The sequence below is a fragment of the Oncorhynchus clarkii genome, unplaced genomic scaffold (assembly GCF_045791955.1).
Source record: "Oncorhynchus clarkii lewisi isolate Uvic-CL-2024 unplaced genomic scaffold, UVic_Ocla_1.0 unplaced_contig_4352_pilon_pilon, whole genome shotgun sequence".
In the NCBI taxonomy this organism is placed as follows: domain Eukaryota; kingdom Metazoa; phylum Chordata; class Actinopteri; order Salmoniformes; family Salmonidae; genus Oncorhynchus; species Oncorhynchus clarkii.
The window spans coordinates 1-70,940 of NW_027258413.1; the positions used below are offsets into that span (position 1 = coordinate 1).

At 49.3% G+C, this 70,940-nt stretch overlaps 3 protein-coding genes across 5 annotated transcripts; 2 read left to right on the forward strand and 1 right to left on the reverse strand.

Annotated features, from left to right (window-relative positions):
- Positions 1-222: 222 nt before the first annotated feature.
- On the forward strand, positions 223-15,796 carry LOC139396895 (heat shock 70 kDa protein 14-like; the record flags this gene model as incomplete). Its single annotated transcript, XM_071143822.1, is given in 6 exon segments — positions 223-378; positions 703-805; positions 14,698-14,910; positions 15,018-15,179; positions 15,304-15,371; positions 15,635-15,796. Coding segments are annotated over 6 exon segments (781 nt in total), but the record flags the coding sequence as incomplete, so codon positions are not given.
- On the reverse strand, positions 15,774-41,844 carry LOC139396894 (DNA cross-link repair 1C, PSO2 homolog (S. cerevisiae)). Of its 3 annotated transcripts, none has more exons than XM_071143819.1 (14): positions 41,218-41,844; positions 41,024-41,075; positions 40,731-40,815; positions 40,580-40,639; positions 40,404-40,459; positions 36,015-36,116; positions 26,340-26,412; positions 25,897-26,037; positions 25,107-25,208; positions 24,789-24,925; positions 24,627-24,681; positions 24,447-24,535; positions 17,295-17,389; positions 15,774-17,197 (listed from the first exon to the last, which is right to left on the reverse strand). In XM_071143819.1, the coding sequence occupies exons 1-14, from the start codon at positions 41,324-41,326 to the stop codon at positions 16,494-16,496; spliced, it is 1,860 nt and encodes a 619-aa protein (XP_070999920.1). In that variant the 5' UTR covers positions 41,327-41,844; the 3' UTR covers positions 15,774-16,493. The 3 variants fall into 3 exon arrangements, with proteins under 3 accessions (XP_070999920.1, XP_070999921.1, XP_070999922.1); XM_071143821.1 differs by having other exon boundaries at positions 15,776-17,197; positions 40,731-40,778; positions 41,218-41,843; XM_071143820.1 differs by lacking the exon at positions 25,897-26,037.
- A 2,574-nt stretch (positions 41,845-44,418) lies between these two features.
- LOC139396893 (transmembrane protein 243, mitochondrial b) lies at positions 44,419-70,797 on the forward strand. Its single transcript, XM_071143818.1, has 5 exons — positions 44,419-44,539; positions 48,913-49,113; positions 56,770-56,820; positions 58,052-58,156; positions 70,217-70,797. Exons 2-5 carry the CDS (start codon positions 49,021-49,023, stop codon positions 70,343-70,345), a joined length of 378 nt encoding a protein of 125 aa, XP_070999919.1. The 5' UTR covers positions 44,419-44,539; positions 48,913-49,020; the 3' UTR covers positions 70,346-70,797.
- The last annotated feature ends 143 nt before the right edge of the window (positions 70,798-70,940 follow it).

A 70,940-nucleotide genomic window follows, 5' to 3' on the forward strand; every position in this document is an offset into this window, starting at 1 on the left:
ACCCGGCCTGTCGGCTCCCCCCTCCACCCGGCCTGTCGGCTCCCCCTTACACCCGGCCTGTCGGCCTCCCTCCACCCGGCCGGTCAGCTTCCCCCCTCCGCCACAGTCTTGTAGTGGATGCGAGCTTCAACTGGAAGCCAGCGGGGTGACATGGGAGAACGTATTCCCCTACATCTGATCCCCTGGTTTTAAAGGTGTCTCTGTCTGTCTGCCTGTCTGTAGGTCGTTTAAACAGGATGTTAGTAGTAACGCGCGGGCCATGTTGAAGCTGATGAACGGAGCAGACATGGCCAAACATTCTCTCTCCACGCTGGGTTCTGCTAATTGCTTCGTTGACTCGCTACACGACGGCATGGACTTCGACTGCAACATCTCCAGGTGACTACACTACCCACAAACCCCTGCTCTCTTACCCACCACAATGTGCATTTTTATTTATTTATTTAACTAGCCAAGTCGGTTAAGAACAAATTCTTATTTACAATGACTGCCTAACCCGAATTTTCTGGGCCAATTATGCGCCGCCTTATGGGACTTCCGATCACGGCCGGTTGTGAGACAGCCCTGAATGGAACCCGGGTCTGTAATGACGCCTCTAGTACTGCGATGCAGGGCCTTAGACCGCTGCGCAATCCCTCACAATCCCCCTCTTCATACAATGCCACAGGAAAGTCACGCTGTGTGTTTTCTTTTCTTTCTCAGGGCCCGTTTTGAGCTGCTGTGTTCTTCCCTGTTCAACAAGAGTGTCCAACCAATCAGAAGCCTGCTGGAGACGACTGGGCTCTCTACTAGCGACATCAACAAGGTAACCCTGACCTACCTAACATGGGTTTGGAAGTTGCCATGTCACAGTGCTCTGTAAATACTGGACATATAGTTACATGTTTTTTTATAAATAGTAAAAAGTATGTATTTTTGGGGGGGGGGGTGACGACGTGTCAACTTGTTTGACTTGATCCCTAGCTAGTTTGGCTTTCTCCGACCAAAAAAAATAATTATTTCACCTGAGAAACATCACCTGACTCCTGTTCTCTCTAAACCTGAGAGGTCACCTTCCGACTAGATTACTGCAATGCTCTTCTTGGTGGGCTCCCCTCAAAAAGCATCCACAGGCTGCAGCTTGTGCAGAACAGCGTTGCCAGGGTCCTTACAGGAACCCAGAAATCAATCAATGAAATGTATTTATAAAGCCCTTCTTACATCAGCTGATGTCACAAAGTGCTGTACAGAAACCCAGCCTAAAACCCCAAACACCAAGCAATGCAGGTGTAGAAGCACGGTGGCTAGGAAAAACTCTCTAGAAAGGCCAGAACCCAGGAAGAAACTTAGAGAGGAACCAGGCTATTAGGGGTGGCCAGTCCTCTTCTGGCTGTGCCGGGTAGAGAGGAACCAGGCTATGAGGGGTGGCCAGTCCTCTTCTGGCTGTGCCGGGTACAGATTATAACAGAACATGGCCAAGATGTTCAGCATGGTCAAATAATAATAATCACAGTGGTTGTAGAGGGTGCAACAGGTCAGCACCTCAGGAGTAAATGTCAGTTGGCTTTTCATAGCCGATCATTAAGAGTATCTCTACCACTCCTGCTGTCTCTAGAGAGTTGAAAACAGCAGGTCTGGGACAGGTTGCACGTCCGATGAACAGGTCAGGGTTCCATAGCCGCAGGCAGAACAGTTGCAACTGGAGAGGCAGAAGGAAAGAGAAGGCAGACCATTCCATAAAAATTGAGCTTAAAGGAGAAAGCCCTGCCTCCAACTGTTTGCTAAGCAATTCTAGGGACAATTAGGAGACCTGCATCTTGTGACCGTAGCGTACGTGTAGGTATGTACGGCAGGACCAGATCGGAAAGATAGGTAGGAGGAAGCCCATGTAATGCTTTGTCGGTTAACAGTAAAACCTTGAAATCAGCCCTTGCTTTGACAGGAAGCCAGGGTAGGAAGGCTAGCACTGGAGTAATATGATCACATTTTTTGGTTCTAATCAGGATTCTAGCAGCCGTATTTAGCACTAACTGAAGTTTATTTAGTGCTTTATCCGGGTAGCTGGAAAGTAGAGCATTGCAGTAGTCTAACCTAGAAGTGACAAAAGCATGGATACATTTTTCTGCATAATTTTTGGACAGAAAGTTTCTGATTTTTGCAATGTTACGTAGATGGAAAAAAGCTGTCCTTGAAACTGTCTTGATATGTTCGTCTAAAGAGAGATCAGGGTCCAGAGTAACGCTGAGGTCCTTCAGTTTTATTTGAGACGACAGAACAACCATCAAGATTAATTGTCAGATCCAACAGAAGATCTCTTTTGTTCTTGGGACCGAGAACAAGCATCTCTGTTTTGTCCGAGTTTAAAAGTAGAACATTTGCAGCCATCCACTTCCTTATGTCTGAAACACAGGCTTCCAAGAGAGCAATTTTGGGGCTTCACCATGTTTCATTGAAATGTACAGCTGTGTGTCGTCCGCATAGCAGTGAAAGTTAACATTAGGTTTCTGAATGACATCAAAGAGGTAAAATATATAATGAAAACAATAGTGGTCCTAAAACAAAGCCTTGAGGAACACTGAAATTTACAGTTGATTTGTCAGAGGACAAACCACCCACAGACAAACGGATATATGTCAGACAGATAAGATTTAAACCAGGCCAGAACTTGTCCGTGTAGATCTATTTGGGTTTCCAATCTCTCCAAGAATGCGGTGATCGACGGTATCAAAAGCAGCACTAAGGTCTAGGAGCACGAGGACAAATGCAGAGTCTCAGTCTGACGCCATTAAAAGGTAATTTACCACCTTCACAAGTACAGTCTCAGTGCTATGGGGTCTGAAACCAGACTGAAGCGTTTTGTAAACATTGTTTGTCTTCAGGAGGGCAGTGAATTGCTTCGCAACAGCTTTTTCAATTTGTTTTTGAGAGGAATAGGAGATTCGATATAGGCCGATAGTTTAAAAAAATATTTTCTGGGTCATGGTTTGGCTTTATTACTGCCACTTTTAGTGAGTTTGGTACACATCCGGTGGATAGAGAGATGTTTATTATGTTCAACATAGGAGGGCCAAGCACAGGAAGCAGCTCTTTCAGTAGTTTAGTTGGAATAGGGTCCAGTATGCAGCTTGACGGTTTAGAGGCTATGATTATTTTCATCATTGTGTCAAGAGATACAGTGCCTTGCGAAAGTATTCGGCCCCCTTGAACTTTGCGACCTTTTGCCACATTTCAGGCTTCAAACATAAACATATAAAACTGTATTTTTTTGTGAAGAATCAACAAGTGGGACACAATCATGAAGTGGAATGACATTTATTGGATATTTCAAACTTTTTTAACAAATCAAAAACTGAAAAATTGGGCGTGCAAAATTATTCAGCCCCCTTAAGTTAATACTTTGTAGCGCCACCTTTTGCTGCGATTACAGCTGTAAGTCGCTTGGGATATGTCTCTATCAGTTTTGCACATCGAGAGACTGACATTTTTTCCCATTCCTCCTTGTAAAACAGCTCGAGCTCAGTGAGGTTGGATGGAGAGCATTTGTGAACAGCAGTTTTCAGTTCTTTCCACAGATTCTCGATTGGATTCAGGTCTGCACTTTGACTTGGCCATTCTAACACCTGGATATGTTTATTTTTGAACCATTCCATTTTAGATTTTGCTTTATGTTTTGGATCATTGTCTTGTTGGAAGACAAATCTCCGTCCCAGTCTCAGGTCTTTTGCAGACTCCATCAGGTTTTCTTCCAGAATGGTCCTGTATTTGGCTCCATCCATCTTCCCATCAATTTTAACCATCTTCCCTGTCCCTGCTGAAGAAAAGCAGGCCCAAACCATGATGCTGCCACCACCATGTTTGACAGAGGGGATGGTGTGTTCAGCTGTGTTGCTTTTACGCCAAACATAATGTTTTGCATTGTTGCCAAAAAGTTAAATTTTGGTTTCATCTGACCAGAGCACCTTCTTCCACATGTTTGGTGTGTCTCCCAGGTGGCTTGTGGCAAACTTTAAACAACACTTTTTATGGATATCTTTAAGAAATGGCTTTCTTCTTGCCACTCTCCCATAAAGGCCAGATTTGTGCAATATACGACTGATTGTTGTCCTATGGACAGAGTCTCCCACCTCAGCTGTAGATCTCTGCAGTTCATCCAGAGTGATCATGGGCCTCTTGGCTGCATCTCTGATCAGTCTTCTCCTTGTATGAGCTGAAAGTTTAGAGGGACGGCCAGGTCTTGGTAGATTTGCAGTGGTCTGATACTCCTTCCATTTCAATATTAGTGCTCCTTGTGATGTTTAAAGCTTGGGAAATCTTTTTGTATCCAAATCCGGCTTTAAACTTCTTCACAACAGTATCTTGGACCTGCCTGGTGTGTTCCTTGTTCTTCATGATGCTCTCTGCGCTTTTAACGGACCTCTGAGATTATCACAGTGCAGGTGCATTTATACGGAGACTTTATTACACACAGGTGGATTGTTTTTATCATCATTAGTCATTTAGATCAACATTGGATCATTCAGAGATCCTCACTGAACTTCTGGAGAGAGTTTGCTGCACTGAAAGTAAAGGGGCTGAATAATTTTGCACGCCCAATTGATTTGTTAAAGTTTGAAATATCCAATAAATGTCGTTCCACTTCATGATTGTGTCCCACTTGTTGTTGATTCTTCACAAAAAAATACAGTTTTATATCTTTATGTTTATCTTTATGTTTATGAAATGTGGCAAAAGGTCGCAAAGTTCAAGGGGGCCGAATACTTTCGCAAGGCACTGTATAGTACTAAAACACTTGAGCGTCTCTCTTGATCCTAGGTCCTGGCAGAGTTGTGCAGACTCAGGACAACTGAGCTTTGGAGGAATACGCAGATTTAAAGAGGTGTCCGTAATTTGCTCTCTAATGATCATGATCTTTTCCTTAAAGAAGTTGATGAATGTATCACTGCTGAAGTGAAAGCCATCCTCACTTGGGGAATGCTGCTTTTTAGTTAGCTTTGCGACAATATCAAAAATAAATTTTGGGATGTTCTTATTTTTCTCAATTAAGTTGGAAAAATAGGATGATCGAGCAGCAGTGAGGGCTCTTCGATACTGCACGGTACTGTCTTTCCAAGCTAGTCGGAAGACTTTCAGTTTGGTGTGGCGCCATTTCCGTTCCACTTTTCTGGAAGCTTGCTTCAGAGCTCGGGTATTTTCTGTATACCCAAGCTGTATACCAGGGATGCAACTGCGTCTAGGGGTGCAACTGCGTCTAGGGTATTGCGCAAGGTTAAATTGAGTTCCTCAGTTAGGTGGTTAACTGATTTTTGTCCTCTGACGTCCTTGGGTAGGCAGAGGGAGTCTGTAAGGGCATCGAGGAATCTGTGTTGTCTGAGAATTTATAGTACGACTTTTGATGCTCCTTGATTGGGGTCTGAGCAGATTATTTGTTGCGATTGCAAACGTAATAAAATGGTGGTCCGATAGTCCAGGATTATGAGGAAAAACATTAAGATCCACAACATTTATTCCACGGGACAAAACTAGGTCCAGAGTGTGACTGTGAGTAGGTCCAGAGACATGTTGGACAAAACCCATTGAGTTGATGATGGTTCCCAAAGCCTTTTGGAGTGGGTCTGTGGACTTTTCCATGTGAATATTAAAGTCACCAAAAATTAGAATATTATCTGCTATGACTACAAGGTCCGATAGGAATTCAGGGAACTCAGTGAGGAACGCTGTATATGGCCCAGGAGGCCTGTAAACAGTAGCTATAAAAAGTGATTGAGTAGGCTGAATAGATTTCATGACTAGAAGCTCAAAAGACGAAAACATATTTTTTTGGTAAATTGAAATTTGCTATCGTAAATGTTAGAAACACCTCCGCCTTTGCGGGATGCACGGGGGATATGGTCACTAGTGTAGCCAGGAGGTGAGGCCTCATTTAACACAGTAAATTCATCAGGCTTAAGCCATGTTTCAGGCAGGCCAATCACATCAAGATTATGATCAGTGATTAGTTCATTGACTATAATTGCCTTTGAAGTAAGGGATCTAACATTAAGTAGCCCTATTTTGAGATGTGAGGTATCATGATCTCTTTCAATAATGGCAGGAATGGAGGAGGTCTTTATTCTAGTGAGATTGCTGAGGCGAACACCGCCATGTTTAGTTTTGCCCAACCTAGGTCGAGGCACAGGCACTGTCTCAATGGGGATAGCTGAGCTGACTACACTGACTGTGCTAGTGGCAGACTCCACTAAGCTGGCAGGCTGGCTCTCATTGTGGAGCTAGGGGAGTTAGAGCCCTGTCTATGCACCACCCTCAACCGCAAGGCTCTCCAGAGGGTAGTGCAGTCTGCACAATGCAAGTACTCATTTACAACTGCGACCTGGCCAAGATAAAGCAAAGCAGGAGACTCCTTTCTCCCTCATGAACTTTCAGCACCAGCTGTCAGAGCAGCTCACAGATCACTGCACCTGTACATAGCCCATCTGTAAATAGCCCATCCAACTACCTCATCCCCATACTGTATTTATGTATTTATTCATTTATCTTGCACCTCAGTATCTCTACTTGCACATTCATCTTCTGCACATCTATCACTCCAGTGTTTAATTGCTAAATTGTAATTACTTTGCCACTATGGCCTATTTAAATAAAGGTGTAATTTAATAAAATAAACAAACTGAAATGGTCCACCCACACAGACCGTCTGGTGAAGAAGGCGCAGCAGCACCTCTTCAACCTCAGGAGGCTGAAGAAATGTGGCTTGTCACCCAAAACCCTGACAAACTTTTACAGATGCACAATTGAGAGCATCATGTCGGGTTGTATCACAGCCTGGTACAGCAACTGCACCACCCTCAACTGCAAGGCTCTCCAGAGGGTTGTGAGGTCTGCACAACTCCTCACCGGGGGCAAACTACCTGCCCTCCAGGACACCTACAGCACCCGATGTCACAGGAAGTCCATAAAGATCATCAAGGGCATTAACCACCCGAGCCACTGCCTGTTCACCCCGCTATCATCCAGAAGGCAAGGTCAGTACAGGTGCATCAAAGCTGGGACCGAGAGACTGAAAAACAGCTTCTATCTCAAGGCCATCAGACTGCTAAACAGCCACCACTAACTCAGAGGCTGCTGCCTACATTGATGCCCAATCACTGGCCACTTTAATAAATGGATCACTGGTCACATTAAACATTGCCACTCTAAATAATGGCACTTTAATAATGTCTACATATCTTACATTACTCATGACATTTACATACAGTTGAAGTCGGAAGTTTACATACACATTAGCCAAATACATTTAAACTCAGTTTTTCACAAGTCTTGACCAAGTAAAAATTCCTTATCTTAGGCGAGTTAAGATCACTTTATTTTAAGTGAATGTGAAATGTCAAAATAATTGTAGAGAATTATGGGTCAGAAGTTTACATTCACTCAATTAGTATTCGGTAGCATTGCCTTTAAATTGTTTAATTTGAGTCAAACGTTTCTGGTAGCCTTCCACAAGCATCCCACAATAAGTTGGGTGAATTTTGGCCCATTCCTCCAGACAGAGCTGGTGTAACAGAGTCAGGTTTGCAGGTCTCCTTGCTTGCACACACTTTTTCAGTTCAGTCCACAAATGTTCTATAGGATTGAGGTCAGAGCTTTGTGATGGCCACTCCAATACCTTGAATTTGTTGTCGTCCACTGGCTCCAGGTCAACGATAAGTAAATAAGGCAGGGCTTTACCTAGCAAATACTTTATCTCAGCTCACTGGTCACCATAGCAGCACGCGCTCCAGCAGGTATATTTCACTGGTCACCCCCAAAGCCAATTCCTCCTTTGGCCGCCTTTCCTTCCAGTTCTATGCTGCCAATGACTGGATCGAATTGCAAAAATCACTAAAGCTGGAGTCTCTCCCCCTCAAACTTTAAGCTTCAGCTGTCTTAGCAGCTTACCGATGGCTGTGTACAGTGAATCTGTAAATGGCACAGCCGACTACCTCATCTCCATATGATTACTTACTGGGGTGCAAAAGAGCAAGGGGGTATCTCTACTTGCACATCTATCACTCCACTATTAATGCTAAATTGTAATTATTTTCACCTCGAGGGCCTATTTATTGCCTTTCCTCCTTACTACATTTGCACACACTGTATCTAGATGTTTCTATTGTTATTGACTGTATGTTTGTTTATTCCATGTGTTACTCTGTTGTAGCACTGCTTTGTTTTATCTTGGCCAGGTCGCAGAACTTGTTCTCAACTGGCCTACCTGGTTAAATAAAGGTGAAATAAATACAAATAAGAACTTGTTCTTAACTGACTTGCCTAGTTAAATAAAATAAATAACCCAAACATGTGGATTGAGAAATCAAATGGAACCCTGTTTACAACTTTGTACAGAAAAGAAACAGACAGAAATACGATATTACAGGGGGACATCCTGAGCCATTAAATAGAGGACTTCCAAGAGGCCAGTTTTTCAGACTGTGTCGTATATGCCACTCCACAGAGGACTATCTAGAAAAAGCAGCGGAGATGGACAATAGGTTTCTAAGAAGAGGCTATTCTCCACAATGTGTGGATGAAGCTCTTAATGTGGCATTGTGGAAAACAGATGAACTGCTACCAAAAATACCCACTAGAGGTAAAGAACACTCTGGAATGTTCACCACCACAGACTCTGAACTATCAAAGTGGGAGATGCTGTCAAACACGGCATGTTTTATCATGTGTCGTGTTCAATGAAGGCCTCCAGTAGCCTATATGTCGTGTTCAATGAAGGCCTCCAGTAGCCTATATGTCGTGTTCAATGAAGGCCTCCAGCAGCCTATATGTCGTGTTCAATGAAAGCCTCCAGTAGCCTGCCTATATGTCGTGTTCAATGAAGGCCCCCCTATATGTCGTGTGAAGGCCTCCTGCCTATATGTCGTGTTCAATGAAGGCCTCCATCGAATGTTGGCCCTCCAGTAGCCTATATGTCGTGTTCAATGAAGGCCTCCAGTAGCCTATATGTCGTGTTCAATGAAGGCCTCCAGTAGCCTATATGTTGTGTTCAATGAAGGCCTCCAGTAGCCTATATGTCGTGTTCAATGAAGGCCTCCAGTAGCCTATATGTTGTGTTCAATGAAGGCCTCCAGTAGCCTATATGTTGTGTTCAATGATGGCCTCCAGTAGCCTATATGTCGTGTCAAATGAAGGCCTCCAGTAGCCTGCCTATATGTCGTGTTCAATGATGGCCTCCAGTAGCCTGCCTATATGTCGTGTTCAATGACGGCCTCCAGTAGCCTGCCTATATGTCGTGTTCAATGAAGGCCTCCAGTAGCCTGCCTATATGTCGTGTTCAATGAAGGCCTCCAGTAGCCTGCCTATATGTCGTGTTCAATGAAGGCCTCCAGTAGCCTGCCTATATGTTGTGTTCAATGATGGCCTCCAGTAGCCTATAGGTTGTGTTCAATGAAGGCCTCCAGTAGCCTATATGCTGTGTTCAATGAAGGCCTCCAGTAGCCTATATGCTGTGTTCAATGAAGGCCTCCAGTAGCCTATATGCTGTGTTCAATGAAGGCCTCCAGTAGCCTACATGTTGTGTTCAATGATGGCCTCCAGTAGCCTACATGTTGTGTTCAATGATGGCCTCCAGTAGCCTATATGTGGTGTTCAATGAAGGCCTCCAGTAGCCTATATGTGGTGTTCAATGAAGGCCTCCAGTAGCCTATATGTTGTGTTCAATGAGTCCACTGATTTCAGTGGTAGAAAAAGTACCCAATTGTCATAGTTGAGTGAAAGTAAAGATACCTTTTTAATAGAAAATGACAAGTAAAATACCAGAGTAAAAGTCTAAAAGTATTTGGTTTTAAATATACTTAAGTATCAAGTGTAAATTATTTCAAATTCCTTATAATAAGGAGACGGCATGTTTATTTTTTTTATTGATGAGCCAGGGGCACGCTCCATCACTCAGACATCATTACAGATAGATAGCCAGGGACACGCTCCATCACTCAGACATCATTACAGATAGATAGCCAGGGACACGCTCCATCACTCAGACATCATTACAGATAGATAGCCAGGGGCACGCTCCATCACTCAGACATCATTACAGATAGATAGCCAGGGACACGCTCCATCACTCAGACATCATTACAGATAGATAGCCAGGGACACGCTCCATCACTCAGACATCATTACAGATAGATAGCCAGGGACACGCTCCATCACTCAGACATCATTACAGATAGATAGCCAGGGACACGCTCCATCACTCAGACATCATTACAGATAGATAGCCAGGGACACGCTCCATCACTCAGACATCATTACAGATAGATAGCCAGGGACACGCTCCATCACTCAGACATCATTACAGATAGATAGCCAGGGACACGCTCCATCACTCAGACATCATTACAGATAGATAGCCAGGGACACGCTCCATCACTCAGACATCATTACAGATAGATAGCCAGGGACACGCTCCATCACTCAGACATCATTACAGATAGATAGCCAGGGACACGCTCCATCACTCAGACATCATTACAGATAGATAGCCAGGGACACGCTCCATCACTCAGACATCATTACAGATAGATAGCCAGGGACACGCTCCATCACTCAGACATCATTACAGATAGATAGCCAGGGACACGCTCCATCACTCAGACATTACAGATAGATAGCCAGGGACACGCTCCATCACTCAGACATCATTACAGATAGATAGCCAGGGACACGCTCCATCACTCAGACATCATTACAGATAGATAGCCAGGGACACGCTCCATCACTCAGACATCATTACAGATAGCCAGGGACACGCTCCATCACTCAGACATCATTACAGATAGATAGCCAGGGGCACGCTCCATCACTCAGACATCATTACAGATAGATAGCCAGGGACACGCTCCATCACTCAGACATCATTACAGATAGATAGCCAGGGACACGCTCCATCACTCAGACATCATTACAGATAGATAGCCAGGGACACGCTCCATCACTCAGACATCATTACAGATAGATAGCCAGGGACACGCTCCATCACTCAGACATCATTACAGATAGATAGCCAGGGGCACGCTCCATCACTCAGACATCATTACAGATAGATAGCCAGGGACACGCTCCATCACTCAGACATCATTACAGATAGATAGCCAGGGACACGCTCCAACACTCAGACATCATTACAGATAGCCAGGGACACGCTCCATCACTCAGACATCATTACAGATAGATAGCCAGGGACACGCTCCATCATTCAGACATCATTACAGATAGCCAGGGACACGCTCCATCACTCAGACATCATTACAGATAGATAGCCAGGGACACGCTCCATCACTCAGACATCATTACAGATAGATAGCCAGGGACACGCTCCAACACTCAGACATCATTACAGATAGCCAGGGACACGCTCCATCACTCAGACATCATTACAGATAGATAGCCAGGGACACGCTCCATCATTCAGACATCATTACAGATAGCCAGGGACACGCTCCATCACTCAGACATCATTACAGATAGATAGCCAGGGACACGCTCCATCACTCAGACATCATTACAGATAGATAGCCAGGGACACGCTCCATCACTCAGACATCATTACAGATAGATAGCCAGGGACACGCTCCATCACTCAGACATCATTACAGATAGATAGCCAGGGACACGCTCCAACACTCAGACATCATTACAGATAGCCAGGGACACGCTCCATCACTCAGACATCATTACAGATAGATAGCCAGGGACACGCTCCATCATTCAGACATCATTACAGATAGCCAGGGACACGCTCCATCACTCAGACATCATTACAGATAGATAGCCAGGGACACGCTCCATCACTCAGACATCATTACAGATAGATAGCCAGGGACACGCTCCAACACTCAGACATCATTACAGATAGCCAGGGACACGCTCCATCACTCAGACATCATTACAGATAGATAGCCAGGGACACGCTCCATCATTCAGACATCATTACAGATAGCCAGGGACACGCTCCATCACTCAGACATCATTACAGATAGATAGCCAGGGACACGCTCCATCACTCAGACATCATTACAGATAGATAGCCAGGGACACGCTCCATCACTCAGACATCATTACAGATAGATAGCCAGGGACACGCTCCATCACTCAGACATCATTACAGATAGATAGCCAGGGACACGCTCCATCACTCAGACATCATTACAGATAGCCAGGGACACGCTCCAACACTCAGACATCATTACAGATAGATAGCCAGGGACACGCTCCATCACTCAGACATCATTACAGATATATAGCCAGGGATACGCTCCAACACTCAGACATCTTTACAGATAGATAGCCAGGGACACGCTCCAACACTCAGACGTCATTACAGATAGATAGCCAGGGACACGCTCCATCACTCAGACATCATTACAAATAGATAGCCAGGGACACGCTCCAACACTCAGACATCATTACAGATAGATAGCCAGGGACACGCTCCAACACTCAGACATCATTACAGATAGATAGCCAGGGACACGCTCCAAAACTCAGACATCATTACAGATAGCCAGGGACACGCTCCAACACTCAGACATCATTACAAATAGATAGCCAGGGACACGCTCCAACACTCAGACATCATTACAGATAGATAGCTAGGGGAACGCTCCAACACTCAGACATCATTACAGATAGATAGCTAGGGGAACGCTCCAACACTCAGACATCTTTACAGATATATATCTAGGGGAACGCTCCAACACTCAGACATCATTACAGATAGATAGCCAGGGACACGCTCCAACACTCAGACATCATTACAGATAGCCAGGGACACGCTCCAACACATAGCCTAGGGCATGGAGTAGGGATGCAGTAGGGAAGACCATATTCTCATATGCCCTCCCAGGCCCACCCTGCATAGAACTCCCCCCTCTCCATTTTAACTGTGTTCCAGGTGGTTCTCTGCGGGGGGATTAACACTGTTCCAGGTGGTTCTCTGTGGGGGTTTAACACTGTTCCAGGTGGTTCTCTGCGGGGGTTTAACACTGTGTTCCAGGTGGTTCTCTGCGGGGGTTTAACACTCTGTTCCAGGTGGTTCTCTGCGGGGGGTTTAACACTGTGTTCCAGGTGGTTCTCTGCAGGGGGTTTAACACTGTTCCAGGTGGTTCTCTGCGGCGGTTTAACACTGTGTTCCAGGTGGTTCTCTGCGGGGGTTTAACACTCTGTTCCAGGTGGTTCTCTGCGGGGGTTTAACACTGTGTTCCAGGTGGTTCTCTGCGGGGGGTTTAACACTGTTCCAGGTGGGTCTCTGCGGGGGGTTTAACACTATGTTCCAGGTGGTTCTCTGCGGGGGGTTTAACACTGTTCCAGGTGGTTCTCTGCGGGGGTTTAACACTGTGTTCCAGGTGGTTCTCTGCAGGGGGTTTAACATTGTATGTTCCAGGTGGTTCTCTGCGGGGGGTTTAACACTGTGTTCCAGGTGGTTCTCTGCAGGGGGTTTAACATTGTATGTTCCAGGTGGTTCTCTGCGGGGGGTTTAACACTGTGTTCCAGGTGGTTCTCTGCAGGGGGTTTAACATTGTATGTTCCAGGTGGTTCTCTGCAGGGGTTTAACACTGTGTTCCAGGTGGTTCTCTGCAGGGGGTTTAACATTGTGTTCCAGGTGGTTCTCTGCAGGGGGTTTAACACTGTGTTCCAGGTGGTTCTCTGCGGGGGGTTTAACACTGTGTTCCAGGTGGTTCTCTGCAGGGGGTTTAACATTGTATGTTCCAGGTGGTTCTCTGCGGGGGTTTAACACTGTGTTCCAGGTGGTTCTCTGCAGGGGGTTTAACACTGTGTTCCAGGTGGTTCTCTGCGGGGGGTTTAACACTGTGTTCCAGGTGGTTCTCTGCAGGGGGTTTAACATTGTATGTTCCAGGTGGTTCTCTGCGGGGGGTTTAACACTGTGTTCCAGGTGGTTCTCTGCAGGGGGTTTAACATTGTATGTTCCAGGTGGTTCTCTGCAGGGGGTTTAACATTGTATGTTCCAGGTGGTTCTCTGCGGGGGGTTTAACACTGTGTTCCAGGTGGTTCTCTGCAGGGGGTTTAACATTGTATGTTCCAGGTGGTTCTCTGCGGGGGTTTAACACTGTATGTTCCAGGTGGTTCTCTGCGGGGGTTTAACACTGTGTTCCAGGTGGTTCTCTGCAGGGGGTTTAACATTGTATGTTCCAGGTGGTTCTCTGCGGGGGTTTAACACTGTATGTTCCAGGTGGTTCTATGCAGGGGGTTTAACATTGTATGTTCCAGGTGGTTCTCTGCGGGGGTTTAACACTGTGTTCCAGGTGGTTCTCTGCAGGGGGTTTAACACTGTATGTTCCAGGTGGTTCTCTGCGGGGGTTTAACACTGTGTTCCAGGTGGTTCTCTGCAGGGGGTTTAACATTGTATGTTCCAGGTGGTTCTCTGCGGGGGTTTAACACTGTGTTCCAGGTGGTTCTCTGCAGGGGGTTTAACATTGTATGTTCCAGGTGGTTCTCTGCGGGGGTTTAACACTGTATGTTCCAGGTGGTTCTCTGCAGGGGGTTTAACACTGTGTTCCAGGTGGTTCTCTGCGGGGGGTTTAACACTGTATGTTCCAGGTGGTTCTCTGCAGGGGGTTTAACACTGTATGTTCCAGGTGGTTCTCTGCGGGGGGTTTAACACTGTATGTTCCAGGTGGTTCTTTGCGGGGGGTTTAACACTGTATGTTCCAGGTGGTTCTCTGCGGGGGCTCTGCGAGGATTCCTCGGCTGCAGCAGATGATCAAAGATCTGTTCGCTGACGTGGAGCTGCTCAGCTCCGCCCCTCCTGATGAGGTCATAGCGGTCGGCGCAGCGATGGAAGCGGGCCTTCTAGTCGGGCGGGAGATTGGCTCCTCCCCAGAGTCTGTTACCGTGGAAGCCTGTGTCTCAGACATTCTGCTCAAGGTACACAGACACACACACACACACACACACACACACACACACACACACACACACAGATCAGTGACTAATAGAGTAGCTTCTGATTGGCTAATCTGTGTGATTGACAGGAGGTGGATGAAACAGGGGCTGAGGTGTTCTCTGTGCTCCTCCCCTCGGGCACGCCCCTTCCTGCTCGGCGACATCACATCCTGTCTGGTCCTGGCCGCCTGGCATCCCTCTGTCTGGAGCTTTACCAGAAAACCACAGAGCAGCCAGAGAGACTGGCCAAGGTACATAAACACACACACAACCCCTCCACCAGAGAACCACCGAGACTGGCCAAGGTACGTAAACACACACACACACACACACAACCCCTTCACCAGAGAACCAACAGATCTCTCTTATCTGCAGATTGTTCTGAGAGACCTGGAGACCAAAGAGGACAACCATGACATTGATGCCGTGGTGACCATGAAGAGGTAACACCCAGCAGCAGCTGTGGACTGGACCTTGTATTTGGACCGTTGTGTGTGTGTGTGTGTTTCAGCTGTGGACTGGACCTTGTATTTGGACCGTTGTGTGTGTGTTTCAGCTGTGGACTGGACCTTGTATTTGGACCGTTGTGTGTGTGTTTCAGCTGTGGACTGGACCTTGTATTTGGACCGTTGTGTGTGTGTTTCAGCTGTGGACTGGACCTTGTATTTGGACGGGTGTGTGTGTGTGTAACCTGTGTGTGTTTCAGGGACGGGTCTCTCCATGTGAGCTGTGTGGAGCAGAACAGTGGGAAGACTGAAGCCATCAGTATATCAGCAGCCTCCTGATTTCACCACGAGCTCCAAGTTAATGTCACTATACTTGTTGTTGAAGTTCCTTTTAAAGTTTAAATAAAGACATTATGGTTTAACTCAGTTCCTTTATTCTCTACAGTTCAGAACAGCTACAACAGACTTTATTCTCTACAGTTCAGAACTGCGTTCGCCTGGCAGGAGCAGACTCCAGTTGAGAGACTATGTTACTGTGTTCCCTACTGAACATTTCACAGGGTGGTCGAGGAGTAGCTGTGGTTTCTCTTGGCCCTGATAGGCCAGGTGTGCAACAGGCACATGTGTATATAGGGCATGACTATGGTGTCTCTATAACAAAGTAGGGCATGGGTATGGTCTGTGTAGATAATGCGATGGCCCCACACATGAAATCGTATATATGCATTAATCAATTGTCTGTCTTTGTCCAACTTCAAGTCAATTATTTTCGGGTGAGGAAGACATTGTCAAGAACCCACAATCATCCATTGAAAAACCATGAACTCTATAACAGAGATGGACTCCTCTTACATATAACCTGGACATTGAGGGCTTCCACCATTTTAAAGTGGTCACCTGGATGGAATGATCAGAGTTAAGGTTCGGACATTACTAAGCTACTGTATATCATGGCCACAAAGTTCCGGTCTGCTGTGATTGCTCTCCCATAGGCACCAATGCATTAGCAGCTGGGTTTGGTCTGTTCAGCTCATTGACTGTATATGAATCAGAACAAACTAGTGGGTGGAATGTCTTGCTTCCTCTTCCCTCTGTCTATATACAAAGAGGTAGACGGGGTCAGAGGGACTGACTTCCTGTCCTGGTGACCACTTCCTCTCCAGCGGCCAGTCTCCTGTACAGATCGCTGAGGTCGTCTGGTCCAGGTGTGTGTGAATCCGGCGTAGACGGGATGTCAAAGTCCGATGACACCTGAGACTCCGTTGGCTCTGATTGGTGAGTGTGGCTGCCACTCTCCTCCCCCCCAGCATCCAGATTGGTCAATGCATCTCCCTGACACCGGTCTTCTGATTGGATGAGCATGCTTTCAGCCTGACTCAGGCCTCGCCCAGCCGAGAGAGGAATTGACGGCGAGGGGAGTTTGGCGGAGTCATCAACAAACAGCTCTGGAGTCTGGGAGCCTGTGAGTGTGGAGTGAGAGGGGCTTGTGTGCGAGCAGGAGTGTGGTTGGCTGGTCTGGCTGTCCGTCAGTATCTCCGTGGTGAAAAACTCCTCCCAGCGAGGAGGGGTGCCAGAATTAGACACAGACCCCTCGTCTCTCTCCCCACCTCTCTCTTCTTCCTCCAGGTCTCTCTCCTCCTCCTCATCATCATTAGATTCGGTACAGTCCATGTAGTCTCCTGTGATGAGAGGTATGTGTGTTAGGGGTAGAGGTTCGTCGGGGCGGTTAGGGAACGTTGTGGGTGTGGCCTCCTGCATCATCACCCTCTTCCTGACAGGGGCCAGGTCCGCCCCCTCAAACAGCCAATCGGCACAGGACACATCTGGTATAAACAACAGAGGCAATCACAAAGCAGTGAAATAATGTAGAAAGGATGGTTGGAAGGGATAGCTGGCTGTGGTCAGGAGAGAGAGTCTCACCGTGGGTGTGCTGCTCTGGTCTGGTGCGTTTCAGTGTTCCCAGAGGTCTGTAGATCACAGCTGAAGAGGACACGTCCCTACACATAGACTTCAACCTGGAGACATACGGTTACACATTCACACACACGGTAACAAATGCAGTGCATTTGGAAAGTATTCAGACCCCTTCCTTGTTCCACATATTGTTAGGTTACAGTCTTATTCTACAATGGAGGAAAACAATTATTCAATCCATCTACACAGAAAGCTGATTCACATCAGGGTCAGACCTGATTAGTATTCAGACCCTTTGCTCTGAGACTCAATTGAGCTCAGGTGCATCCTGTTTCCATTCATCGTCGATGTTTCTACAACTTGGAGTCCACCTGTGGTAAATGATTTGGAAAGGCTCGCACTTGACAGGTAGAGCAAAACCCAAGCCACGAGGTTGAAGGAATCCTCCGTAGAGCTCCGAGACAGGATTGTGTCGAGGCACAGATCTGGGGAAAGGTACCAAAAAAATGCAGTATTGAAGGTCCCCAAGAACACAGTGGTCTCCATCATTCTTCAATGGAAGAAGTTTGGAACCACCAAGACGCTTCCTAGAGCTGGCCGCCCAGTCAGGGAGGTGACCAAGAACCCGATGGTCGCTCTGACAGAGCTCCAGAGTTCCTCTGTGGAGATGGGTTAACCTTCCAGAAGAACAACCATCTCTGCAGCACTCCACCAATCAGGCCTTTATGGTAGAGTGGCCAGACGGAAGCCACTCCTCTGTTAAAGGCACGACAGCACGCTTGAAGTTTGCCAAAAGGCAGCTAAAGGATTCTCAGACCATGAGAAACAAGATTGAACTCTTTGGCCTGAATGCCAAGTGTCACGTCTGGAGAACCAGGCGCCGCTCATCACCTGGACAATACCATCCCTACGGTGAAGCATGGTGGTGGCAGCATCATGCTATGGTGATGTTTTTCAGCGGCAGGGACTGGGAGACTAGTCAGGATCTAGGGAGAGATCAACGGAGCAAAGTACAGAGAGATCCTTAGGACATCAGACTGGGGCGAAGGTTCACCTTCCAACAAGACAACGGCCCTAAGCACACAGCCAAGCCAACGCAGGAGTGGCTTTGGGACAAGTCTCTGAATGTCCTTGAGTGGCCCAGCCAGAGCCCGGACTTGAACCTGATAGAACAGCTCTGGAAAGACCTGAAAATAGCTGCGCAGCGACGTTCCCCATCCAACCCGACAGAGCTTGAGAGGATCTGCAGAGAAGAATGGGAGAAACACCACAAATACAGGTGTGCCAAACTTGTAGCATCATACCCAAGAAGACTTGAGGCTATAATCTCTGACAAAGGTGCTTCAAAGTATTGAGTAAAGGGTCTGAATACTTATATAAATGTCATTTTTTAAATATTTGATACATTTGCAAAAATGTCTTAACCTGTTTTTGCTTTGTTATTATGGGGGTATGAGGAAAAAAAACATTTTATCAATTTTATAATAAGGCTGTGGAAAAGGTGAAGGGGTCTGAATACTTTCCCAATGCACTGTGCACACACAAACAGGCCTAATTCTCCACAGTCCTGTCATGGATTCAACAGCATTGGGTCTAAGGGTTAAGACATCCGCATGCTTCCCAGCCGAAACAGTACGGTAGAGTTCATACACATACACCGAACAAAAATATTAACACAACATGTAAAGTGTTGGTCCCATGTTTCAGGAGCTGAAATAAAAGATAAAAAAAGCAAATGCATCAAAAAAAGCATATTTCTCTAAAATGTTGTGAATAGATTTGTTTACATTCCTGTTAGAGTATTTCTCATTTGCCAAGATAATCCATCCACCTGACAGGTGTGGCATATCAAGAAGCTGATTTAAACAGAATTATCATTACACAGGTGCACCTCGTGCTGGGGACAATAAAAGGCCATTCTAAAATGTGCCGTTTTGTCACAACACAGAGCTCTCATGTTGAGGGAGCATGCAATTGGCATGCTGACTGCAGGAATATCCACCAGAGCTGTTGCCAGATCATTTGTTAATTTCTCTACCATAAGCCGCCTCCAACGTCATTTTAGAGAACTTGGCAGTACGTCCAACCAGCCTCACAACCGCAGACCACGTGTAACCACACCATCCAAGGACCTCCACATCTGACTTCTTCACCTGCGGGACCATCTGAGACCAGCCACCCGGACAGCTGATGAAACAGTAGAATTTCTGCACAAACTATAAGAAACCGCCTTGGGGAAGCTCATCTGCGTGCTCGTCGTCCTCAACAGGGTCTTGACCTGACTGCAGTTCGGCACGCTGGAGAAATGTGCTTTCACGGAGGAATCGTGATTTCAACTGTACCTGGCAGATAGCTTTTATAGTGTTGTGTGGGCAAGTGGTTTGCTGATGTTAACGTTGTGAACATAACCCCACTGTCACTATGGGGCGCTATGATATGGGCAGGCATAAACTACAGACAACGAACACAATTACGTTTTATCAATGACAATGAGTGCACAGATCCTGAGGCCCATTGTCGTGCCATTCATCCACCGTCATCAGCTCATGTTTCAGCATGATAATGCACGGTCCCATGTAGCAAGGATCTGTACACAATTACTGGAAGCTGAAAATGTCCCAGTTCTTCCATGGCCTGCATCCTCACCAGACATGTCACCCCATTGAGCATGTCTGGGATCAACGTGTAAGACAGCGTGTTCCAGTTCCTGCCCAATATCCAGCAACTTAGCGCAGCCATTGAAGAGGAGTGGGACAACATTCCACAATCAACAGCCTGATCAACTCTGAAGGAGATGTGTCGCGCTGCTTGAGGCAAATGGTGGTCACTGCCTGGTTCTCTGACCCACGCCAGATACTGACTGGTTCTCTGACCCACACCAGATACTGCCTGGTTCTCTGACCCACACCAGATACTGCCTGGTTCTCTGACCCACGCCAGATACTGCCTGGTTCTCTGACCCACGCCAGATACTGCCTGGTTCTCTGACCCACGCCAGATACTGCCTGGTTCTCTGACCCACGCCAGATACTGACTGGTTCTCTGACCCACGCCAGATACTGCCTGGTTCTCTGACCCACGCCAGATACTGCCTGGTTCTCTGACCCACGCCAGATACTGCCTGGTTCTCTGACCCACGCCAGATACTGCCTGGTTCTCTGACCCACGCCAGATACTGCCTGGTTCTCTGACCCACGCCAGATACTGCCTGGTTCTCTGACCCACGCCAGATACTGCCTGGTTCTCTGACCCACGCCAGATACTGCCTGGTTCTCTGACCCACACCCCTACTTTTTTTTTGAAGGCACCTGTGACCAACAAATGCATATCTGTATTCCCAGTCATGTGACCTCCATAGATTAGGGTCTAATGAATGCATTTCCATTGACTGGTTTCCTCATATGAACTGTAACTCAGTCAGACCTTTGACATGGTTGTGTTTATATTGTTGTTCAGTGTATTATGTTAACATTTTGGGGCGTTTGTTTGTTTTGGACATCAGAGTTTTTTGGCTGCTCAGGCACAATGTTTCTCTGGAGACAAGCCGATGTTCGGAGCCGAAGTCTACACCCCTACGTCAACCAAATCAAATGTATTTATATAGCCCTTCGTACATCCGCTGATATCTCAAAGTGCTGTACAGAAACCCAGCCTAAAACCTCAAACAGCAAGCAATGCAGGTGTAGAAGCACGGTGGCTAGGAAAAACTCCCTAGAAAGGCCAAAACCTAGGAAGAAACCTAGAGAGGAACCAGGCTATGTGGGGTGGCCAGTCCTCATCTGGCTGCGCCGGGTGGAGATTATAACAGAACATGGCCAAGATGTTCAAATGTTCATAAATGACCAGCATGGTCCAATAATAATAAGGCAGAACAGTTGAAACTGGAGCAGCAGCACGGCCAGGTGGACTGGGGACAGCAAGGAGTCATCATGTCAGGTAGTCCTGACCCCTACGTCAACAGTAGGGATTCTTCAATAAAGTCATTGTCATTCAACGAGAGAACTCGTTTTCATACAAAAAATTTCTGCACCAAACATTTTAGTTAAATGTGAATTTGTGCGACTAATTTTGACAACTTGAGTTGATTCTGATTATTTTGAGGAAGTGTATAATGGCTACGGCGTCTCAATGGACAAACCGTACTATTGATGTTTTTCAAGCGAAGGTCTTTTAAGGGATTTATGGAGCACACGTGTTGAATTCAGCTAGCCAGGTACAGCTAGCCGTGTTCAACTAGCCTGGTCACCCAGCTAGTTGAACCCAACGAACTGAAGCATGCTGACGCCTTTAGGGTGTTGGGGGTAAGGGCTGGGGTGTAAGGGGGTTGGCCGGCTAAGGTATTTGTATTTATTATGGCAGCAGCTACTCTTCCTGGGGTTTATTATGGATCCCCATTAGTTCCTGCCAAGGCAGCAGCTACTCTTCCTGGGGTTTATTATGGATCCCCATTAGTTCCTGCCAAGGCAGCAGCTACTCTTCCTGAGGTTTATTATGGATCCCCATTAATTCCTGCCAAAGCAGCAGCTACTCTTCCTGGGGTCCAGCAAATTGAAGGCAGTTTATACCATTTTCACAACCTACTGTGTGCCCTCATGCCCCTACTCCACCACTACCACATCCATGTGTATGTATAGTGCGTGTGTTAGTGTGTATGCATGTGTCTGTGCCCATGTTTGTAATGCTTCACAGTCCTCGCTGTTCCATAAGGTTTTAAAAAAAATCTAAATCTACTGCTTGCATCAGTTACCTGATGTGGAATAGAGTTCCATGTAGTCATGGCTCTATGTAGTACTGTGCGCCTCCCATAGTCTGTTCTGGACTTGGGGACTGTGAAGAGACCTCTGGTGGCATGTCTTGTGGGGTATGCATGGGTGTCCTAGCAATGTGCTAGTAGTTTATACAGACAGCTCGGTTCATTCAACATGTCAATACCTCTCAAAAATAAAAGTAGTGATGAAGTCACTCTCCTCCACTTTGAGCCAGGAGAGATTGACATGAATATTTATTAATATTCGCTCTCTGTGAACATCCAAGGGCCAGCCATGCTTCCCTGTTCTGAGACAATTGCAATTTTCCTAAGTCCTTTTTTGTGGTACCTGACCACACGACTGAACAGTAGTCCAGGTGCGACAAAACAAGGGCCTGTAGGACCTGCCTTGTTGATAGTGATGTTAAGAAGGTAGAAACTAGGGCCTGTAGGACCTGCCTTGTTGATAGTGATGTTACGAAGGTAGAAACTAGGGCCTGTAGGATCTGCCTTGTTGATAGTGATGTTACGAAGGTAGAAACTAGGGCCTGTAGGACCTGCCTTGTTGATAGTGATGTTAAGAAGGTAGAAACTAGGGCCTGTAGGACCTGCCTTGTTGATAGTGCTGTTAAGAAGGTAGAAACTAGGGCCTGTAGGACCTGCCTTGTTGATAGTGATGTTACGAAGGTAGAAACTAGGGACTGTAGGACCTGCCTTGTTGATAGTGCTGTTAAGAAGGTAGAAACTAGGGCCTGTAGGACCGGTCTTGTTGATAGTGTTGTTAAGAAGGTAGAAACTAGGGCCTGCAGGACCTGCCTTGTTGATAGTGTTGTTAAGAAGGTAGAAACTAGGGCCTGCAGGACCTGCCTTGTTGATAGTGTTGTTAAGAAGGTAGAGCAGAGCTTTCTTATGGACAGACTTCTACCCATCTTAGCTACTGTTGTATCAACATGTTTTGACCATGACAGTTTACAATCTAGTGTTACTCCAAGAAGTTTAGCCATCTCAACTTGCTCAATTTCCACGTGATTTATTACAAGATTTAGTTGGGGTTTAGTGAGTGTTTTGTTCCAAATACAATGCTTTTAGTTTTATAAATATTTAGGGCTAACTTATTCCTTGCCACCCACTCTGAAACTAACTGCAGCTCTTTGTTGAGTGTTGCAGTCATTTCAGTCGCTGTAGTAGCTGATGTGTATAATGAGTCATCCGCATACATAGAAACTCAGGCTTTACTCAGTCAGTGGCATGTCGTTAGTAAAAATTGAAAACAGCAAGGGTCCTAAACAGCTGCCCTGGAGAATGCCTGATTCTACCTGGATTATGTTGGAGAGGCTTCCATTAAAGAACACCCTCTGTGTTCTGTTAGACAGGTAACTCTTTATCCACATTATAGCAGGGGGGTGTAAAGCCATAACACATATGTCTTTCCAGCAGCAGACTATGATCAATCATGTCCAAATCTGCACTGAAGTCTAACAAGACAGCCCCCACAATCATTTTATCATCAATTTCTCTCAGCCAATCTTCAGTCATTTGTGTAAGTGCTGTACTTGTTGAATGTCCTTCTCCATAAGCGTGCTGAAAGTCTGTTAATTTGTTTAGGGTGAAATAGCATTGTATCTGGTCAAACACCATTTCTTCCAGAAGTTTACTAAGGGTTGGTGGTAACAGGCTGATTGGTCGGCTATTTGAGCCAGTAAAGGGGGCTTTACTATTCTTAGGTGGCAGAATGACTTTAGCTTCCCTCTAGGCCTGAAGGCTCACACTCTCTAGTAGGCTTGGATTGAAGATGTGGCAAATAAGAGTGGCAATATCGTCTGCTATCATCCTCAGTAACTTTCCATCGAGATTGTCAGACCCTGGTGGCTTGTCGTTGTTGATAGACAACAATAATCACCTCCTAGACACTGACTTTATGGAATTCAGAAGTACAATTATTGTCTTTCATAATATGGTCAGATATACCTGGATGTGTAGTGTCAGTGTTTGTTGCTGGCATGTCATCCCTAAGTTTGCTTATCTTGCCAATGAAAAGTAATTCAAGTAGGTTGCGATGAATGAGCCATCTGTTTCAATGAATGAAGGAGCAGAGTTGGCTTTTTATCCCAAAAATGTCATTTAAGGTTCCCCAAAGCTTTTTACTATCATTCTTTATATCATTTAACTTTGTTTCGTAGTGTAAGGGGTTGGGGTATGGGGGTTGGGGGGTATTGGGGTTGGAGTATTAGGGGGGTTGGGTTATTAGGGGGTTGGGGCATAATGGGGTTGGGGCATGTTGGTATGAGTATTAGGGGTTTGGGGCATAATGGGGGTTGGGGCATAATGGGGTTGGGGCATGTTGGGGATTGGGGTATTAGGGAGTTTCGGTGTAGAGAAGACATTCAGTGTATAGAGGATGACTGGCTCACAGCTCCGTGACATCAGCGTGAGTTCGGCCAATAGGAATGACACTGGGGTAGATGTTGATTGGCTGGAGATAAGACAGGAAGTCTTTTATCTGAAAACAGGAAGAAGAGAAGAGTATCACACACAGAGGCAGACAGGCACAGACCGAGGCAGACAGACAGATAGGCAGGCAGGTGTCTCACCTCAGAGTAGGATGAGTGGAAGGAAAAGCAGGCTCTGTAGGAACTGGCACCTGTCCTGAAAACATTACACATCTGTGTAAGATAATGTGTATGTGTTTTTCTGTGTGTGTGTGTGTTTCTCTGAGTGTGAGTGTGTGTGTGTGTTTCTCTGAGTGTGTGTACCTGACGATAACCTTAGTCCTCTGTGTTCTCTCTCCAAACCACATAGTGGAGGGTTTGATACTGATGATGCTTAGAGGAGTTCCATCTGATGCCGAGGAGCCACACGGCAGCCTGCTGGCAGGAACAAACTCCTCATCCTACACAACGACATGTTTCTATTGGTTAGGACTCCTCATCCTACACACATGTTTCTATTGGTTAGGACTCCTCATCCTACACACAACATGTTTCTATTGGTTAGGGCTCCTCATCCTACACAACAACATGTTTCCATTGGTTAGGGGTTTCTAAGAGAAAGGGGGCGTGTAACAGCGTTACCTTGGGGTGACGGCAGGCATGGATCTGAGTGGCTCGATCCGTGGTCACATGACTCAGAATCTCTGGCATCTTCTTAAACATGTCCAGGCTTTTGACATGAATCTACAACACATCATGTGTCATTATTTGTCATGCTTAACAAAGTGTATGTTTAAAATAAATCTTATTTGGTATCGGCGTCCCATCCATGGGACAGTTGAGCTAACGTAGGCCAATGTGATTAGTATGAGGTTGTAAGTAACAAGAACAGTCATATCTGATATTGTCAGAAAGCTTAAATTATTGTTAATCTAACTGTACTGTCCAATGTACAGTAGCTATTACAGTGAAAGAATATCATGCTATTGTTTGAGAGTGCACCGTAATGAACTTAAAGTTATTAATAAACAAATTAGGCACATTTGGGCAGTCTTGATACAACATTTTTAAGAAATGCAATGGTTCATTGGATCAGTCTAAAACTGCACATACTGCTGCCATCTAGTGGCCAAAATCTAAATGTCACCTGGGCTGGAATAATACATTATGGCCTTTCTCTTGCATTTTAAAGATAATGGTACAAAAAAAAGTTATCTTTCTTTGTATTGTTATTCTCCTACATTCATTTCACATTTCCACAAACTTCAAAGTGTTTCCTTTCAAATGGTACCAAGAATATGCATATCCTTGCTTCAGGATATGCATATCCTTGCTTCCTGAGCTACAGGCAGTTAGATTTGGGTATGTCATTTTAGGTGGAAATTGAAAAAGGTGGGGGATCCTTAAGAGGTTTTAAGTGTTGGTCACCTACCTGTGTGTGAAACTCGTCCCCCAGGTTAGTGAAGAGGTATTCATATCCATATGCAGCTTTACAATTCAGCCACACTGTATGGTACACACTCCTACTGACCCAGTCCTGTACCAGCCCCCGGATAGCATGTAGACACGTCTCCTAAACACACACACACAGTCCTGTACCAGCCCCCGGATAGCATGTAGACACGTCTCCTACACACACTCTGCAGCTCTCTCTCTCCCCCCTCTCTCTCTCTCTCCCCCTGTAGCTCTCTCTCTGTAGCTCTCTCTAGCTCTCCCCTCTCTCTCTCTCGCTCTATAGCTCTCTCTCTGTGTAGCTCTCTCTCTCTCTCTCTCTCTCTCTGTGTAGCTCTCTCTCTCTCTAGCTCTCGCTCTGTGTAGCTCTCTCTCTCTCTGTGTGTAGCTCTCTCTCGCTCTCTCAGAATCCCACACACTCACCCTGCTGGGGATCTGGTAGAAGCGAGGGTCGTAAAAGGTGGAGTCCAGATACACACTCTTGATGTCTTTCACCCTGAAACAACACAGCACACTGTCTGTCTGGCATTGGAACTGAGGACCACTGTATATTGCCTAGGTTTTACTTGGTGTGTTCTCTCCTGTGTGCTGGTTAGGGCTCGGATGACAAGACAGTTTTAGGGTCGAGGAGGTTTAATGACGCTGATTTACAATATGGGCATGAACATCACAGTGGATTATGGTCAACTTGTCTAAATGTAGATGTTCCAATCAGCGGCTTGTATGTGTGGAGGCCTGGAGATGCTAAACATGTTTGTTGATTAACGGTCAATTACCATGAGACGCTGTCATGACCGCCACAGCCCTATATGGGCACATATTGTGAATCTTCAGCATCATCAAACCATCTCCACTATAATCCACTGTCTTGTCACCTGGGCACATATTGTGAATCTTCAGCATCATTAAACCATCTCCACTATAATCCACTGTCTTGTCACCTGGGCACATTTTGTGAATCTTCAGCATCATTAAACCATCTCCACTATAATCCACTGTCTTGTCACCTGGGCACATATTGTGAATCTTCAGCATCATCAAACCATCTCCACTATAATCCACTGTCTTGTCACCTGGGCACATTTTGTGAATCTTCAGCATCATCAAACCATCTCGACCATAAAACACTAAACTAATCAAATACAAATTCACTATAATTGTAGGCTAACTCTGAATTTGTTTAATTTAGGCTATACCAGTTATCTTTTTTTGTGTCATGTATTGTATAACAGCACAATCATTTATTTTTTCCGGGTTTGGGCTCATACAGTGCATTCAAAGTATTCAGACCTCTTGACATTTTGTTATGTTACAGCCTTATTCTAAAATTGAGGAAGTTGTTTTTCCCCTCATCAATCTACACAATACCCCATAATGACATCACAATACCCCATAATGACATCACAGTACCCCATAATGACAAAGCAAAAACTGAATTTATTTTTTAATTTTTAAAATATGTTTACATAAGTATTCAGACCCTTTACTCAGTACTTTTGTTGAAGCACCTCTGTCAGATTACAGCCTAGTGTCTTCTTGGGTATGATGCTACAAGCTTGGCACACCTGTATTTGGGGGAGTTTCTCCCATTCTTCTCAGCAGATCCTCTCCAGCTCGGTCAGGTTGAATGGGGAGCATCGCTGCACAGCTATTTTCAGGTCTCTCCAGAGATGTTTGATTGGGTTAAATTCCCGGGCTCTGCCTGGGCCACTCGACATCCAGAGACTTTTCCCGAAGCCACTCCTGGGTTGTCTTGGCTGTGTGCTTAGGTTCGTTGGTCTGTTAGAAGGTGAATCTTCGCCCCAGTCTAAGGTCCTGAGTGTATTGGCCAGGTGATGAGCGGCGCCTGGTTCTCCAGACGTGACACTTGGCATTCAGGCCAAAGAGTTCAATCTTGTTTCTCATGGTCTGAGAATCCTTTAGGTGCCTTTTGGCAAACTTCAAGCGTGCTGTCGTGCCTTTTACTGAGGATAATTATAAAATAAAATAAAAATCTTAGTGTAACAACTGTTTTAGAAAGTCTGTCCACTCTACCATAAAGGCCTGATTGGTGGAGTGCTGCAGAGATGGTTGTCCTTCTGGAAGGTTAACCCATCTCCAAAGAGGAACTCTGGAGCTCTGTCAGAGCGACCATCGGGTTCTTGGTCACCTCCCTGACTGGGCGGCCAGCTCTAGGAAGCGTCTTGGTGGTTCCAAACTTCTTTCATTTAAGAATGATGGAGACCACGGTGTTCTTGGGTACCTTTAATACTGCAGATATTTTTTGGTACCTTTCCCCAGATCTGTGCCTCGACACAATCCTGTCTCGGAGCTCTACGGAGGATTCCTTCAACCTCATGGCTTGGGTTTTGCTCTACCTATCAACTGTGGAACCTTACATAGGACATGATTTGGAAAGGCACACACCTGTCTATCAATTGAATTTAGCACAGGTGGATTCCAATCAAGTTGTAGAAACATCAAGGATGATCAATAAAAACAGGATGCACCTGAGCTCTACAGTATTTTGAGTCTCAGAGCAAAGGGTCTGAATACTTACGTAAATAAGTTATTTGTTTACTTTTAATACATTTGCTAAAATTAACAACTTTTGGCTTTGTAATTATGGGGTATTGTGTATCGATTAATGTGAGGAAACATTCTAAAATGGATTAGATACATTTAACAAAATGTGGAAAAAATGAAGGGGTCTGAATACTTTCCTTAGGCCCTGTGTTGGACCATGCCAAGGTAGGCCAGTTGAGAACAACTTCTCATTTACAACTGCGACCTGGCCAAGATAAAGCAAAGCAGTGCCACACAAACAACAACACAGTGTTACACATGGAGTAAACAAAACGTACAGTCAATAACACAGTAGAAAACAAAATCTATATACATACAGTGTGTGCAACTGAGGTCAGATTAGAGAGGGAAGGCAATCAATTGGCCATAGCGGTGAAGTCATAACAATTTAGCATTAACACTGGAGTGATGGATGTGCAAGTAGAGATACTGGGGTGCAAAGGAGCAAAGAAAATAACAATATGGGATGAGGTAGTTGGGTGGGCTATTTACAGATGGTCTCTGTACAGGTGTAGTGATCTGCTCTGACAGCTGGTGCTTAAAGCTATTGAGGGAGATATGGGTCTCCAGCTTCAGTGACTTTTTCAATTCGTTCCAGTCATTGGCAGCAGAGAACTGGAAGGAAAGGCGGCCAAAGGAGGAATTGGCTTTGGGGGTGACCAGTGAAATATACCTGCTGGAGCGCGTGCTACAGGTGGGTGCTGCTATGGTGACGAGTGAGTTGAGATAAGGCGGGGCTTAACCTAGCAAAGACTTATAGATGACCTGGAGCAAGTGGGTTTGGCGACAAATATGAAGCGAGGGCCAGCCAACGAGAGCATACAGGTCGCAGTGGTGGGTAGTATATGGGGCTTTGGTGACAAAACGGATGGCACTGTGATAGACTGCATCCAATTTGCTGAGTAGAGTGTTGGAGGCTATTTTATAAATGACATCGCCGAGGTCGAGGATCGGTAGGATGGTCAGTTTTACGAGGGTATGTTCGGCAGCATGAGTGAAGGATGCTTTGTTGCGAAATAGGAAGCCGATTCTAAATTTAATTTTGGATTGGAGATGCTTAATGGTTGAGTTTATTTTATTTTTACAGGGACCGTGCACATTAATCAACGTTTCAGTAAAAGTGACAGTTTTAGCCAACCGGCTAATTTTCAACTGCAGTCCCTGGGCAGGTTATTAAAAACAATTACAATAAAGACAATCATTGAGCAGTGAGCACACGCAGAGCAACATGGGGCAAGCAAGACATAGCATACAGACAGAACAACATAGGACAAGCAAGACGTAGCATACAGACAGAACAAAAACCAGCAAGACAAAATTCATAAAAGCAACTAAGTGTTTCCACACCACAAGCTACAGACAACATGGAAAGCGGCAACACACAGCTAGGGATTATGTTCACAAATCTGATTGACCTTTAGCCATGTCTTCATGCATTTTGTGAAAGTGTGATATGTGGTGCAGTTGTGTGTCTGAAGGCAGTGTATTCCAGACATGGGAAACTCTCACAGAGAAAACGGATTTACTAAAGGTGCTTTTCCTTAAGGGAAATACAGTCACCTCATTGTAGACCTTGTGGATCTGCTGCCATTGTTTGGGTTTTCTGTTTAACAAAAATTACTGAGTGGAGGGGGAGCCAGGCCATTTAGGATCTTGAATACAAGACATGCGTCGGTGTATTGCACAAGATTTTCCCAACTCAGGAGCTCATGCTTTCTGAGGATGTAACAGTGATGATGGCTATTGGGCTTCCTATCAAGCTCTTTGAGAGCCTGTTTGTAGACAGACTGAATAGGTTTTAATACAGCAAACTTGGGCCCAACTAGTCAAGCAGTATGTTAAGTGGGGAAGAATCATAGATGTGAAGTACAGTTTTGCTACCGCTATAGTCAAACAATTTCATATAAATCGGAAATTATCTAGGTTGAATTTGGTTATTTGAATGACCTTTTCCACATGCTTTTTAAAAGAGAGGTTGGAATCAAGTATGATGCCAAGGTACTTAAAATCAGAAACCACCTGGAGCTTCTCCCCTGACACACAGACATCTGGCTCAGTAGCATCTGTTGCCCTATTTGTGAAGAACATGCAAACAGTTTTTTTCACATTGAGATGCAAACACGAGTCACTGAGCCACTTTGTAACCTGGACCATTACAGTAGTGAGTTCTTGTGCAGCTTGTTGTTTGCTCTTTGCATGCACATATCACTGTATCATCTGCATACATTTTAACTTCAGACCCAGTACAGACAGAAGGCAGATCATTAATGTACAGGCTGAACAGGAGGGGCCCCAGTATTGACCGTTGGGGCACGCCCACATCATAGCTAAGAGTGGGTGACAGCTCATTGCTCACTCTGACACACTGAGCTCTGCCTTCAAGGTATGATTTCATCCATCTCAAGGCATCGGGGGAAAAGTTGAACTTGGACAATTTTGTGATGAGAATCTCATGGTTAACAGTATCAAAAGCCTTCCTTAGGTCCAGAAACACAGCCCCAACAACACCCCCTTTGTCCATGTGAGTCTGGAAGGAGAGTTTACAGTCTAACCAGACACCTAGGTATTTGTAGTTGTCCACATATTCTAAGTCAGAACCGTCCAGAGTAGTGATGCTGGACGGGCGGGCAGGTGCGGGCAGCGATCGGTTGAAGAGCATGCATTTAGTTTTACTTTGAGAAACCAAGGCTGTTGAGTCTGCCGATAAGAATGTGGTGATTGATGGAGTCAAAAGCCTTGGCCAGGTCGATGAATACAGCTGCACAGTAATATCTGTTATCGATGGCGGTTATGATATTGTTTAGGACCTTGAGCGTGGCTGAGGTGCACCCATGACTAGCTCGGAAACCAGATTGCATAGCGGAGAAGGTACGGTGGAATTCAAAATGGTCGGTGATCTGTTTATTAACTTGGCTTTCGAAGACCTTAGACAGGGTAGGATAGATATAGGTCTGTAGCAGTTTGGGTCTAGAGTCTCACCCCCTTTTAAGAGGGGGATGACAGCAGCAGCTTTCCAATCTTTGGGGATCTCAGACGATACGAAAGAGGTTGAACAGGCTAGTAATAGGGGTTGCAATAATTGCGGCAGATAATTTTAGAAAGAGAGGGTCCAGATTGTCTAGCCCAGCTGATTTGTAGGGGTCCAGATTGTCTAGCCCAGCTGATTTGTAGGGGTCCAGATTGTCTAGCCCAGCTGATTTGTAGGGGTCCAGATTGTCTAGCCCAGCTGATTTGTAAGGGTCCAGATTGTCTAGCCCAGCTGATTTGTAAGGGTCCAGATTGTCTAGCCCAGCTGATTTGTAAGGGTCCAGATTGTCTAGCCCAGCTGATTTGTAAGGGTCCAGATTGTCTAGCCCAGCTGATTTGTAAGGGTCCAGATTGTCTAGCCCAGCTGATTTGTAAGGGTCCAGATTGTCTAACCCAGCTGATATGTAAGGGTCCAGATTGTCTAGCCCAGCTGATATGTAGGGGTCCAGATTGTCTAGCCCAGCTGATTTGTAGGGGTCCAGATTGTCTAGCCCAGCTGATTTGTAGGGGTCCAGATTGTCTAGCCCAGCTGATATGTAGGGGTCCAGATTGTCTAGCCCAGCTGATTTGTAGGGGTCCAGATTGTCTAGCCCAGCTGATATGTAGGGGTCCAGATTGTCTAGCTGATTTGTAGGGGTCCAGATTTTGCAGCTCTTTCAGAACATCAGCTATCTGGATTTGGGCGTAGGAGAAATGGGGGAGGTTTGGGTAAGTTGCTGTGGGGGGTGAAGGGCTGTTGACTGGGGTTGGGGTAGCCAGGTGGAAAGCATGACCAGCCGTAGAAAAATGCTTATTGAAATTCTCAATTATAGTGGATTTATCAGTGGTGACAGTGTTTCCTAGCCTCAGTGCAGTGGGCAGCTGGGAGGAGGTGCTATTATTCTCCATGGACTTTATAGTGTCCCAGAACTTTTTAGAGTTTGTGCTACAGGATGCAAATTTCTGTTTGAAAAGGCTAGCCTTTGCTTTCCTAATTGCCTGTTAATATTGGTTCCTAACTTCCCTGAGAAGTTGAATATCGCGGGGGCTATTCGACTTCAATAGCATGGCTGTAGTAGCTTAATGCTCTACAACGTGACTTCAATAGCATGGCTGTAGTAGCTTAATGCTCTACAACGTGACTTCAATAGCATGGCTGTAGTAGCTTAATGCTCTACAACGCGACTTCAATAGCATGGCTGTAGTAGCTTAATGCTCTACAACGTGACTTCAATAGCATGGCTGAAGTAGCTTAATGCACTATAACGTGACTTCAATAGCATGGCTGTAGTAGCTTAATGCTCTACAACGTGACTTCAATAGCATGGCTGTAGTAGCTTAATGCTCTACAACGTGACTTCAATAGCATGGCTGTAGTAGCTTAATGCTCTACAACGTGACTTTAATAGCATGGCTGTAGTAGCTTAATGCTCTACAACATGACTTCAATAGCATGGCTGTAATAGCTTAATGCTCTACAACGTGACCTCAATAGCATGGCTGTAGTAGCTTAATGCTCTACAATGTGACTTCAATAGCATGGCTGTAGTAGCTTAATGCTCTACAACGTGACCTCAATAGCATGGCTGTAGTAGCTTAATGCTCTACAACGTGACTTCAATAGCATGGCTGTAGTAGCTTAATGCTCTACAACGTGACTTCAATAGCATGGCTGTAGTAGCTTAATGCTCTACAACGTGACTTCAATAGCATGGCTGTAGTAGCTTAATGCTCTACAACGTGACTTCAATAGCATGGCTGTAGTAGCTTAATGCTCTACAACGTGACTTCAATAGCATGGCTGTAGTAGCTTAATGCTCTACAACGCGACTTCAATAGCATGGCTGTAATAGCTTAATGCTCTACAACGTGACTTCAATAGCATGGCTGTAACAGCTTAATGCTCTACAACGTGACTTCAATATCATGGCTGTAGTAGCTTAATGCTCTACAACGTGACTTCAATAGCATGGCTGTAATGCTCTACAAGACAATACAACACTAGGCTATACAACGTGACCTCAATAGCATGGCTGTAACAGCTTAATGCTCTACAACGTGACTTCAATAGCATGGCTGTAACAGCTTAATGCTCTACAACGTGACCTCAATAGCATGGCTGTAGTAGCTTAATGCTCTACAACGTGACTTCAATAGCATGGCTGTAGTAGCTTAATGCTCTACAACGTGACTTCAATAGCATGGCTGTAGTAGCTCTACAAGACAATACAACACTAGGCTATACAACGTGACTGATTAAAGGGGAGCCTCACACAACTGAATGATCTTGAAATGTAAACTTCTAAACAGTTTGGAATGAAATATCTATATAAAGTACATTATATAATTACAGGGTATATAAACAAAGTACTGAGGGACATTATCCTATACAAACACAGGGCTAAATGTCAAAATAATATGACACTGAAAGCTGATCTAGCAAGCCTGCAGTAGCTAGCTCACGGCAGCTAAACACTTCATTAGCAGAACCACTAAATATGACTAACGTGGGCAAGTGCATAAACACTTACAAATCAGCAAGGAGGCACACTGGCAATGGTTAACACAACAAGAGCTAACTGGTGGGAAAACACAGGATGGATGGCACTTTGTCACTAGACTCCTCTCAGCATGCTCTGCTCCACTTCACAGCTCTGATATGATAAACTTCTATGTAGTATTTGGTAGTCATTTTGTCTGTATATACTGTAAGTAGTATATGTGTGTACCTTCTCCCAGAGTGGAGGAGTTCTATGTATTGTACTATGATAAGTAATATACACTGCTCAAAAAAATAAAGGGAACACTTAAACAACACAATGTAACTCCAAGTCAATCACACTTCTGTGAAATCAAACTGTCCACGTAGGAAGCAACACTGATTCACAATACATTTCACATGCTGTTGTGCAAATGGAATAGACAACAGGTGGAAATTATAGGCAATTAGCAAGACACCCCCAATAAAGGAGTGGTTCTGCAGGTGGGGACCACAGACCACTTCTCAGTTCCTATGCTTCCTGGCTGATGTTTTGGTCACTTTTGAATGCTGGCGGTGCTTTCACTCTAGTGGTAGCATGAGACGGAGTCTACAACCCACACAAGTGGCTCAGGTAGTGCAGCTCATCCAGGATGGCACATCAATGCGAGCTGTGGCAAGAAGGTTTGCTGTGTCTGTCAGCGTAGTGTCCAGAGCATGGAGGCGCTACCAGGAGACAGGCCAGTACATCAGGAGACGTGGAGGAGGCCGTAGGAAGGTAACAACCCAGCAGCAGGACCGCTACCTCCGCCTTTGTGCAAGGAGGAGCAGGAGGAGCACTGCCAGAGCCCTGCAAAATGATCTCCAGCAGGCCACAAATGTGCATGTGCCTGCTCAAATGGTCAGAAATAGACTCCATGAGGGTAGTATGAGGGCCCGATGTCCACAGGTGGGGGTTGTGCTTACAGCCCAACACCGTGCAGGACGTTTGGCATTTGACAGAGAACACCAAGATTGGCAAATTCGCCACTGGCGCCGTGTGCTCTTCACAGATGAAAGCAGGTTCACACTGAGCACATGTGACAGAGTCTGGAGACGCCGTGGAGAACGTTCTGCTGCCTGCAACATCCTCCAGCATGACCGGTTTGGCGGTGGGTCAGTCATGGTGTGGGGTGGCATTTCTTTGGGGGGCCGCACAGCCCTCCATGTGCTCGCCAGAGGTAGCCTGACTGCCATTAGGTACCGAGATGAGATCCTCAGACCCCTTGTAAGACTTTATGCTGGTGCGGTTGGCCCTGGGTTCCTCCTAATGCAAAACAATGCTAGACCTCATGTGGCTGGAGTGTGTCAGCAGTTCCTGCAAGAGGAAGGCATTGATGCTATGGACTGGCCTGCCCGTTCCCCAGACCTGAATCCAATTGAGCACATCATGTCTCGCTCCATCCACCAACGCCACGTTGCACCACAGACTGTCCAGGAGTTGGCGGATGCTTTAGTCCAGGTCTGGGAGGAGATCCCTCAGGAGACCATCCGCCACCTCATCAGGAGCATGCCCAGGCGTTGTAGGGAGGTCATACAGGCACGTGTAGGCCACACACACTACTGAGCCTCATTTTGACTTGTTTTAAGGACATTACATCAAAGTTGGATCAGCCTGTAGTGTGGTTTTCCACTTTAATTTTGAGTGTGACTCCAAATCCAGACCATGGGTTGATAAATTTGATTTCCATTGATAATTTTTGTGTGATTTTGTTGTCAGCACATTCAACTATGTAAAGAAAAAAGTATTTAATAAGAATATTTCATTCATTCAGATCTAGGATGTGTTATTTTAGTGTTCCCTTTATTTTTTTGAGCAGTATATATATATATATATTACTTACAGGACGACTGATCCTGTTGAAGTGTACCTATGATGAAAATTACAGGCCTCTCATCTTTTTAAGTGGGAGAACTTGCACAATTGGTGGCTGACTAAATACTTTTTTGCGCCACTGTGTGTGTGTATGTATGTATGTATATGTATGTACGTGTGTGTGTGTGTGTACCTGCTCCCAGAGTGGAGGAGTTCTATGCGGGAGGCGTCTCCCTTCGCCAGTCGGAAGTCTCCTGTGTACAACACCGTACCCTGGGCCCCCTCTACCAAGAACCTACACACAAACAAACTAGGGTTGGGAGATATACAGATTTTCATACCTTCATATCGTTCCTGTACCATAACGGGGTATACGGTACGAATGAATGAATGAAATACAGTGCCTTGCAAAAGTGTTCGGCCCCCTTGAACTTTGCGACCTTTTGCCACATTTCAGGCTTCAAACATAAAGATATAAAACTGTCTTTTTTTGTGAAGAATCAACAACAAGTGGGACACAATCATGAAGTGGAACGACATTTATTGGATATTTCAAACTTTTTTAACAAATCAAAAACTGAAAAATTGGGCGTGCAAAATTATTCAGCCCCTCTACTTTCAGTGCAGCAAACTCTCTCCAGAAGTTCAGTGAGGATCTCTGAATGATCCAATGTTGACCTAAATGACTAATGATGATAAATACAATCCACCTGTGTGTAATCAAGTCTCCGTATAAATGCACCTGCACTGTGATAGTCTCAGAGGTCCGTTAAAAGCGCAGAGAGCATCATGAAGAACAAGGAACACACCAGGCAGGTCCGAGATACTGTTGTGAAGAAGTTTAAAGCCGGATTTGGATACAAAAAGATTTCCCAAGCTTTAAACATCCCAAGGAGCACTGTGCAAGCGATAATATTGAAATGGAAGGAGTATCAGACCACTGCAAATCTACCAAGACCTGGCCGTCCCTCTAAACCTTCAGCTCATACAAGGAGAAGACTGATCAGAGATGCAGCCAAGAGGCCCATGATCACTCTGGATGAACTGCAGAGATCTACAGCTGAGGTGGGAGACTCTGTCCATAGGACAATAATCAGTTGTATATTGCACAAATCTGGCCTTTATGGAAGAGTGGCAAGAAGAAAGCCATTTCTTAAAGATATCCATAAAAAGTGTCGTTTAAAGTTTGCCACAAGCCACCTGGGAGACACACCAAACATGTGGAAGAAGGTGCTCTGGTCAGATGAAACCAAAATTGAACTTTTTGGCAACAATGCAAAACGTTATGTTTGGCGTAAAAGCAACACAGCTGAACACACCATCCCCACTGTCAAACATGGTGGTGGCAGCATTATGGTTTGGGCCTGCTTTTCTTCAGCAGGGACAGGGAAGATGGTTAAAATTGATGGGAAGATGGATGGGGCCAAATACAGACCATTCTGGAAGAAAACCTGATGGAGTCTGCAAAAGACCTGAGACTGGGACGGAGATTTGTCTTCCAACAAGACAATGATCCAAAACATAAAGCAAAATCTTCAATGGAATGGTTCAAAAATAAACATATCCAGGTGTTAGAATGGCCAAGTCAAAGTCCAGACCTGAATCCAATCGAGAATCTGTGGAAAGAACTGAAAACTGCTGTTCACAAATGCTCTCCAACCAACCTCACTGAGCTCGAGCTGTTTTGCAAGGAGGAATGGGAAAACATTTCAGTCTCTCGATGTGCAAAACTGATAGAGACATACCCCAAGCGACTTACAGCTGTAATCGCAGCAAAAGGTGGCGCTACAAAGTATTAACTTAAGGGGGCTGAATAATTTTGCACGCCCAATTTTTCAGTTTTTGATTTGTTAAAAAAGTTTGAAATATCCAATAAATGTTGTTCCACTTCATGATTGTGTCCCACTTGTTGTTGATTCTTCACAAAAAAATACAGTTTTATATCTTTATGTTTGAAGCCTGAAATGTGGCAAAAGGTCGCAAAGTTCAAGGGGGCCGAATACTTTCGCAAGGCACTGTATATCTCAGTGCCAGTAAAAAATTTGGACAAACCTACTCATTCCAAGGTTTTTCACTATTCTCTACATTGTAGAATAATAGTGAAGACATCAAAACTATGAAACAACACATTTGGAATCATGTAGAAACCAAAAAAGTGTTAAATTATATTTGAGATTCTTCAAAGTAGCCACCCTTTGCCTTGATGACAGCATTGCACACTCTTGTTATTCTCTCAACCAGTTTCATGAGGTAGTCACCTGGAATCCATTTAAATCAACAGGTGTGCCTTGTTAAGTGTTAATGCATTTGAGCCAATCAGTTGTGTTGTGAAAAGGTAGGGGTGGTTTACAGAACATAGCCCTATTTGGTAAAAGAGTCCATATTTTGGCAAGAACATTTCAAATGAGCAAAGAGAAATGATCGACATTACTTTAAGACATGAAGGTCAGTCAATCCAGAAAATGTAAAGTACTTTGAACATTTTTCAAGTGCAGATGCAAAAACCATCAAGTGCAATGATGAAACTGGCTCTCATGAGGACCACCACAGGAAAGGAAGACCCAGAGTTACCTCTGCTGCAGAGGATAAGTTCATTAGAGTTACCAGCCTCAGAAATTGCAGCCAAAACAAATGCTTCAGAGTTCAAGTAACAGACACATCTCAACATCAACTGTTCAGAGGAGACTACGTGATTTTTTTCATTTTTATTTAACTAGGCAAGTCAGTTAAGAACAACTTCTTATTTACAATGACGGCCTATCGGGGAACAGTGGGTTAACTGCCTTGTTCAGGGGCAGCTCGGTGATTCAATCCACCAACCTTTCGGTTAATGGCCCAACACTAACCACTAGGCTACCTGCCGCCCCGAATCAGGCATTCATGGTCGAATTGCTGCAAAGAAACCACTACTAAATGACATCAATAATAAGAAGAGACTTGCTTGGGCCAAGAAACACAAGCAATGGACATTAGACTGGTGGAAATCTGTCCTTTGGGCTGATGAGTCCAAATTTTGTATTTTTGGTTCCAACCGCCGTGTCTTTGTGAGACGCTGAGTAGGTGAACGGATGATCTCCGCATGCGTGGTTCCCACCGTGAAGCATGGAGGAGGTGGTGTGATGGTGCTTTGCTGGTGACACTGTCTGATTTATTTAGAATTCAAGGCACACTTAATCAGCATGGCAACCACAGCTTCTGCAGTGATACGCCATCCCATCTGGTTTGTGATTTATTTAGAATTCAAAGCACACTTAACCAGCATGGCTACCACAGCATTCTGCAATGATACGCCATCCCATCTGGTCTGCGCTTAGGGGAATATCATTTGTTTTTCAACAGGACAATGACCCAAAACACCTCCAAGCTGTGGAAGGGCTATTTGACCAAGAAGGAGAGTGATGGAGTGCTGCATCAGATGACCTGGCCTCCACAATCAACAGACCTCAACCCAATTGAGATGGTTTGGGATGAGTTGGACTGCAGAGTGAAGCAAAAGCAGCCAACAAGTGCTCAGCATATGTGGGAACTCCTTCAAGACTGTTGGAGAAGCATTCCAGGTGAAGCTGGTTGAGAGAATGCCAAGAGTGTGCAAATCTGTCAAAGGCAAAGGGTGGTTACTTTGAAGAATCTAAAATATATATTTTGATTTGTTTAACACTTTTTTGATTGTGTTATTTCATAGTTTTAATCTTCACTATTTTACAATGTATAAAATAGTAAAAATAAAGAGAACCCCTTGAATGAGTAGGTGTCCAAACTTTTGACTGGTACTAATATATACAAATAACACAGTACTAGTTCTTGATACACACGGGAAACTGTTCTTGACGCAAACCGGTGCGCCTGTACACAAAACATTAAGAACACCTGCTCTTTCCATGACAGACTGACCAGGTGAAAGCTATGATCCCGTATTACTGTCACTTTGTTAAATCCATTTCAATCAGTGTTGATGAAGGGGAGGAGACATGTTAAAGAAGGATTTTTAAGCCTTGAGATAAATGAGACATGGATTGTGTATGTGTGCCATTCAGAGGGTGAATGGGCAAGACAAGAGATTTAAGTGCCTTTGAATGGCATATGATAGTAGGTGCCAAGCGCAGCAGTTTGAGTCAAGAACTGCAACGTTGCTGGGTTTCTCACACTCAACAGTTTCCTTTGTGTATCAAGAATGGTCCACCACCCAGAGGACATCCAGCCAACTTGACACAACTGTGGGAATCATTGGGTCAGCTTCCCTGTGGAAAGCTTTTGACATCTTGTAGTGTCCACGCCCCAACAAATTGGGGGGGAGGCAACTCAATATTAGGAAGGTGTTCTTATTGTTTGTACACCCACCTTTGTAATATTGAGTTGCACCCCTGAGATCATTTAGTCAGTACATCTTAGCTAGGGAAATGATAGTTAGAAACAGTGGCGTAGCATGCACCCCCGCGAGGCTCAGAGCCCAAGTCTAACTAACACACACAAGCTAGGTGATACGTCATATTACCAGAAACACACACAAGCTAGGTGATACCACAAACACAAGCTAGGTGATACCACATAAGCACACATAGATGCACGCACACACAATACTCACATGACCGAGCCTGGACAGTGACCTGCAGGAAGCAGAGTAACCACAAGTTCTTCTCTCTGTGGACACACACCCACACACAATATCAGTCATCAAAGAGTCAGTCATATAGCAAACTAACAGCGATCAGCCCTTATGACCCTCTATCTATATGTTGTAATGATGAACCGGTGTCGTACCTCTCCTGAAGCCTCGTCTATTAAAGTGATTAGTGTGGGACTCTCCAGTTCCAAAGCAACCTAGACAAACAGAAGCACATCAAAATTATACAAAACAAATTTTGCCTAGCAATAGGTCCATAACTAAGATTTTTGAAAATTAACTACTTACTATGTGATCTTCCCAGAAGGCATATTTTGGATTGCTCAGCAACAGTTCCTTAGTTACAAATGAACAGTACAGTTTGACTGTCAGACTGGAACAAATGAACAGTACAGTTTGACTGTCAGACTGGAACAAATGAACAGTACAGTTTGACTGTCAGACTGGAACAAATGAACAGTACAGTTTGACTGTCAGACTGGAACAAATTAACAAAGACAGTAACGTTAGACCTTCAACATCAGTTAGCCATCCTTTGTTTCACTGAACTTTCACACCATCAAAATAAAACGTGATATCACCTGAATTTCAGCTTTCTTTTCAATTGAGGCCCCTTCAGCCCCTTCATGTGATCTGCAGAAAATACATGATGTAAGTAGAGCTAACGTTAGCTAGTTACATGTCCACTGTGTGCCAGTTAAGAGCACATACTGGCTAGTTATCTTTAGCTAACTGCTGTTTGGCTCTCACTGTATCTCAAAGAGTCTTTCTTTACCTTTGTGGCAGTGAGATAAAAAATAAGCCCTTGCATGTAGATTCTCCCTGTCAAACCGATCCAGCGACATGTTGGGATACTCCTTCATGCGACCCGCGAACGAACTCATTTTGACTGAAGATTAGCTCCAATAATTTCCTCAACTTCAACCCATTCGTTGACTAGCTGACATTTCGGCGCATTTTGGTCGGGATACTTGAATAGCTGCCGTTAGCTAAGCCACCTAGTGGATGGGAGCCAAAACGTTTCCACTGTCAGCATTGTATCTGAATTTAAACCTGCTCACAATAACTACGTTGCCAGCATTTATCTTTTCTACCAGTATTACCATAACAACACCTTGTTAAAGAAGAAGAAGGAAGGAAAGTTGGGTTGCTAGCATATATCTGTGCTACCAGTAGACAATTACCATAACAACACATTGTTAAAGAAGAAGAAGAAGAAGAAGAAGGAAGGTTGGGTTGCTAGCATATATCTGTGCTACCAGTAGACAATTACCATAACAACACATTGTTAAAGAAGAAGAAGAAGAAGAAGGAGGAAGGTTGGGTTGCTAGCATATATCTGTGCTACCAGTAGACAATTACCATAACAACACATTGTTAAAGAAGAAGAAGGAAGGAAGGAAGGAGGGAAGGGAGGGAGGAAGGAATATTGGGTTGCTAGGCAACTAAAGACAAGCCTCCTCGTCATCTCTTGGATCTGTGAGTTTTGCCCCGTTCAGCTGTAAGTAACATGTGGTATCAGCTACTTAATCAAATTGAGAAACAAATGTATAGCTAGCTAGCCAGATTCAGTCTATTTTCTAACTGTGACTTCTATATTATATCATAGCCTGAAGCTAGTGCTAGCAAGTTTAATTCAAATATTGGCGTTAGCTAGTTAGCTTCTGTACGTTTGGCAACGTTACTGTGCAAATTCAATTCGATTGGTTTCGGGCACGAATATTAAAACTGAAATCAGCTTTAAGAAATGTATAGATACAATTTTTTCGGCAATAAGATGGTTAGTGTGTAAGAATTAAGAGAACAGTTCTGCCTGCTCTCCCCTCTACTATTTCCTGTACCGAGACTGGCTATCTGACAAGTGGTAGGCAGAACCACCTGCTGCACCCATCTGCTCTCTATCCCCCAGGACAGGAGGACGGGGAGAAATAGAAAATCAGCCTTACCCTACTTCTGCCACCTAATTCATATTCAGGATGCCCTTCCCCATATAACCTACTATGTAATTGCCATTCTTTTAAAATTGTGTTTTATTGTTTATTTAGTTTTCCTTTATGTATTTCAGTGTCCATGACTGTCATGTCAGTATATAGAGATACTTGAACTTGTCTAACTGAGCCCACTATTTGCTCCTGTAGGTCGCCTGTGGACATCCTCTCTGCAGCATAATGTCTTGTGCAGCCTACTTAGATGGCAACGCAACGCCAAAGTCCATGAGCAGAGCCAAACAATGGACTGACGAGGTGGAGAACTTATACAGATTCCAACAGGCAGGCTACAGAGATGAACTGGAATACAAACAAGTAAAGCAAGTTGACTTGGTAAACAACTTAAATGAATCCTTATCACTGGCTAAAAGCATTGCCACTGACAGTTGGTTCACTACAAGATGAATGTGTCACTGTGGCATTGCTTCTTTGTCTTAGATCGACAGGTGGCCTGAGACTGGGTTTGTGAAGAAGCTTCAGCGTCGAGACAACACATTCTATTACTACAACAGAAAAAGAGAATGTGAAGACCGGGAAGTCCATAAAGTGAAGGTCTATGCATATTAAGTCAGGAGTGTCCAGCAATCTCTTTTCCATTTCCAATATCTTTTGACATGTTTTTGAAGAAGACGTCTGTAGGAAGGAAGGCAGCACCATCCCAGCTGTGGAATGTAGACCAGTTCACTGAATAAAGGGTGTGAGGCTGAAGCTGTCTGATGTGTGTGAACCTGTGATGGGAGGTATGTGTGTGTTATAAGAGTCCTTTTGATGAGTGTTTTGTTGTGGATCCAGATGAACTATTGAACTGTGTGAGAGGGGATTATAGACTGGGGCTATCACACCCTCATCATGTGATATTGTGATGTTAGTATGAGGACTGGGATTTCCGTCAACAAAATAAAATACCTAAAGTCTGACCCCCTAACAGGGATATTCACATACCAGTACACTAACTATGATTCACATATACCAGTACTCCCAAATACAACATAGAGCTGCTGAGCACATGTTCTGCTGCATGACATTCATGGTTATTCTATTAACATACATTTCTATATGAATGTTGTGTAAAGTTGCATCCTCCTGGGTACTCCTGTGGGGGATATGGGGCTCAGTTAGAGTGGACTGAGAGCTGAACTGGTATGACAGTTAGCAGGTGGGTAAAACACTACAACTATTTAGGTTAAGTATTGGTCCTGACGAATATACTTACAAGTCTACAATGATCATTCATATGATATGAAGATAACGACTGGATTTTCCACTGGTGTAAAGTATTTCAGTAAAATTACTGGAAAGTTCTACTTAAGTAGTTTTTCTGGGTATCTGTACTTTACTATTCATATTTTTTACAACTTTTAGTTCACTACATCCATAAAGACAATATTGCACTTTTTATTCCATACATTTTCCCTGACAACCCAAAGCACTCTTTACATTTTGAATGCTTAGCAGAACAGGAAAATTGTGAAATTTACACACTTATCAAGAGAATGCGTGGTCATCCCTACTGGGTATGTTCTGGCGGACTCACTAAACACATATATGTTTTGTAAATAATGTCTGAGTGTTGGAGTGTGCCTCTGGCTATCCATACATTTTCAAAACAACAATTTATACTTTTACTTTTGATATTTAAGTATATTTTAGCAATGAAATGTACTTTTGATACTTAAGTATATTTAAAACCAAATACTTTTTGACTTTTACTCAAGTAGTATTTTACTGGGTGACTTTTACTCAAGTATGACAAATTGGGTACTTTTTCCACCACTGGGATTTCCATAAACATTTCTGCAGAATGGTGTCCCTAAAAAGGTTTGCATTAATCTACACTCATCAAATCAATTAAAACAGACCCATTAATGCATGTGAAATAGGTTAGTACATTGTATTGAATCATGTCAACTCTTGCCGAAATGTGTACCGCCGTAATAAGATATTTTGCCTTTAAGAGTACTGTCACGTTCCCTTTAAGCTGCCCGGCTGTAATTTCTGGTTGAGCCGATCAGAATCATTTTGCTCCTGGAAGTTTTGGAGACACTGGATAAGTGACAAGTAGTTGACACATATTCATCTGAAACACAACCTCTTATTATGCTCTGACACGTAAGTACATTGAAACAAAGTAGACGTTTGCTTCAATCTTTGAAATAGGTGTTTTGAGCAGCTGATTGGAGCCGTCTTAGTAGTGTTATTGTTAGCGGACATGCTATCAGTAACAATCTGCCGTTAGATAACCAGCAGGCTTACTAGCTAGCCGTCTTCTATTAAACTCGTAGATATGTTTTGTGAGCTTTGATGAGTGTTTAAAATTAATGTTAAATTAAGATCTGCGAGGTCAGCGCCCAACACAGCTAAACTAGCTAGCAAGCCTAACGACTACCAGCTGTTAGCCGACTATTTACAAGTGATTTAGCTAGCCCGGTTGGTTTCCCGTATGTCCTAGCCCGGTTGGTTTCCCGTATGACCTAGTCGGTTGGTTTCCTGTATGTCCTAGTCGGTTGGTTTCCCGTATGTCCTAGCCCGGTTGGTTTCCCGTATGTCCTAGCCCGGTTGGTTTCCCGTATGTCCTAGCCCGGTTGGTTTCCCGTATGGTTTCCTGTATGTCCTAGCCCGGTTGGTTTCCCGTATGTCCTAGCCCGGTTGGTTTCCTGTATGTCCTAGCCCGGTTGGTTTCCTGTATGTCCTAGCCCGGTTGGTTTCCTGTATGTCCTAGCCCGGTTGGTTTCCCATATGTCCTAGTCGGTTGGTTTCCTGTATGTCCTAGTCGGTTGGTTTCCCGTATGGTTTCCCGTATGTCCTAGTCCGGTTGGTTTCCCGTATGTCCTAGCCCGGTTGGTTTCCCGTATGTCCTAGCCCGGTTGGTTTCCCGTATGTCCTAGCCCGGTTGGTTTCCCGTATGTCCTAGCCCGGTTGGTTTCCCGTATGTCCTAGCCGGTTGGTTTCCCGTATGTCCTAGCCGGTTGGTTTCCCGTATGTCCTAGCCCGGTTGGTTTCCCGTATGGTTTCCCGTATGTCCTAGCCCGGTTGGTTTCCCGTATGTCCTAGCCTGGTTGGTTTCCCGTATGTCCTAGCCCGGTTGGTTTCCCGTATGTCCTAGCCGGTTGGTTTCCCGTATGTCCTAGCCCGGTTGGTTTCCCGTATGTCCTAGCCCGGTTGGTTTCCCGTATGTCCTAGTCGGTTGGTTTCCCGTATGTCCTAGCCCGGTTGGTTTCCCGTATGGTTTCCCGTATGTCCTAGCCCGGTTGGTTTCCCGTATGTCTTAGCCCGGTTGGTTTCCCAATACTGAATGAACACGTATTTTAACTTAATATAATACATCAATAAAATCAATTTAGCCTCAAGTAAATAATGAAACATGTTCAATTTGGTTTAAATAATGCAAAAACAAAGTGTTGGAGAAGTAAAAGTGCAATATGTGCTATGTAAGAAAGCTAACGTTTAAGTTCCTTGCTCATGTAACAGTATAACTTTAGACCGTCCCCTCGCCCCTACCCGGGTGCGAACCAGGGACCCTCTGCACACATCAACAGTCACCCACGAAGCATCGTTACCCATCGCTCCACAAAAGCCGCGGCCCGGAACCACTACTTCCAGGTCTCAGAGCAAGCGACGTCACCGATTGAAACGCTATTTAGCGCGCACCACCGCTGACTAGCTAGCAGTTTCACATCCGTTACACTCAGAACATACGAAAGCTGTTGGTTCCTTTTAACATGAGTCTTCAATATCCCCAGGTAAGAAGTTTTAGGTTGTAGTTATTATAGGAATTGTAGGACTATTTCCCTCTATACCATTTGAATTTCATTAACCTTTGACTATTGGATGTCTTGTAGGCACTTTAGTATTGCCAGTGTAACAGTATAGCTTCCGTCCCTCTCCTCGCTCGCCCCTGGGCTCGAACCAGCAACACAACGACAACAGCCACCATCGAAGTTGGTTTCCCGTACAACGAAGAGCTGCTGGCAAAACACACGAAAGTGCTGTTTGAATGAATGTTTACGCGCCTGCTTCTGCCTACCACCGCTCAGTCAGATGCTTAGATACTTGTATGCTTGTATGCTCAGTCAGATTATATGCAATGCAGGACACGCTAGATAATATCTAGTAATATCAACCATGTGTAGTTAACTAGTGATTATGATTGTTTTTTATAAGAAGTTTAATGCTAGCTAGCAACTTACCTTGGCTTACTGCATCCGCATAACAGGCAGGCTCCTTGTGGAGTGCAACGAGAGAGAGGCAGGTCGTTATTGTGTTGGACTAGTTAAATGTAAGGTTGCAAGATTGGATCCACCGAGCTGACAAGGGGAAAATCTGTCGTTCTGCCCCTGAACGAGGCAGTTAACCCACCGTTCCTAGGCCGTCGGTGAAAATAAGAATGTGTTCTTAACTGACTTGCCTAGTTAAATAATGATATTTAAAAAAAAATAATGTGTTCTTAACTGACTTGCCTAGTTAAATAATGATATTTAAAAAAAAATAATGATCTGCAAATCGGCGCCCAAAAATACAGATTTCCGATTGTTATGAAAACTGATTAATCGGCCATTACGATTAATCGGTCGACCTCTAGTTACTACTGCATTGTCAGAACTAGAAGCACAAGCATTTCGCTACACTCGTATTAACATCTGCTAACCATGTGTATGTGACAAATAAAATTTGATTTGATTTGGGGTGGCAGGTAGCCCGGCAGGTTGGGGCGGCAGGTAGCCCGGCAGGTTGGGGTGGCAGGTAGCCCGGCAGGTTAGGGCGGCAGGTAGCCCGGCAGGTTGGGGCGGCAGGTAGCCCGGCAGGTTGGGGCGACAGGTAGCCCGGCAGGTTGGGGCGACAGGTAGCCCGGCAGGTTGGGGCGGCAAGTAGCCCGGCAGGTTGGGGCGGCAGGTAGCCCGGCAGGTTGGGGCGGCAGGTAGCCCGGCAGGTTGGGGCGGCAGGTAGCCCGGCAGGTTGGGGCGGCAGGTAGCCCGGCAGGTTGGGGCGGCAGGTAGCCCGGCAGGTTGGGGAGGCAGGTAGCCCGGCATGTTGGGGCGACAGGTAGCCCGGCAGGTTGGGGAGGCAGGTATCTGTCATTCTGCCCCTGAACAAGGCAGTTAACCCACTGTTCCCCGGTAGGCCGTCATTGTCAAATAAAATATTTAACTGACTTGCCTAGTTAAATAAAGGTGTGTATATATATATAAAAATGTTTGTAACTAGCAAGGCCATTTAGACTCCGGTTGGGGGATTGCTGTTGTTTTCAGTGTAGCTGTTCACATGATCCCATGCAGCAGCTCTTAGGGTTATGATGTGTTATGTAGCCCAGGCTGGGATGGAGCTGGAGGCTAGAGAGTAGCAGCTAGTTCCCATGTCATAACGGACCTCTTGTTTCTTGTGGGTTTGGAGCACAAAGCTGCTTAAGGAATTCTGCCTTTTCACCCAGAATGTTGTTGCAACAGGAAACAGTCTCTGCTCTCTGGCCTAGAATTGTCTTCTGCACCGTGCAGTAACATACTGCTGGGCTAGAGCTGGGCTGGGATAGGGCTAGAGCTAGGGAAGAGCTGGGCTAGGGCTTAGGCTAAAGCTAGGGTAGGTCTGGGCTAGAGCTAGGGTAGAGCTGTGCTAGGGCTTAGGGTAGAGCTGGCCTAGAATGGTCTTCTGCACCGTGCAGTAACATACTGCTGGGCTAGGGGTAGAGCTGGGTAGGGATAGAGCTAGGGTAGGGCTGGGCTAGGCTAGAGCTAGGGTAGAGCTAGAGTAGAGCTGGGCTAGAGCTGGGCTGGGGTAGAGCTGGGCTAGAGCTAGGGTAGAGCTGGGGTAGAGCTGGGCTGGGGTAGAGCTAGGATAGAGCTAGGGTAGAGCTGGGCTGGAGCTAGGGTAGAGCTGGACTGGAGCTAGGGAAGAGCTGGGCTAGGGCTTAGGCTAGAGCTAGGGTAGGGCTGGGCTAGAGCTAGGGTAGAGCTGGGCTAGGGCTTAGGGTAGAGCTGGCCTAGAATGGTCTTCTGCACCGTGCAGTAACATACTGCTGGGCTAGGGGTAGAGCTGTAGGGTAGGGCTGGGCTAGAGCTAGGGTAGGGATAGAGCTAGGGTAGAGCTAGGGTAGAGCTAGAGTAGAGCTGGGCTAGAGCTAGGGTAGGGCTGAGCTGGGCTAGAGCTGGGCTGGGGTAGAGCTGGGCTAGAGCTAGGGTAGAGCTGGGGTAGAGCTGGGCTGGGGTAGAGCTAGGATAGAGCTAGGGTAGAGCTGGGCTGGAGCTAGGGTAGAGTTGTACTGGAGCTAGGGTGGAGCTGGGATAGAGAAGAAACATGACACAACGTCTAGGGGGGATTTGGGATTGGGCTGGGGGCAGAGATGAGAGGGGATCAAGGAGAGAGAGGAGGAAGGAGGTAAAGGAATAGGGGGAATCAGAAAGGGAAGTAGGGGAGGGGGTGTTTTAGCCAGTCCCTTTATGGGGTGAGGGACAGGCTATTAACTTCCCTCTCCTATTCCTCCCACCCTTCAGGTCAGGCATCTGGTTGGCTGGCCCTGCTTCCTGTCCGGTAAGGCCTGCCCCTGTGGAGCCACTAGCATGCAGTTCCTCTGTGTGTCCATGGGGTGGAGCTGCTGAGCCATGGATGACTTCACTACCAATGATTTCACCACCAGAACATATGGCACCAGCGGCCTTGACAACAGACTGCTGTTTGGAGAAACCTCTGCTCGGGTACGCCTGCTGTGTGTGTGTGTGTGTGTGTGTGTGTGTGTGTGTACGGCTGTTGCGGTGACCATATTACCGCCACACACACAGTCTTGAGTCTCCTCTTCTGCACTCTGGACATGCGTTGGTAGTACCTAACTCACTAACAACCATCAGGACCTAATGGCTCCATGTCCCTCTAACCATCGGGTCCTAATGGCTCCATGTCCCTCTAACCATCAGGTCCTAATGGCTCCATGTCCCTCTAACCATCGGGTGCTAATGGCTCCATGTCCCTCTAACCATCAGGTCCTAATGGCTCCATGTCCCTCTAACCATCAGGTCCTAATGGCTCCATGTCCCTCTAACCATCAGGTACTAATGGCTCCGTGTCCCTCTAACCATCGGGTCCTAATGGCTCCATGTCCCTCTAACCATCAGGTCCTAATGGCTCCGTGTCCCTCTAACCATCAGGTCCTAATGGCTCCGGGTCCCTCTAACCATCGGGTCCTAATGGCTCCATGTCCCTCTAACCATCGGGTCCTAATGGCTCCATGTCCCTCTAACCATCAGGTCCTAATGGCTCCATGTCCCTCTAACCATCAGGTCCTAATGGCTCCATGTCCCTCTAACCACTCTGACATCAATGACAATCAAACACTTATCATCACAACAGTATCATGCTTTTACAATTCACCTCACTGTGATGATCAATTTGAAGAAAGAAGTTCAACAGCAGGTTGAACCAGTGTATAACATGGTCGTTGTGGATGCTGTTCCAAAGCCCAACACAATGAAATGGACAGTGCTTTCTAAGGTGATGATTAATTCAGAACACCCATAGACCATCTGACAGCTCATTCATAGGCCTGTATATGAGCCCCCCCCAAAATGAATTAAAATAATGATTGTGCTGTTATACAATACATATCGCATATTGCACATGGCAGAAAAACATTTTAAAAAACTGATTTAAGATGTCTTTGGTACATAACTGGTCGAGCCTATACTCCAACATGTCTATCCATGAGTCTGGGAGAGAACGGTCCCACAGTTGACAGTGCATGTCAGAGCAAAACCCAAGCCATGAGGTTGAAGGAATTGTCCGTAGAGAGAGGATTGTGTCGAGACACAGATCTGGGGAAGGGTACCCAAACATTTCTGCAGCACTGAAGGCTCCAAGAACACAGTGGCCTCCATCATCCTTAAATGGAAGAAGTTTGGAACCACAAAGACTCTTCCTAGAGCTGGCCGCCTGGCCAAACTGAGCAATCGAGGGAGAAGAGCCTCGGTCAAGGAGGTGACCAAGAACCCGATGGTCACTGACAGATCACCTAGAGTTCCTCTGTGGACATGGGAGAACCTTCAAGATGGACAACCTTCTCTGCAGAACTCCACCAATCAGGCCTTTATGGTAGGTTGGTCAGACGGAAGCCACTCCTCAGTAAAAGGCACATGACAGCCCGCTTGGAGTTGGTAAAAGGCACCTAAAGACTCAGACCATGAGAAACAAGATTCACTGGTTTGATGAAACCAAGATTGAACTCTTTGGCCTGAATGCCAAGCATCACGTCTGGAGGAAACCTGTCACCATACCTACTGCGAAGCATGGTGGTGGCAGCATCATGCTGTGGGGATGTCAGGATTGAGGGAAAGATGAATGGAGGAAAGTACCTTGAGGAAAACCTGCTCAGGTCCTCAGACTGGGGCGAAGGTGCAACTTCTGGACAAGTCTCAATGTCCATGAGTGGCCCAACCCGATTTGAACATCTCTGGAGAGACCAGAAAATAGCTGTGCAGCAACGCTCCCCATCCAACCTGACAGAGATTGAGAGGATCTGCAGAGAAGAATGGGAGAAACTCCCTAAATACAGGTGTGCCAAGCTTGTAGCGTCAGACCCAAGAAGACTCGAGGCTGTAATTGCTGCCAAAGGTGCTTCAACAAAGTACTGAGTAAAGGGTCTGAATACTAATGTAAATGTTATATTTCCAATTTTGTTATTGTAGCAAATGTATATCTAAACCTGTTTTATGCTTTGTCGTCGTAGTGTATTGTGTTTGGATTGAGGGGAAAAAACTATTGAATCAATTGTAGAATAAGGCTGTAACCTAACAATGTGGAAAAAGTTGAGGGGTCTGAATACTTTCCAAATGCACTGTATTAGTAAAGACCAGATTAAATTGCGAATAGTCAGATGGGTGACAATATGGTCAGTTGATGAGAGAACCGCATGTGTAGCCTTAGGCAAGGAACAGAGGGCAAGCTTTCTCTGCAAAGTTCTCAAATTATCAACAGCCTAGTCACATCAAGCAGCCTATATGTGTTGTTTTTCTAGGTCATTCTAAGGTTTGTATCATTCAAAACTACAGTTGCCAAATAACTCTGAACCTAGGGTATAGGACCTGTTCCAAATAACTCAATATGCCTTAGCTAGCCCTTTTGTTTCACCTCCCACACATGCAGTGACCTCACCTGGTCTAAATGTCTCTAGAGACAAAACCTCTCATCGTCACTCAATGCCTAGGTTGACCTCCACTGTATTCACATCCTACCATACCCTTGGCTGTACATTATGCCTTGAATCTATTCTACCATGTCCAGAAATCTGCTCCCTTTACTCTGTTCTGAACGTACTAGACGATCAGTTATTTTAGCCTTTAGCCGTACCCTTATCCTACTCCTCCTTTGTTCCTCTGGTGATGTGGAGGTTAATCCAGGCTCTGCAGTGTCTAGCTCCACTCCCATTCCCCAGGCGCTATCATTTGCTGACTTCTGTAACCATAAAAGCCTTGGTTTCATGCATGTTAACATCAGAAGCATCCTCCCTAAGTTTGTCTTACTCACTGCTTTAGCACACTCTGCCAACCAGGATGTCCTAGTCGTGTCTGAATCCTGGTTTAGGAAGGCCACCAAAAATCTTGAAATTTCCATCCCTAACTATAACATTTTCCGACAAGATAGAACTGCTAAAGGGGCGGAGTTGCAATCTACTGCAGAGACAGCCTGCAGTGTTCTATCATACTATCCAGGTCTGTTCCCAAACAATTTGAGCTTCTACTTCTAAAAATCCACCTTACCAGAAACAAGTCTCTCACCGTTGCTGCTTGTTATAGACCACCTTCTGCCCCCAGCTGTGCCCTGGACACCATATGTGAATTGATTGCCCCCCCGAGCTATCTTCAGAGCTTGTATTGTTAGGTGACCTAATCTGGGACATGTTTAACACCCCGGCCATCCTACAATCTGAGCTTGATGCCCTCAATCTCACACAAATTGTCAATGAACCTACCAGGTACAACCCCAAATCTGTAAACACGGGCACCCTCATAGATATCATCCTGACCAACCTGCCCTCTAAATACAACTCTGCTGTCTTCAACCAGGATCTCAGCGATCACTGCCTCATTGCCTGCGTCTGTAATGGGTCTGCGGTCAAACGACCACCCCTCATCACTGTCAAACGCTCCCTAAAACACTTCAGTGAGCAGGCCTTTCTAATCGACCTGGCCCAGGTATCCTGGAAGGATATTGACCTCATTCCGACAGTAGAAGATGCTTGGTTATTCTTTAAAAGTGCTTTCCTCACCATCTTAAACATTTTTTAAAAAATGAACCAGGAACAGATATAGTCCTTGGTTCACTCCAGACCTGACTGCCCTTGACCAGCACAAAAACATCCTGTGGCGTTCTGCATTAGCATCGAATAGCCCCCACGATATGCAACTTTTCAGGGAAGTTAGGAACCGATATACACAGGCAGCTAGGGAAGCAAAGGCTAGCCTTTTCAAACAGAAATTTGCATCCTATAGCACAAACTCCAAAAAGTTCTGGGACACTGTAAAGTCCATGGAGAATAAGAGCACCTCCTCCCAGCTGCCCATTGCATTGAGGCTAGGAAACACTGTCACCACTGATAAATCCACTATAATTGAGAATTTCAATAAGCATTTTTCGACAGCTGGCCATGCTTTCCACCTGGCTACCCCTACCCTAAGAGACCTGCACCCCCCACAGCAACTTGCCAAAACCTACATTTCTCCTTCACCCAAATCCAGATAGCTGATGTTCTGAAAGAGTTTCAAAATCTGGACCCCTACAAATCTGCTGGGCTAGACAATCTGGACCCCTACAAATCTGCTGGGCTAGACAATCTGGACCCCTACAAATCTGCTGGGCTAGACAATCTGGACCCCTACAAATCAGCCGGGCTAGACAATCTGGACCCCTACAAATCTGCTGGGCTAGACAATCTGGACCCCTACAAATCTGCTGGGCTAGACAATCTGGACCCCTACAAATCTGCTGGGCTAGACAATCTGGACCCCTACAAATCTGCTGGGCTAGACAATCTGGACCCCTACAAATCAGCTGGGCTAGACAATCTGGACCCCTACAAATCTGCTGGGCTAGACAATCTGGACCCCTACAAATCTGCTGGGCTAGACAATCTGGACCCCTACAAATCTGCTGGGCTAGACAATCTGGACCCCTACAAATCTGCTGGGCTAGACAATCTGGACCCTCTCTTTTTGAAATGATCCATTGCATTTATTGCAACCCCTATTACTAGCCTGTTCAACCTCTCTTTCGTATCGTCTGAGATCCCCAAAGATTGGAAAGCTGCCGCGGTCATCCCCCTCTTCAAAGGGGGAGACACTCTAGACCCAAACTGTTACAGACCTATATCTATCCTACCCTGCCTTTCTAAGGTGTTCGAAAGGCAAGTTAACAAACAGATCACCGACCATTTCAAATCCCACCATACCTTTTCTGCTATGCAATCTGGTTTCCGAGCTGGTCATGGGTGCACCTCAGCCATGCTCAAGGTCCTAAACGATATCATAACAGCCATCGACAAAAGACAATACTGTGCAGCCGTCTTCATAGACCTGGCCAAGGTTTTCGACTCCATCAATCACCACATTCTTATCGGCAGACTTAACAGCCTTGGTTTCTCAAATGACTGCTTCGCCTGGTTCACCAACTACTTCTCAGACGGAGTTCAGTGTGTCAAATCAGAGGACCTGTTGTCTGGACCTCTGGCAGTCTCTATGGGGGTGCCACAGGGTTCAATCCTCGGGCCGACTCTTTTCTCTGTATACATCAATGATGTCGCTCTTGCTGCTGGTGATTATCTGATCCACCTCTACGCAGATGACACCATTTTGTGTCGCTCTTGCTGCTAGTGACACCATTTTGTGTCCTTCTGGCCCTTCTTTGGACACCGTTAACTAACCTCCAGACGAGCTTCAATACCAGACAACTCTCCTTCCGTGGTCTCCAACTGCTCTTAAATGCAAGTAAAACTAAATGCAATGTCTTCAACCGATCGCTGCCCGCACCTGCCCGCCCGTCCAGCAACACTACTCTGGACGGTTCTGACTTAGAATATGTGGACAACTATAAATACCTAGGTGTCTGGTTAGACTGTAAACTCTCCTTCCAGACTCACATTAAGCATCTCCAATACAAAATCAAATCTAGAATCGGCCTCCTATTTCGCAATAAAGCATCCTTCATTCATGCTGCCAAACACACCCTCGTAAAACTGATCCTACCGATCTTTGACTTCGGCGATAAAATAGCCTCCACCACTCTACATCCAATTTGCTGAGTAGTCTATCACAGTGCCATCCGTTTTGTCACCAAAGCCCAATATACTACCCACCACTGCGACCTGCATGCTCTCGTTGGCTGGCCCTCGCTTCATATTCCTCGCCAAAACCACTGGCTGCAGGTAATCTATAAGTCTCTGCTAGGTAAAGCCCCGCCTTATCTCAGCTCACTGGTCACCATAGCAGCACCCACCGGTAGTAGCACACGCTCCAGCAGGTATATTTCACTGGTAACCCCCAAAGCCTATTCCTCCTTTGGCTGCAACGAATTGCAAAAAAAATCACTGAAGCTGGAGACTCATATCTCCCTCACTAGCTTTTAAGCATCGGCTGTCAGAGCAGCTCACAGATCACTGCACCTGTACACAGCCCATCTGTAAATAGCCCATCCAACTACCTCATCCCCATACTGTATTCATTTATTTTTTTACTCCTTTGCACCCCAGTATCTCTACTTGCACATTCATGTTCTATACATCTATCACTCCAGTGTTTAATTGCTATATTGTAATTACTTCGCCACTACAGCCTATTTATTGCCTTAACTCCCTAATCTTACCTCATTTGCAAACACTGTATATAAATGTTTTTCCTATTGTGTTATGGACTGTACGTTTATTCCATGTGTAACTCTGTGTTTGTCGCTTTGCTTTATCTTGGCCAGGTTGCAGTTGTAAATGAGAACTTGTTCTCAACTGGCCTACCTGGTTAAATAAAGGTAGAAAAAAAAATAGGGCATAGGATCTGTTTCAAATAATTCAATCTAGGGCATAGGATCTGTTTCATATAACTCAATCTAGGGCATAGGATCTGTTTCATATAACTCAATCTAGGGCATAGGATCTGTTTCATATAACTCAATCTAGGGCATAGGATCTGTTTCATATAACTCAATCTAGGGCATAGGATCTGTTTCAAATAACTCAATCTAGGGCATAGGATCTGTTTCATATAACTCAATCTAGGGCATAGGATCTGTTTCATATAACTCAATCTAGGGCATAGGATCTGTTTCATATAACTCAATCTAGGGCATAGGATCTGTTTCATATAACTCAATCTAGGGCATAGGATCTGTTTCATATAACTCAATCTAGGGCATAGGATCTGTTTCATATAACTCAATCTAGGGCATAGGATCTGTTTCATATAACTCAATCTAGGGCATAGGATCTGTTTCATATAACTCAATCTAGGGCATAGGATCTGTTTCATATAACTCAATCTAGGGCATAGGATCTGTTTCATATAACTCAATCTAGGGCATAGGATCTGTTTCATATAACTCAATCTAGGGCATAGGATCTGTTTCATATAACTCAATCTAGGGCATAGGATCTGTTTCATATAACTCAATCTAGGGCATAGGATCTGTTTCATATAACTCAATCTAGGGCATAGGATCTGTTTCATATAACTCAATCTAGGGCATAGGATCTGTTTCATATAACTCAATCTAGGGCATAGGATCTGTTTCATATAACTCAATCTAGGGCATAGGATCTGTTTCATATAACTCAATCTAGGGCATAGGATCTGTTTCAAGTGAACACTTTTACACTCAACATAGCCACTTTATATGTGGCTCTGCTCCGGAATGGGAAAAATATCATTTTCTATGTTATTCAGCTAAATTATATTCTTCCTACTATAAAATCACATGTAAAACAATGACGCAGGACTTCTAAGCATATCTTGTCAGCCCAATGAACAAGCCTACAGCCTATGACAGAGCATAGCCCTTTAACATATAGTAGACCAGCTCATATTCTGTCCTTCTGAAATACATTTTCTTCATCATGTTTCTTTTAACCTGTCTAAAATCAATAATGGATTTATTGTGACGGTGTTTATTAAAATATATTTATTAGACTTTTCAAAATGTAGATGTTCCAATCAGCGGCTTGTATGTGTGGAGGCCTGGAGATGCTAAACATGTTTATGTTAATTAACGGTCAATTAACGTGAGACCAGCAGTCTGTTGCATGACTAACTGGCTGACAAAATGTCATGACCGCCACAGTGTGTTATTGGCTTGTCTCATGTAATGTCCTCTTTCCCTTGCAGGACAGAGCCATCAACCTGGTGGTTGGAGGACTGACATCCCTGCTCGTTGTAGTAAGTACCCCTGGACTGTCTCCACATGTTGTTACAGCCTGAATGTAAAATGGATTACATTCAAAGTTTTGTGTCACTGACCTACACACAATACCCCATAATGGTATTGTGTTTTTAGACATTTTTTACAAATTTTAATAAAAAATGAGAAGCTGGAATGTTTTGTACGTTTTCAACCACTTTGTTATGGCCTAAATAAGTTCAGGAGTAAAAATGTGCTTAACAAGTCACACAAGTTGGACTCACACTGTACAGTAATACTGTTAAACATGAATGACTACACTAGCCTAGTGGTTAGAGTGTTGTGCTAGTTACCGAAAGGTTGCTGGATTGAGTCCCTGAGCTGACAAGGTAAACATCTGTTGTTCTGCCCCTGAACAAGGCAGTTAACCCACTGTTCCTAGGTTGTCATTGTGTTCTTGGTTCCTCCCGGGTGGTGCAGTGGTCAAAGGCACTGGCACTCGCTGTGCCACCAGAGATTCCGGGTTCGAGCTCAGGCTCTGTCGCAGCCGGCCATGACCGGGAGGTCCACGGGGCGATGCACAATTGGCCCAGCGTTGGCCGGGAGGGATATCCTTGTCTCATCGCGCACTAGCGACTCCTGTGGCGGACCGGGTGCAGTGCACCCTGACCAGGTCGTCAGGTGTATGGTGTTTGGATGTGCATTGTGTCAAGAAGCAGTGCGGCTTGGTTGGGTTGTCTTTCGGAGGACGCATGGCTCTCGACCTTCGCCTCTCCCGAGTCCGTACGGGAGTTGCAGCGATGAGACAAGACTGTAACTACCAATTTGATATCAGGAAATTGGGAAGAAAAAAGGCTTTGTTCTTAACTTGGGAGAGGAAATGGTAGAATGATGATATACTGGGAAAGATGGGTTGATCTGTGGCCTTCTGAAGGGTGTGGCCTTCTGAAGGGTGATCTGTGGCCTTCTGAAGGGTGATCTGTGGCTGTCTGAAGGGTGATCTGTGGCCTTCTGAAGGGTGATCTGTGGCCTTCTGAAGGGTGATCTGTGGCCTTCTGAAGGGTGATCTGTGGCTGTCTGAAGGGTGGAGTGAATACATACTTGAAATATTTCAGGTCCTCCAATGAGGGGTGAGGATGTGATTGATTCAGGTTCTCCACAGTGTACTGGTCCTGGTAGTTTCATGCTGACCAGATCACCCACTGATTTGAGGGGCCTTTTGTCTTGTTGTTTCAATTTGATTAGTTAGGTGGTGATTGTGTTCCCTAGGTAACAGTGATCAGTTCATTCCTGTTCCCATCGTTGCCTCCCTGGCCACTCAACGTCTTCTTGGCTTTCTGTATACTGCTGACCTGCGGCTCGGCCATGGTGCTGGTGAGTACACACTGCTTTCTTTGGGTCTGAAGAGGATAAATATCTCCCTCCTGTAGATCTTCTGGTACCGGCAGGGGGACGTGGGTTACGGTTAGGTACCGGCAGGGGGACGTGGGTTAGGTACCGGCAGGGGGACGTGGGTTGGGTACCGGCAGGGGGAGGTGGGGTTGGGTACCGGCAGGGGGAGGTGGGGTTGGGTACCGGCAGAGTGACGTGGGTTGGGTACCGGCAGGGGGAGGTGGGGTTGGGTACCGGCAGGGGGACGTGGGGGTTGGGTACCGGCAGGGGGACGTGGGGGTTGGGTACCGGCAGGGGGACGTGGGGGTTGGGTACCGGCAGGGGGACGTGGGGTTGGGTACCGGCAGGGGGATGTGGGGTTGGGTACCGGCAGGGGGACGTGGGTTAGGTACCGGCAGGGGGACGTGGGTTACGGTTAGTTACCGACGGGGGGAGGTGGGTTAGGTACCGGCAGGGGGACTTGGGGTTGGGAACCGGCAGGGGGACGTGGGGGTGGGGTTGGGTAACGGCAGGGGGACGTGGGGGTGGGTACCGGCACCGGCAGGGGGACGTGGGGGTGGGTACCGGCAGGGGGACGTGGGGGTGGGTACCGGCCGGGGGACGTGGGGGTGGGGTACTGGCAGGGGAATGTGGGGTTGGGAACCAGCAGGGGGACGTGGGGGTGGGGTTGGGTAACGGCAGGGGGACGTGGGGGTGGGTACCGGCACCGGCAGGGGGACGTGGGGGTGGGTACCGGCAGGGGGACGTGGGGGTGGGTACCGGCCGGGGGACGTAGGGGTGGGGTACTGGCAGGGGAATGTGGGGTTGGGAACCAGCAGGGGGACGTGGGGGTGGGGTTGGGTACCGGCAGGGGGACGTGGGGGTGGGGTTGGGTACCGGCAGGGGGACGTGGGGGTTGGGTACCGGCAGGGGGACGTGGGGTTGGGTACCGGCAGGGGGACGTGGGTTAGGTACCGGCAGGGGGACGTGGGTTACGGTTAGTTACCGACGGGGGGAGGTGGGTTAGGTACCGGCAGGGGGACTTGGGGTTGGGAACCGGCAGGGGGACGTGGGGGTGGGGTTGGGTAACGGCAGGGGGACGTGGGGGTGGGTACCGGCAGGGGGACGTGGGGGTGGGTACCGGCAGGGGGATGTGGGGTTGGGTACCGGCAGGGGGACGTGGGTTACGGTTAGTTACCGACGGGGGGGAGGTGGGTTAGGTACCGGCAGGGGGACTTGGGGGTGGGGTTGGGTAACGGCAGGGGGACGTGGGGGTGGGTACCGGCACCGGCAGGGGGACGTGGGGGTGGGTACCGGCAGGGGGACGTGGGGGTGGGTACCGGCAGGGGGACGTAGGGGTGGGGTACTGGCAGGGGAATGTGGGGTTGGGAACCAGCAGGGGGACGTGGGGGTGGGGTTGGGTACCGGCAGGGGGACGTGGGGTTGGGTACCGGCAGGGAGACTTGGGGTGGGGTTGGGTACCGGCAGGGGGACTTGGGTTGGGTACCGGCAGGGGGACGTGGGGGTGGGGTTGGGTACCGGCAGGGAGACTTGGGGTGGGGTTGGGTACCGGCAGGGGGACTTGGGGTGGGGTACTGGCAGGGGGACGTGGGGTTGGGAACCGGCAGGGGGACGTGGGGTTGGGAACCGGCAGGGGGACGTGGGGTTGGGTATCGGCAGGGGGACGTGGGGTTGGGTACCGGCAGGGGGACGTGGGGTTGGGTACCGGCAGGGGGACGTGGGGTTGGGTACCGGCAGGGGGACGTGGGGTTGGGTACCGGCAGGGGGGGTTGGTTTGGGTACCGGCAGGGGGACTTGGGGTTGGGAACCGGCAGGGGGACTTGGGGTTGGGAACCGGCAGGGGGACGTGGGGGTGGGGTACCGGCAGGGGGACTTGGGGTGGAGTACCGGCAGGGTGACGTGGGTTAGGTACCGGCAGGGGGACGTGGGGGTGGGTACCGGCAGGGGGACGTAGGGGTGGGGTACTAGCAGGGGAATGTGGGGTTGGGAACCGGCAGGGGGACGTGGGGGTGGGGTTGGGAACCGGCAGGGGGACGTGGGGGTGGGGTTGGGTACCGGCAGGGGGACGTGGGGGTGGGGTTGGGTACCGGCAGGGGAACGTGGGGTTGGGAACCGGCAGGGGAACGTGGGGTTGGGAACCGGCAGGGGGACGTGGGGTTGGGAACCGGCAGGGGGACGTAGGGGTGGGGTACTAGCAGGGGAATGTGGGGTTGGGAACCGGCAGGGGGACGTGGGGGTGGGGTTGGGAACCGGCAGGGGGACGTGGGGGTGGGGTTGGGAACCGGCAGGGGGACGTGGGGGTGGGGTTGGGTACCGGCAGGGGGACGTGGGGGTGGGGTTGGGTACCGGCAGGGAGACTTGGGGTGAGGTTGGGTACCGGCAGGGGAACGTGGGGTTGGGAACCGGCAGGGGAACGTGGGGTTGGGAACCGGCAGGGGAACGTGGGGTTGGGAACCGGCAGGGGGACGTGGGGGTGGGTACCGGCAGGGGGAGGTGGGGTTGGGAACCGGCAGGGGAACGTGGGGTTGGGTACCGGCAGGGGGACTTGGGGTGGGGTACCGGCAGGGGAACGTGGGGTTAGGTACCGGCAGGGGGACTTGGGGTTAGGTACCGGCAGGGGGAGGTGGGTTGGGTACCAGCAGGAGGACGTGGGGGTGGGGTTGGGTACCGGCAGGGGGACGTGGGGGTGTGGTTGGCTACCGGCGGGGGGAGGTGGGTTAGGTACCGACGGGGGGAGTTGAGTTAGGTACCGGCGGGGGGAGGTGGGGTTGGGTACCGGCGGGGGGAGGTGGGGTTGGGTACCGGCGGGGGGAGGTGGGGTTGGGTACCGGCAGGGGGGGTTGGGTACCGGCAGGGGGACGTGGGGTGGGGGTGGGTACCGGCAGGGGGACGTGGGGGTGTGGTTGGCTACCGGCTGGGGGAGGTGGGTTAGGTACCGACGGGGGGAGTTGAGTTAGGTACCGGCGGGGGGAGGTGGGGTTGGGTACCGGCGGGGGGAGGTGGGGTTGGGTACCGGCGGGGGGAGGTGGGGTTGGGTACCGGCAGGGGGGGTTGGGTACCGGCAGGGGGACGTGGGGGTGGGGTTGGGAACCGGCAGGGGGACGTGGGGGTGGGGTTGGGTACCGGCAGGGGGACGTGGGGGTGGGGTTGGGTACCGGCAGGGAGACTTGGGGTGAGGTTGGGTACCGGCAGGGGAACGTGGGGTTGGGAACCGGCAGGGGAACGTGGGGTTGGGAACCGGCAGGGGAACGTGGGGTTGGGAACCGGCAGGGGGACGTGGGGGTGGGTACCGGCAGGGGGAGGTGGGGTTGGGAACCGGCAGGGGAACGTGGGGTTGGGTACCGGCAGGGGGACTTGGGGTGGGGTACCGGCAGGGGAACGTGGGGTTAGGTACCGGCAGGGGGACTTGGGGTTAGGTACCGGCAGGGGGAGGTGGGTTGGGTACCAGCAGGAGGACGTGGGGGTGGGGTTGGGTACCGGCAGGGGGACGTGGGGGTGTGGTTGGCTACCGGCGGGGGGAGGTGGGTTAGGTACCGACGGGGGGAGTTGAGTTAGGTACCGGCGGGGGGAGGTGGGGTTGGGTACCGGCGGGGGGAGGTGGGGTTGGGTACCGGCGGGGGGAGGTGGGGTTGGGTACCGGCAGGGGGGGTTGGGTACCGGCAGGGGGACGTGGGGTGGGGGTGGGTACCGGCAGGGGGACTTGGGGTGGGGTACTGGCAGGGGAATGTGGGGTTGGGAACCGGCAGGGGGACGTGGCGGTGGGTACCGGCAGGGGGACGTGGGGGTGGATACCTGCAGGGGGACTTGGGTTGGGTACCGGCAGGGGGACGTGGGGGTGGGTACCGGCAGGGGGACGTGGGGGTGGGTACCGGCAGGGGAACGTGGGGGTGGGTACCGGCAGGGGAACGTGGGGGTGGGTACCGGCAGGGTGACGTGGGTTGGGTACCGGCAGGGGGAGGTGGGTTGGGTACCGGCAGGAGGACGTGGGGGTGGGGTTGGGTACCGGCAGGGGGACTTGGGGTTAAGTTTGGGTACCGGCAGGGGGAGTTGAGTTAGGTACCGGCGGGGGGAGGTGGGGTTAGGTACTGGCGGGGGGAGTTGAGTTAGGTACCGGCGGGGGGAGGTGGGGTTGGGTACCGGCGGGGGGAGGTGGGGTTGGGTACCGGCAGGGGGGGTTGGGTACCGGCAGGGGGACGTGGGGTGGGGGTGGGTACCGGCAGGGGGACTTGGGGTGGGGTACTGGCAGGGGAATGTGGGGTTGGGAACCGGCAGGGGGACGTGGGGGTGGGTACCGGCAGGGGGACGTGGGGGTGGGTACCGGCAGGGGGACGTGGGGATGGGTACCGGCAGGGGGACGTGGGGGTGGGTACCGGCAGGGGGACGTGGGGTGGGTACCGGCAGGGGACTTGGGTTGGGTACCGGCAGGGGGACGTGGGGGTGGGTACCGGCAGGGGAACGTGGGGGTGGGTACCGGCAGGGGAACGTGGGGGTGGGTACCGGCAGGGTGACGTGGGTTGGGTACCGGCAGGGGGAGGTGGGTTGGGTACCGGCAGGGGGAGGTGGGTTGGGTACCGGCAGGGGGAGGTGGGTTGGGTACCGGCAGGGGGAGGTGGGTTGGTTACCGGCAGGAGGACGTGGGGGTGGGGTTGGGTACCGGCAGGGGGACTTGGGGTTAAGTTTGGGTACCGACAGGGGGACTTGGGGTTAGGTACCGGCAGGGGGACTTTGGGGTGGGGTAGCGGCAGGTGAACGTGGGTTAGGGTTGGGTACCGGCAGGTGGTCTTGGGGTGGGGTGGGGAACCGGCAGGTGGACTTGGGGTGGGGAACCGGCAGGTGGACTTGGGGTGGGGAACCGGCAGGTGGACTTGGGGTGGGGTTGGGTACCGGCAGGAGGGGGTCGGGTTGGGTACCGGCAGGGGGACTTGGGGTTAGGGTTGGGTACCGGCAGGGGGACTTGGGGTTAGGTTTGGGTACCGGCAGGGCGACTTGGGGTTAGGTTTGGGTACCGGCAGGGCGACTTGGGGTTAGGTTTGGGTACCGGCAGGGCGACTTGGGGTTAGATACCGGCAGGGGGACTTGGGGTTAGGTACCGGCAGGGGGAGGTGGGTTGGGTACCGGCAGGAGGACGTGGGGTGGGTACCGGCAGGGGACTTGGGTTGGGTACCGGCAGGGGGACGTGGGGGTGGGTACCGGCAGGGGAACGTGGGGGTGGGTACCGGCAGGGGAACGTGGGGGTGGGTACCGGCAGGGTGACGTGGGTTGGGTACCGGCAGGGGGAGGTGGGGTGGGGGTGGGTACCGGCAGGGGGACTTGGGGTGGGGTACTGGCAGGGGAATGTGGGGTTGGGAACCGGCAGGGGAACGTGGGGTTGGGAACCGGCAGGGGGACGTGGGGGTGGGTACCGGCAGGGGGACGGGGGGGTGGGTACCGGCAGGGGGACGTGGGGATGGGTACCGGCAGGGGGACGTGGGGGTGGGTACCGGCAGGGGGACGTGGGGTGGGTACCGGCAGGGGACTTGGGTTGGGTACCGGCAGGGGAATGTGGGGTTGGGAACCGGCAGGGGGACGTGGGGGTGGGTACCGGCAGGGGAACGTGGGGGTGGGTACCGGCAGGGGGACGTGGGGTGGGTACCGGCAGGGGGACGTGGGGATGGGTACCGGCAGGGGGACGTGGGGGTGGGTACCGGCAGGGGGACGTGGGGTGGGTACCGGCAGGGGACTTGGGTTGGGTACCGGCAGGGGGACGTGGGGGTGGGTACCGGCAGGGGAACGTGGGGGTGGGTACCGGCAGGGTGACGTGGGTTGGGTACCGGCAGGGGGAGGTGGGGTGGGGGTGGGTACCGGCAGGGGGACTTGGGGTGGGGTACTGGCAGGGGAATGTGGGGTTGGGAACCGGCAGGGGGACGTGGGGGTGGGTACCGGCAGGGGGACGTGGGGGTGGGTACCGGCAGGGGGACGTGGGGGTGGGTACCGGCAGGGGGACGTGGGGATGGGTACCGGCAGGGGGACGTGGGGGTGGGTACCGGCAGGGGGACGTGGGGTGGGTACCGGCAGGGGACTTGGGTTGGGTACCGGCAGGGGGACGTGGGGGTGGGTACCGGCAGGGGAACGTGGGGGTGGGTACCGGCAGGGGAACGTGGGGGTGGGTACCGGCAGGGTGACGTGGGTTGGGTACCGGCAGGGGGAGGTGGGTTGGGTACCGGCAGGGGGAGGTGGGTTGGTTACCGGCAGGAGGACGTGGGGGTGGGGTTGGGTACCGGCAGGGGGACTTGGGGTTAAGTTTGGGTACCGACAGGGGGACTTGGGGTTAGGTACCGGCAGGGGGACTTTGGGGTGGGGTAGCGGCAGGTGAACGTGGGTTAGGGTTGGGTACCGGCAGGTGGTCTTGGGGTGGGGTGGGGAACCGGCAGGTGGACTTGGGGTGGGGTGGGGAACCGGCAGGTGGACTTGGGGTGGGGTTGGGTACCGGCAGGAGGGGGTCGGGTTGGGTACCGGCAGGGGGACTTGGGGTTAGGGTTGGGTACCGGCAGGGGGACTTGGGGTTAGGTTTGGGTACCGGCAGGGCGACTTGGGGTTAGGTTTGGGTACCGGCAGGGCGACTTGGGGTTAGGTTTGGGTACCGGCAGGGCGACTTGGGGTTAGATACCGGCAGGGGGACTTGGGGTTAGGTACCGGCAGGGGGAGGTGGGTTGGGTACCGGCAGGAGGACGTGGGGGTGGGGTTGGGTACCGGCAGGGGGACGTGGGGGTGTGGTTGGCTACCGGCGGGGGGAGGTGGGTTAGGTACCGACGGGGGGAGTTGAGTTAGGTACCGGTGGGGGGAGGTGGGGTTGGGTACCGGCGGGGGGAGGTGGGGTTGGGTACCGGCGGGGGGAGGTGGGGTTGGGTACCGGCAGGGGGGGTTGGGTACCGGCAGGGGGACGTGGGGTGGGGGTGGGTACCGGCAGGGGGACTTGGGGTGGGGTACTGGCAGGGGAATGTGGGGTTGGGAACCGGCAGGGGGACGTGGGGGTTTGGTTGGGTACCGGCAGGGGGACGTGGGGGTGGGTACCGGCAGGGGGACGTGGGGTACTGGCAGGGGGACTTGCGGTTGGGTACCGGCAGGGGGACTTGGGGTGGGGTTGGGTACCTGCAGAGGGACTTGGGATTAGGTTTGGGTACCGGCAGGGGGACTTGGGGTTAGGTTTGGGTACCGGCAGGGGACTTGGGGTTAAGTTTGGGTACCGGCAGGGGGACTTGGGGTTAAGTTTGGGTACCGACAGGGGGACTTGGGTTTAGGTAGCGGCAGGTGAACGTGGGTTAGGGTTGGGTACCGGCAGGTGGACTTGGGGTGGGGTGGGGAACCGGCAGGTGGGGTTGGGGTTAGGTTTGGGTACCGGCAGGGCGACTTGGGGTTAGGTTTGGGTACCGGCAGGGCGACTTGGGGTTAGGTTTGGGTACCGGCAGGGCGACTTGGGGTTAGGTACCGGCAAGGGGACTTGGGGTTAGGTACCGGCAGGGGGACTTGGGGTTAGGTACCGGCAGGGGGAGGTGGGTTCGGTACCGGCAGGAGGACGTGGGGGTGGGGTTGGGTACGGGCAGGGGGACGTGGGGTTGGGTACCGGCAGGGGGACTTGGGGTTAGGGTTGGGTACCGGCAGGGGGACTTGGGGTTAGGTTTGGGTACCGGCAGGGCGACTTGGGGTTAGGTTTGGGTACCGGCAGGGCGACTTGGGGTTAGGTTTGGGTACCGGCAGGGCGACTTGGGGTTAGGTACCGGCAGGGGGACTTGGGGTTAGGTACCGGCAGGGGGAGGTGGGTTGGGTACCGGCAGGAGGACGTGGGGGTGGGGTTGGGTACCGGCAGGGGGACGTGGGGGTGTGGTTGGCTACCGGCGGGGGGGAGGTGGGTTAGGTACCGACGGGGGGAGTTGAGTTAGGTACCGGTGGGGTTGGGTACCGGCGGGGGGAGGTGGGGTTGGGTACCGGCGGGGGGAGGTGGGGTTGGGTACCGGCGGGGGGAGGTGGGGTTGGGTACCGGCAGGGGGGGTTGGGTACCGGCAGGGGGACGTGGGGTGGGGGTGGGTACCGGCAGGGGGACTTGGGGTGGGGTACTGGCAGGGGAATGTGGGGTTGGGAACCGGCAGGGGGACGTGGGGGTTTGGTTGGGTACCGGCAGGGGGACGTGGGGGTGGGTACCGGCAGGGGGACATGGGGTACTGGCAGGGGGACTTGCGGTTGGGTACCGGCAGGGGGACTTGGGGTGGGGTTGGGTACCTGCAGAGGGACTTGGGGTTAGGTTTGGGTACCGGCAGGGGGACTTGGGGTTAGGTTTGGGTACCGGCAGGGGGACTTGGGGTTAAGTTTGGGTACCGACAGGGGGACTTGGGGTTAGGTACCGGCAGGGGGACTTTGGGGTGGGGTAGCGGCAGGTGAACGTGGGTTAGGGTTGGGTACCGGCAGGTGGACTTGGGGTGGGGTGGGGAACCGGCAGGTGGGGTTGGGGTTAGGTTTGGGTACCGACAGGGCGACTTGGGGTTAGGTTTGGGTACCGGCAGGGCGACTTGGGGTTAGGTACCGGCAGGGGGAGGTGGGTTCGGTACCGGCAGGAGGACGTGGGGGTGGGGTTGGGTACCGGCAGGGGGACGTGGGGTTGGGTACCGGCAGGGGGACTTGGGGTTAGGGTTGGGTACCGGCAGGGGGACTTGGGGTTAGGTTTGGGTACCGGCAGGGCGACTTGGGGTTAGGTTTGGGTACCGGCAGGGCGACTTGGGGTTAGGTTTGGGTACCGGCAGGGCGACTTGGGGTTAGGTACCGGCAGGGGGACTTGGGGTTAGGTACCGGCAGGGGGAGGTGGGTTCGGTACCGGCAGGAGGACGTGGGGGTGGGGTTGGGTACCGGCAGGGGGACGTGGGGTTGGGTACCGGCAGGGGGACTTGGGGTTAGGGTTGGGTACCGGCAGGGGGACTTGGGGTTAGGTTTGGGTCCCGGCAGGGCGACTTGGGGTTAGGTTTGGGTCCCGGCAGGGCGACTTGGGGTTAGGTTTGGGTACCGGCAGGGCGACTTGGGGTTAGGTACCGGCAGGGGGACTTGGGGTTAGGTACCGGCAGGGGGAGGTGGGTTGGGTACCGGCAGGAGGACGTGGGGGTGGGGTTGGGTACCGGCAGGGGGACGTGGGGGTGTGGTTGGCTACCGGCGGGGGGGAGGTGGGTTAGGTACCGACGGGGGGAGTTGAGTTAGGTACCGGCGGGGGGAGGTGGGGTTAGGTACCGGCGGGGGGAGGTGGGGTTGGGTACCGGCGGGGGGAGGTGGGGTTGGGTACCGGCAGGGGGGGTTGGGTACCGGCAGGGGGACGTGGGGTGGGGGTGGGTACCGGCAGGGGGACTTGGGGTGGGGTACTGGCAGGGGAATGTGGGGTTGGGAACCGGCAGGGGGACGTGGGGGTTTGGTTGGGTACCGGCAGGGGGACGTGGGGGTGGGTACCGGCAGGGGGACATGGGGTACTGGCAGGGGGACTTGCGGTTGGGTACCGGCAGGGGGACTTGGGGTGGGGTTGGGTACCTGCAGAGGGACTTGGGGTTAGGTTTGGGTACCGGCAGGGGGACTTGGGGTTAGGTTTGGGTACCGGCAGGGGGACTTGGGGTTAAGTTTGGGTACCGACAGGGGGACTTGGGGTTAGGTACCGGCAGGGGGACTTTGGGGTGGGGTAGCGGCAGGTGAACGTGGGTTAGGGTTGGGTACCGGCAGGTGGACTTGGGGTGGGGTGGGGAACCGGCAGGTGGGGTTGGGGTTAGGTTTGGGTACCGACAGGGCGACTTGGGGTTAGGTTTGGGTACCGGCAGGGCGACTTGGGGTTAGGTACCGGCAGGGGGAGGTGGGTTCGGTACCGGCAGGAGGACGTGGGGGTGGGGTTGGGTACCGGCAGGGGGACGTGGGGTTGGGTACCGGCAGGGGGACTTGGGGTTAGGGTTGGGTACCGGCAGGGGGACTTGGGGTTAGGTTTGGGTACCGGCAGGGCGACTTGGGGTTAGGTTTGGGTACCGGCAGGGCGACTTGGGGTTAGGTTTGGGTACCGGCAGGGAGACTTGGGGTTAGGTACCGGCAGGGGGACTTGGGGTTAGGTACCGGCAGGGGGAGGTGGGTTGGGTACCGGCAGGAGGACGTGGGGGTGGGGTTGGGTACCGGCAGGGGGACGTGGGGGTGTGGTTGGCTACCGGCGGGGGGGAGGTGGGTTAGGTACCGACGGGGGGAGTTGAGTTAGGTACCGGCGGGGGGAGGTGGGGTTAGGTACCGGCGGGGGGAGGTGGGGTTGGGTACCGGCAGGGGGGGTTGGGTACCGGCAGGGGGACGTGGGGTGGGGGTGGGTACCGGCAGGGGGACTTGGGGTGGGGTACTGGCAGGGGAATGTGGGGTTGGGAACCGGCAGGGGGACGTGGGGGTTTGGTTGGGTACCGGCAGGGGGACGTGGGGGTGGGTACCGGCAGGGGGACATGGGGTACTGGCAGGGGGACTTGCGGTTGGGTACCGGCAGGGGGACTTGGGGTGGGGTTGGGTACCTGCAGAGGGACTTGGGGTTAGGTTTGGGTACCGGCAGGGGGACTTGGGGTTAGGTTTGGGTACCGGCAGGGGGACTTGGGGTTAAGTTTGGGTACCGACAGGGGGACTTGGGGTTAGGTACCGGCAGGGGGACTTTGGGGTGGGGTAGCAGCAGGTGAACGTGGGTTAGGGTTGGGTACCGGCAGGTGGACTTGGGGTGGGGTGGGGAACCGGCAGGTGGGGTTGGGGTTAGGTTTGGGTACCGACAGGGCGACTTGGGGTTAGGTTTGGGTACCGGCAGGGCGACTTGGGGTTAGGTTTGGGTACCGGCAGGGCGACTTGGGGTTAGGTACCGGCAAGGGGACTTGGGGTTAGGTACCGGCAGGGGGAGGTGGGTTGGGTACCGGCAGGAGGACGTGGGGGTGGGGTTGGCTACCGGCGGGGGGAGGTGGGTTAGGTACCGACGGGGGGAGTTGAGTTAGGTACCGGCGGGGGGAGGTGGGGTTAGGTACCGGCGGGGGGAGGTGGGGTTGGGTACCGGCGGGGGGAGGTGGGGTTGGGTACCGGCGGGGGGAGGTGGGGTTGGGTACCGGCAGGGGGGGTTGGGTACCGGCAGGGGGACGTGGGGTGGGGGTGGGTACCGGCAGGGGGACTTGGGGTGGGGTACTGGCAGGGGAATGTGGGGTTGGGAACCGGCAGGGGGACGTGGGGGTGGGGTTGGGTACCGGCAGGGGGACGTGGGGGTGGGTACCGGCAGGGGGACATGGGGTACTGGCAGGGGGACTTGCGGTTGGGTACCGGCAGGGGGACTTGGGGTGGGGTTGGGTACCTGCAGAGGGACTTGGGGTTAGGTTTGGGTACCGGCAGGGGGACTTGGGGTTAGGTTTGGGTACCGGCAGGGGGACTTGGGGTTAAGTTTGGGTACCGACAGGGGGACTTTGGGGTGGGGTAGCGGCAGGTGAACGTGGGTTAGGGTTGGGTACCGGCAGGTGGACTTGGGGTGGGGTGGGGAACCGGCAGGTGGGGTTGGGGAACCGGCAGGTGGACTTGGGGTGGGGTTGGGTACCGGCAGGAAGGGGTCGGGTTGGGTACTGGCAGGGGGACTTGGGGTTGGGTACCGGCATGGGGACTTGGGGTTGGGTACCGGCAGGGGGACTTGGGGTTAGGGTTGGGTACCGGCAGGGGGACTTTGGGTTAGGGTTGGGTACCGGCAGGGGGACTTGGGGTTAGGTTTGGGTACCGGCAGGGCGACTTGGGGTTAGGTTTGGGTACCGGCAGGGCGACTTGGGGTTAGGTTTGGGTACCGGCAGGGCGACTTGGGGTTAGGTTTGGGTACCGGCAGGGCGACTTGGGGTTAGGTACCGGCAGGGCGACTTGGGGTTAGGTACCGGCAGGGGGACTTGGGGTTAGGTACCGGCAGGGGGACTTGGGGTTAGGTACCGGCAGGGGGACTTGGGGTTAGGTACCGGCAGGGGGACTTGGGGTTAGGTACCGGCAGGGTTTAGGCTGACTGTCGTCTTCCTCCTGTAGATTGTCTGGTACCGGCAGGGGGACTTGGATCCGAAGTTCAGGAAGTTAATCTACTACATGCTGGCCTCCATCATGCTGCTGTGTCTCTGTGCTAACCTGTACTACCACGACGTGGGCAGAGGGACGTGAGACTGGACATGCCTTACTCACCCTTACTGCCACACACCGTCCCTGACTGGACTAGTGGAACCAGTTCTACCAGGAAGATGATGGACCTGCCCAGAACCAGTTCCGGTGGTGGGGCCCACATTCCACACAGGCACAAGGAGGACAGACAGTTTCCAGACAAGTGACTGTCCAGCAATCGTAGTCAAGTGACTGTTTCTATTCCACAGATCATCTGACCACTCAGCTCTGCACAGCTTCACTTTAGGATTATTCAGACCATTTGTTGCTTTTTTATTTAGTATTTTATGCAATAAATAATCATATCCTGTCTGGCCTGTGAGTTGTTGTCCTGCACCTCTGTCATAAGCTTTGTTGATAGCTGGCATCTCCTATGTCTTCTTCTTGGCCACATTCTGATTGTCCCACATTTTCAGAAAAGTGTCTCCACATGGTATTAAAATGTCTCTTATCCACTGTCTACGCATTGTGACCAGATTTCCTGATCCCTCCTTGTGTGCAAGTTATTTGACAGATGATTTATTTTACTTTGGCTGCGTTTAGTCAGCCTAATTCTGTTTTACCCAGGTATTGGCAAAAGAGCTGCTCTGATTGGTTA

Excerpts from the sequence above, each read along its gene's own strand:
- LOC139396894 (XM_071143819.1), bottom strand. The coding sequence starts at position 41,326 with ATGAGTTCGTTCGCGGGTCGCATGAAGGAGTATCCCAACATGTCGCTG. Across the intron at positions 40,460-40,579 it reads TAGACGAGGCTTCAGGAGAG|AGAGAAGAACTTGTGGTTAC; the intron begins GTACGACACCGG and ends GTGTGTCCACAG. Across the intron at positions 17,198-17,294 it reads ACCAGAGCAGCACACCCACG|ATGTGTCCTGTGCCGATTGG; the intron begins GTGAGACTCTCT and ends TGTTTATACCAG.
- LOC139396893 (XM_071143818.1), top strand. The coding sequence starts at position 49,021 with ATGGATGACTTCACTACCAATGATTTCACCACCAGAACATATGGCACC. Across the intron at positions 56,821-58,051 it reads TGACATCCCTGCTCGTTGTA|GTAACAGTGATCAGTTCATT; the intron begins GTAAGTACCCCT and ends TGTGTTCCCTAG. Across the intron at positions 58,157-70,216 it reads GCGGCTCGGCCATGGTGCTG|ATTGTCTGGTACCGGCAGGG; the intron begins GTGAGTACACAC and ends TTCCTCCTGTAG.